At 34.8% G+C, this 54,595-nt stretch overlaps 3 protein-coding genes and 7 long non-coding RNA genes across 11 annotated transcripts; 6 read left to right on the plus strand and 4 right to left on the minus strand.

The window, feature by feature from the left end:
• Positions 1-16,625: 16,625 nt before the first annotated feature.
• LOC124448521 lies at positions 16,626-19,272 on the plus strand. Its single transcript, XR_006949102.1, has 2 exons — positions 16,626-16,720; positions 19,152-19,272. It is a non-coding gene; the product is annotated as an uncharacterized LOC124448521 (long non-coding RNA).
• Positions 17,255-18,132, plus strand: LOC124448501. The gene is made up of 2 exons (XM_046999521.1): positions 17,255-17,584; positions 17,679-18,132. Exons 1-2 carry the CDS (start codon positions 17,411-17,413, stop codon positions 17,871-17,873), a joined length of 369 nt encoding a protein of 122 aa, XP_046855477.1. The 5' UTR covers positions 17,255-17,410; the 3' UTR covers positions 17,874-18,132.
• Positions 19,273-19,753: 481 nt separating the features above from the next.
• Positions 19,754-21,271, plus strand: LOC124448516. 2 transcript variants are annotated; one of them, XR_006949091.1, is made up of 2 exons: positions 19,754-19,909; positions 20,903-21,271. It is a non-coding gene; the product is annotated as an uncharacterized LOC124448516 (long non-coding RNA). The 2 variants fall into 2 exon arrangements; XR_006949092.1 differs by lacking the exon at positions 19,754-19,909 and adding an exon at positions 20,318-20,508.
• On the minus strand, positions 21,241-24,036 carry LOC124448505. Its single transcript, XR_006949078.1, has 6 exons — positions 23,959-24,036; positions 23,237-23,395; positions 22,864-22,970; positions 21,645-22,004; positions 21,459-21,579; positions 21,241-21,376 (listed from the first exon to the last, which is right to left on the minus strand). It is a non-coding gene; the product is annotated as an uncharacterized LOC124448505 (long non-coding RNA).
• A 532-nt stretch (positions 24,037-24,568) lies between these two features.
• On the minus strand, positions 24,569-25,358 carry LOC124448528. Its single transcript, XR_006949111.1, has 3 exons — positions 25,279-25,358; positions 25,098-25,190; positions 24,569-24,645 (listed from the first exon to the last, which is right to left on the minus strand). It is a non-coding gene; the product is annotated as an uncharacterized LOC124448528 (long non-coding RNA).
• A 5,289-nt stretch (positions 25,359-30,647) lies between these two features.
• LOC124448983 (protein ANTAGONIST OF LIKE HETEROCHROMATIN PROTEIN 1-like) lies at positions 30,648-31,238 on the minus strand. The gene has a single exon (XM_046999927.1). It carries the CDS (start codon positions 31,236-31,238, stop codon positions 30,648-30,650), a length of 591 nt encoding a protein of 196 aa, XP_046855883.1.
• A 453-nt stretch (positions 31,239-31,691) lies between these two features.
• LOC124448543 lies at positions 31,692-32,880 on the minus strand. Its single transcript, XR_006949127.1, has 2 exons — positions 32,768-32,880; positions 31,692-32,025 (listed from the first exon to the last, which is right to left on the minus strand). It is a non-coding gene; the product is annotated as an uncharacterized LOC124448543 (long non-coding RNA).
• On the plus strand, positions 32,443-41,543 carry LOC124448519. Its single transcript, XR_006949099.1, has 3 exons — positions 32,443-32,549; positions 33,772-33,847; positions 41,140-41,543. It is a non-coding gene; the product is annotated as an uncharacterized LOC124448519 (long non-coding RNA).
• LOC124448545 lies at positions 35,207-35,839 on the plus strand. Its single transcript, XR_006949129.1, has 2 exons — positions 35,207-35,246; positions 35,499-35,839. It is a non-coding gene; the product is annotated as an uncharacterized LOC124448545 (long non-coding RNA).
• On the plus strand, positions 36,558-38,066 carry LOC124448489 (nephrocystin-3-like). Its single transcript, XM_046999507.1, has 3 exons — positions 36,558-36,754; positions 37,006-37,885; positions 38,012-38,066. Exons 1-2 carry the CDS (start codon positions 36,559-36,561, stop codon positions 37,758-37,760), a joined length of 951 nt encoding a protein of 316 aa, XP_046855463.1. The 5' UTR covers position 36,558; the 3' UTR covers positions 37,761-37,885; positions 38,012-38,066.
• Positions 41,544-54,595: the final 13,052 nt, after the last annotated feature.

Consider the following 54,595-nt stretch of genomic DNA (forward strand, 5'->3'; position numbering starts at 1 on the left):
CAAACTCATTAAAGCCATCTCAACATGTTATAGCAAGATCCGATTTTACCACTTAGTGAAGTGTTATACAGAGAAGTTGTACAATAACAAAGTCAGGAAGAAACTATGTAAGTTGGTATTATTTAAACATCAATGACATTTAAACTATCAATTGTGTATATTCGTAATTAGATGTATTTAACTGGTTTAAAGAAATACTCAATACATGCATCTAATAGCTACATAAAATCCACCTAAGCATACTTTTTATCTAACTAATCAAAAAGTTATAAATCAGTTTTAAAGCAGCGAAGACTGCTTAAATTTTTTACTTCTACAAAACTAATTTTTGGAAGTTATTATGAAACGACCTTGCTTTTTAACAGCAGTTATGTATTACAACAGCAGTTATGTATTATATTATACGTTGTGTTACTTGTACAGTTTAGCTAACACCTTTATTTGAAACAGTGTAAATATTTAACGCAAAGTATAATGTAATTTTGACGGTACAATCAAACAGAATGGTCACCTGGTCACCTTTCTCCGCTGTGTCCTGCTCGGGTAGCGGGTCTTTGCCGGAGACCCAGTTTTATCAGACTTCTCCAGGCTGCTCTGTCCTGGGTATCCTCTTCTTTGACACCACATAGCTGCATGTCTCTCCTGATGGTATCCTTCCACCGATGCTTTGGGCATCCTCGTTTCCGTCTCCCCTCCACTTGCATCTCATAAACTCTCCGAATGTCTACATCTTCTTCACGCCGGCACACATGTCCGAACCACTGCAGTCTTTTTCTTCTCATCAATTTCAGTATACTGATGACATTCTCTTCTTCTCTTATGCTTTCATTTGTTCTGTGCTCCTCCAGGCTGACTCCAAGACAATAGCGTATCATTCTCATCTCGCATACACTGATCTTCTCTGCTAAGTAGTCTGTAACAGGCCATGTTTCATTTCCATACAGAAGCACTGGGCGTATCACCGTTTTGTAGATGAGGATCTTCAGTTTCTTCGGCATCTTCTTATCACAGAGCACTCCCGTTAACTCCCTCCATTTATTCCATGCCCGGCCAATCCGTAGTTCAACCTCAGTCTTGCAACCGCCATCCTGATGGATGGTGGTCCCGAGGTACTTAAATGTCTCGCACTTTGGTAGATCTGTATTTCCGGGTCCAGCATATTCTCTTAGCTTGATGTTTCCTATGCAGCCACTCGGTGGGAGGTACTCCATCTTGGCTCTACTAACTTTCAAGCCAACATCTTCTAATATTCTTCTCCAATTTTCTAGTCTTCCTTCCAGATGTTCTCTCTTCTCATCACACGAGACCAAATCATCTGCAAACAGCATACTCCAAGGTGTGTCCTCTGTCGTGTCGTCCGAGATTACATCCATAATGATAATCCTCCTCCTCTTCATCATGTCTGCTATTTCTCTGCTCTTTCCAGTCAGCGTCCCGATGTTTAGGGTCGCAACTCTCAATTTCTTCTGTCTCTTCTGTCTCGCTTGCATTCTTTTCACAGCGTCAGGACAGTAGTGCCGCTGCGCATCGCTTACGGGGTATGCCCTAGCATTGTCTTCTCTTCTGATTGTCTCCGGCATATTATCATGTGTCATATTCTTTTAATGACCGGATGCTCTTCCTGACAACCCCTCTCTGTGTTTATCCGGGCTTGGGACCGGCTGTCTGCTGCACTGACTTGTCCAGCATCCAGGCCACATTACAATCAAACAGAATAATATTTTGAAAAAGATTTCATACCGCTCATCGTTATGCTTGTTGTTCATCAATCAGCACAATACCTCCATAGATCGAGTATGATATCGCTGTATTTGCCACACGAACTAAGCCACACTATCGCAGATTGTCCTGTGATACGATATTTAGTTGTGCAAATTCCAGTACTTAAGCCTTCGTCGCTGCTGATGCTATCAAATCGAGCTACACTTGAAATCAATTTTACGGCGATGTATTGGCGTATTCTGCAATTTTTTTCTTACAAACTATAGTCACAATGATTTATTTCATAAATAGTGCAAAAAAGTTGATGCAACCTTCGCGATTTGCTAATAATTGTGAGATATTAACTTGGACCACATATTTTCTAATACAACGACATACTGATTCTCGCAACTTTGGGGCTCCGGAAGTAAATTTGCCCGGCTTCAACTTGTATGTCAGTTGCACTATTTAGTGTATTATTAGATCTGTGGTTACAACACATTTAAAGCGTATTTTACGGGGTTTTTTTGCTGTAATGGATGACATGCACGAAAATCAACCGGGTGAGGTTCTGCCCTATCAATATGAACCTGAAGTGAAGGCCGAAACTAGTGAAGAAAGCGGTTCCGAACAGTAGAGTGAGCAGAGCAACTTGTCCTCGTCGGAGGATGAAATACATGCTGAATTTGAGAAAGCAAGTGCTTGGCGCCTTCAAACTCTTAAGTGTGGCATTGTACTTTGTCAAAAAAGGCAATCGAGTGTTTTTGTTGCCACGAAAAAGCGCTTGAATACGATGAGTATGAGGCTTTGCTAGGCCAAACAGAAACTCAAGGAGTAAATTGCTTGACAACACACCAAGAATTTAGGGACAATATGCTCTCAGAAAGTGTGTTAAAGATACACGTGTGTCGGCATCTTGTTATCACGAAAGACCGTAAATTTAAAGTCTTAGACAGACGCTCTTTGATGTTCTTTGTTATGATCTGCAATTGCCATGCCATATCATTGTCAAAGGTTTGTCACAAACTGCGCAAAAGCAAAATGCATGAGTGATCCACCCAAAACTTGTATTCATTCATAAGTTATAAAGTTAATCGAAAAGTGTACTTGTACATTGTGCACGCAAACACGCACGTAAAACATTACAGATAAACGAAACTCTACAGTCAAGAACAAAACATAGCGGCTTAGAGCTTATCACCTATATAAAACTACATAATCTTTCAAAGACTCTTATGTACACAAATAATAAATTAAACGTATAACTCTTTTGTTGGTCACAGGTTTGTAATATGGAAAATGAAATATTTCTATTGCACGAAATGTGCAGTGTATAAAACGTGCTTGTTGTCGTCTGGGCTTACACTTGGTATGTCGGCAAAGCCTAGTTGTAAGATCTGCTAAAATAAACGTTTCTACGTCTTGTAACGACTAAATATTGGAAAAGTATATAAGCGTGATAAACTACACAACTTTTGTTAATCTTAACAACCGCCGACTGTTGTTTTTGTTTTAAAATTCCAGTGAACAAATGTGCTATATATTATTATAATACTATTATTTTATAAAGTAAATGTCAGTCAACAACAACAAAAACAGTCCTTCTCAGGACTTTATTAACCTGGACGATCATCATTTACAAACACATATTACTTTATGTTATGTCATTCAGTGGATACCAGCCAATGACGTCAGTAATGTATTCCGGCATAATTTAGCATAAGGCTTTTTTTCCAAAATGGCGGATAAGGATTCAACTTTATGTCAAATTTTCTCAACAACAAAATTCAAAAGAAACACGAAAACACGAAATGAAGTATTCCATAGCTATCTATGATAAATGTATGAAAAAAAAATTTTCGTTGCCAATGTAATAAAGTAACGTTTATTTGTATTCTGCTTGTTTAATCAAAAAAACTTCTCAACAAACTATCTTTTGGATACACTGTCATACTTCACGTTTGCACCAACATGCATACACTACCTAGCTAATGACATTGAAAATTATGCAAAGAACGGCCACCATCCAATCGACTTGCTCGATATGCTTCAATAAATAAGAATTCCTGTTCATTGTAATAAAAATACTTCAAAATCATATGTAAATTGAGCAAATTTGACGATGTGAATTCTCAAAGTTCCACAATAAAAAGAAGGCAATTTATAAATTTCATTATGACAAATGTAGCATTAAATTGCACATTCACTAAACGATTTTCTAAAATCTAAATTTACAGAAAATTACAAGTTTTTTTGAGCTCTCTCCTTGCTAAGTATACTGGAGATTATCTTTTCAGTGTCAACATCCTTCAAAAGTACACAAAGATCATTTTCTATCTTAGAAATAGATTTTGAATACTTTTTACTTAAAATTGGATTTTGAAAGTTGCATAGAGCAAAAAAGTTGCTGTATCAGTTTTTTCTAATAGAAAATTTCACAAAATAGATAGGCAGATAACGATACTAATTGCAAAACATAAAAACAACGACTTTATTCATTGATTTCAACAAATTACTCCCACTGATCTCAAAATAAATAAATATAATTATTTGCGCTATATTAGAAGAGCAAGTGACTCCAAAAATCTTATCTATTATTGAAATTCTGTCTTAATTGATGATTGTCAAATGGCTTGATGACCTCCATTAAAAAGTGCGCGTGAATCAGACCAAGCTACTTACAACTGAAGCCACCCGATTAAGAAAGCATAATGCTGCTTCTGAAATATCACTTACAGAACTCAATGGCTGTATCATGTTTTCTCATATATTGTAAAACTGACCACTGTATAGAGGGCCGAAACTACAGTACCGACCTCGAGTAACATGACATGACTCGCAAGTATCGAGTGGCGAGTGGGCGAGCGACTCCCGATGCAGTTGGGAGTCACTCTCGAGTGCGAGAAATTTGCGAGTGAATAAGTGACTAGCTGTTTGCAAGTGAATCGAAATAACTCGCTAAAATTTCTTTCTCCAGTATTTGAAATTGACAAACATAATCTTAAGTGTAGTGACAAATAAAATTCGTTAAACATTTTGAAGGCAACGGTTTTATACCTTTTTATGAAACATGGGAGCAAAACGACTGCTCATTTGAAGCAATATATCGGGACCTAATGACGTTAAAATCATTTGAATTTTTTACAAAAGCATTTTAATAACTTCACATTTTTCATGGAACAAACGTTATTTGTAAAGCGGTAGAGACCATAGAGAAATTAGTGAGAAAATCAAAGTAACTCTCAAAGATTTTCTTCTAACAGTCTTAGATTGTTGACTAATATTATCTTAGGATAGAATACATTCAATTATTTTGTCTTATAAATATTCGTCTTTTCTTGCTTGTTATAAAGTACAATAAAAAGTCATTGCCCTTAAATTAACTGCAAAACATGCACGCAAAGAGGAATATTTATATGAAAAAACAATTGTACACTAAAAGTTTAAAAAAGTCACTTCGTGGTAAAAGGATTATCGTTCGAGTAATGACTTCCGTTTTCCATATTTCATACAAACTCTATTCATAAAAGCTATAGACACTTAAAGTCAGCAATTAATGAAATCATGTCTTATAAATAGTTACATATACGCAGAATGACTCATACGTATAACGCAAGGCAACTAAGGCCCTGTCTACACGTATCCGGATAAATTTGAAAACGCAAAACTTTTTTTACCGATGTACGTTCCATCCACACGTATCCGGATAAAACGCCCACACAAACCGTATACTTTTGAAAACGCTGTCCAGAGTGGAATTTTTGGAAAACGGAAAAAAATTAATCTAGTGTGGACGGGTGAAACCGTAAAAATACAGAAACGATGACGTATAACTATTATTTGGTCAAACATGGCGGAAACACGAAAGGTTGTTGCGATATTAATTTGCCTTATTTCAAGCATAATATCATGGTTCCATCTTTGTAATGCGGTGTTGAATTCTCACGGAGAATATATTCGAAATCGTATGAATATTATTCGTCAGCTTTCGTTGCTTGGTACCGGAATGGGGATTGTCAAGCGGTTAGGCAAGAAGCGTCAAAGGAAAAAACGAAGATTTTGGATTCGACCTGGAAGAACAAATGCTTGGTGGAACGGTTTTATACGTGAACTAGTAGTCCCAGAAGAATGGCGAGAAAATTTTAGAATGTCTCGAGTTTCCATTGACAGACTAGCCGAAGAATTAAGACCCTACATCCAAGGGGAAAAAACTATCATGAGATCTCCTGTTGATGTGTTGACCCAAGTTGCTATCACACTATATTATCTCAGTGATGAAGGTCGTATGAGAAAGACTGCAAAAGCGTTTGGAATTTCTCGACAGACCGTTTCCAAAATTGTGAGAAAGGTATGCAAGGCAATAACAATACACCTTGGACCAAAGTATGTAACATTGCCATTTACTGAAGAGAATGTGCAAGAAAAAGTGAACAATTTTTACAGAGCACATGGTTTTCCACAGTGCTTGGGTGCAATTGATGGAACACACATTCCAATAAAGCAGCCACGACAAAATCCTACTGACCATATTAACCTAAAAGGTACTTACAGTTTTAATGTGCAAGCTATATGTGACCATAAATACTGTTTTATGGATGTGGTTGTGAAATGGCCTGGAAGTGTGCATGATGCAAGGGTTTTTTTCAAATTCCAGCCTAAACCAATTGTTGAAGAATGGCAAGATACCACCATGTCAACGCAAGATTTTAACTGATGAACATCCAGTTCCTATTTTTATATTAGGCGACCCTGCATATCCATTAATGCCGTACTTGATGAAGGAGTATTCAAATGGTGGGTCTAATCAGCAGGAACAGTATTTCGGTATGACTTTGTGCCAATCAAGGATGGTCATTGAATGTGCTTTTGGTAGACTCAAAGCTCGTTTTGCAGCTTTAAAGCGTCCAATGGATATTAATCTTGATGAGCTACCTTTTGTGGTGTATGCATGCTTTGTACTACATAATTTTGTGAAATTAGTGGTGAAAGAATTGCAGAAGAAAAGGTCACTGCTTCTGTCGAGTATGACAAACAATTTCAGCCAGTTATTGCCAACAATAAATTCAGAACTGACTGTAATGAAGCTGAAGGTAAAAAAATCAGAAGGATATTGACAAGGTACTTTGATCCATAGACAAACCAAAACTTCAATGAACAATGATTTAACAAAACCTATTTTTTATTTTAACCCAAACTATTTTCATCTCACTATGCAATATTTGTTACTAAGTAACTACAACCTTATCACTCTATGTTCATTTCAGTAATGCATATTATATTAAAAATTTTCATTTGTAAACTGACTAAAATGCAATGTGCTATTTTCTTCATTCATGGGTTGTGCAGCCTGTGGTCTGTTCCAACTGTTTACATTCATGGGTTGTGCAGCCTGTGGTCTGTCCTAGTTGCTTTTGTAACCAGTAAGCGGAGTTGCAAATTGGGGAGGTAATGGTTGAGGATGCAGCATTACTTGGCGAAGCATAGAAAAACCTTCCACAATATACCCAGTAAGTTGTTCCATATTTTGCGAGAATTTCTTCATTTGGGTAGCCTGCTGCTTATCCACTTCGTCCATCTTTTCAAGAAGACGTTTTTTATTTCAAGATCTTCTTGCATGGCATTCAGGAGTTGTTCGTCTGTTGATAACTTTCTCTTTAATCTGTTTTGTCTATAATTCTTCAATTTAGAATTTAAAAATTCTCTTCGTTCAGAAACACAGTTTCGTTCATTTTCTTCATCGTCAAGAGTAGGTATTTCGGTATGAGGGCTGCTGGATGTTGAGGAAGCTATGTGTGTACCAATAGAGTTGGCGGGACTGGGACATATTAAACTTGAGTCAAACTCTTGTTGAATTTCTTGCGTCTCTATTCCAGATGCCATTGTAGTCGTAGCTGGTGAGCCTCCCCATATTTCCTGACATTTCTCGAAATAAATCAGCACAACTCTTCCATGCCCACTTTTCTTACCACAATCAACAGCAGCGCGGAATTTGAGTCTGATAGCTTTTAGTTTTGAAGTAATAATTGACTTATTGACTTCATTATTCTGGTGGGGAAACTCTTTTTCAATTTGGGCTGCATCATGTTCAGATGGATACTGAGCGAGGAGTAAATTCAAAATATCAGAATATTTAGATTGGCATGTCTCCCAGTCAACATTCTCCGCAGTTCTCTGCAGTTTTGTACTCAAGAACAACGTTTAAAAGGAGCTCCACTTCATCGTCCGTCCACACAAAGTTTTCGGTTTTGCTCTTCTTGGATTTGGACGAATTTTCTAATGCGTTTGACATAATTTTTGAATTGTATTTAATAGCAATGCGCAGAAGAATGTCAAGTGTCAAGAAAGCACATATACGTACACGTTATTTGCAGGCTCATCTTGTCTGAAGCGCATGCTCAAATGGAATTTTATCAGTGTTGTCAAATTTATCCGGATACGTGTGGACGGGCGAAAACGATCCGAAAACGATTACGTGCATGGAAATATTATCAATTGGTGTATGTCACTAGAGTCACCCGACAGTGACGAGTTGCGATTGAGCGAGTGACTCGCGATGCAGTTGCGAGTAATCTCGAGTGTGAGGAGTTTTCGAGTGAATCGAAATAACTCTCAAAAATTTCTTCCTCCAGTATTTGAAATTGAAAAACATAATCATTAGTGTTGTGAATAGTAAACTTCGTCCACCATTTTGAGCTCGAGACCTAAGGAATCTAAAATCTTTTCATATTTTTTCCAAAAGCATTTTAATAACTTCACATTTTCTTTTTTCTATATGCACAAACGTTATTCGTAAAGCAACAGAGGCCATAGAGAAATGTAAAGTAAGCGGCTCGAAAAGTTGCCAGTCACTTGCGAGTAAAAACATTTTGCGAGTGAGCAGTGTACAAATGATATGCCGACAAAAATGAATGAGATGGTGTGATTAACAATTATCAATTGGTCCATGAAATGAAATCATGTCCTATAAATAGTTAAATACGTAGACAGATTGTTTCAGAAACTAATCTCATTTTTAAACATTTCTACTGGTAAGTGAATCGCAAAAGCTCTAGCCATTAACTATACACGTGGTTTTATTTCATTGATTGCTATTAAATGTCTATGGCCTTTATCAATATCGTCTGTGTAACACATCGAAAACGTGAAGTCAATGAAGTTCTTTCAGAACCAAATTTAAAAGATTATACGCACACTCATCGCATAGCTACATTCCTTAAATATTTGACCTCAAACAATATTCGTTTTTGTATGTATTCTATCCTAAGATAATATATGTCAACAATCTAAGACTGTTAAAAGAAAATCTTTGAGAGTTACTTTGATTTTCTCACTAATTTCTCTATGGTCTCTACCGCTTTACGAATAACGTTTGTGCCATGAAAAATGTGAAGTTATTAAAATGCTTTTGTAAAAAAATGCAAAAGATTTTAACGTCAATAGGTCCCGATATATTGCTTCAAATGAATAATCGTTTTGCTCCCATGTTTCATTAAAAGATATAAAACCGTTGCCTTCAAAATGCTTAACGAATTTTATTTGTTACTACACTTAAGATTATGTTTGTCAATTTCAAATACTTGAGAAAGAAATTTTTGCGAGTTATTTCGATTCACTCGCAAACAGCGAGTTATTTTATTCACTCGCAAACAGCGAGTCACTTATTCACTCGCAAACTTCTCGCACTGGTCGCAACTGCATCGCGAGTCACTCGCTCAATCGCAACTCGTCACTCTCGAGTGACTCGCAATTGACTCGCGAATCACTCGCCACACGATACTCGCGAGTCATGTCATGTTACTCGAAGTCGGTACTGTCTAATATTTAGTGGGGTGGGGGAGGTGTTTGTTAATAACGCTGCTGATGAATTATCACTTACATAATTCAATGGCTGTATAAGGTTTTCTCAGATATTGTAGCACTGACCACTGTATACAGGGCCGAAACTAAAACATTTATTGAGGTGGGGGAGGGTGTTTAATAACGCTGCTGTTAAATATCGCTTACAGAACTCAATGGCTGTATCATGTTTTCTCAGATATTGTAAAACTGACTACTGTATTAATGGCGAAACTATAACATTTAGTGGGTGGGAAGGGGTGTTTAATTAAACTGCTGCTGAAATATCGCTTACACAACTCAATGGGTGTATCATGTTTCCTCAGATTATGTAGCACAGACCACTGTATTGATGGCGAAACTATAACATTTAGTGGGGTGGCGGAGGGGTATTTAATAACGCTGCTGCAGAAATATGGCTTACAGAACTCAATAGTTGTATCGCGTTTCCCCAGATAATGTAGCACGGACCACTGTATAGAGGCCGAAACTATAAATTTTAGTGGGGTGGGGAAGGGGTGTTTAATAACGCTGCTGCTGAAATATTGCTTACAGAACTCATTGGCTGTATCATGTTTTATCAGATATTGTAGCAGGGACCACTGTACAGAGGGCCGAAACTATAACTTTTAGTGGAATGGGAGAGGGGTGTTTAATAACGCTGCTGCTAAAATATCGCTTACAGAACTCAATGGCTGTATCATAATTTCTCAGATATTGTAGCACTGACCAATGTATAGAGGGCCAAAGCTATAACGTTTAATGGGGAGGGAGCTATTCATATCTTCAGTTGTGGTCGAACGATATGTTGTGAATGCCAAATTCTTGTGAAAGTCAAAAAACTGAAAAATATGGCAAGAATTTGAATGCCTTACTTTTATCGCAGTGTTAAAAAATTATTCAATCGGCATGATTCCTTTTCTCCTTGGGTAAAAATTTCACTAAAACGGAATTTTCCTTGATAACTCTGGCACATGACAGACAAATTGTTTCTTACAAATAAATCATCATAAGTTGGATAAAATAGTTAAATACTGCAAATAACCATATTCAGTTTCGCAAGGGGAAAATGATACCAGCAATGTTGCACGAGAATGAGAAAAAACACGAGGTAGAGCTTTAGTTTACGGGGATAAAGATAGCAAGCGTCACTTTACTAAGGTGCATAAGAGGAACAGTACGCATCAGATATCAAAACAAAGTTTGAGAGAATAATATTTAGGGATTTGATTGCATTTCAACATTAAAAGTTTGGCAGAAAACATAAGAAGGTTCATCCGGTATGAGGGTGTTTAAATGATCCAGACTTCACTAACTGGAATTCAGCAAGGCATTAAATGATTTTGGCAAGTGGAAACAAGTCGGTACTTACCATGAGATAAATCTTCTTGAGGAATTTCACAACATTTGATTTAATAAAAGAGCAAAAAAATTAAAATTGAAACAACCAGTTTGGCCTAATTATAGAATTTCAACAGGAATGACTTGTGGCCATTAACAAACAGTTGTAATTTTTAAGCTTGAAGTTTTTCCTCCTTTCAATGCCTCGAAGTCATTTCACGTTGTTAAGTGCCACAAGTCATTCTCGTTAACATTTTCCAATTAAGCCAATTTGGTTATTTTCATTTTAAATTTTTGCGTGATTATTAAATTAGTTAAATGAGAATGTTATGAAAATGCTCGAGAAGATTTATCTGTTGATGAGTATTGAATCATTTCCATTTGCCAAAGTCATTTAAAGCTTTGCTCAATCTCGGCTACCGAATCATGCATTCAGCCCCTAAAAGACGAGTGTAAAAAACTTGCTCTCAAAATTTTAACTTAATATGTTCGGATAATATAAGGTTATTCTTCGACGAAAATCGACAAAATATTTGCAAGAAAACTTTTTGCAATTAATTTTTTGGTATAAGCTAACCTCAATGTTACCAGATTTGATTGCACAAGTAAGAAATTTATGATATGTCTATCATAAGTAGTTATTGATAAGTATTTTCAAAATATGCGGTATTAATATGCGTTTCTTTTACCCATGCATGAAATAAATTCTTTCATCAAATCATTTTAGAATCAAAGTTGCAAGAGTGGAAATACAATGATGAATCAAAGAAGCATAAAGAAATGTTTTCAAACATGATTAAGCGTGCACGCGATCCCAGTGTCGAGGTTAAACAAGTGAGTGATGTACGTGTGATTTTTTCGGACGATTTTTGCATCGGTAAAGGGAGTAACGAGACCCGTGTTTATCTTGGACTGAGAAAGGATGGTTACGGCAAAGCAGTGAAACAAATACGTCGAGACAACTGCATGAAGCTTGCACAGAAAGAAAAAGAAATTTTAAATCAATTCAACGCAAAGAAATCGAAATATGTTGTGAATTATTCCTTCTTAGAAGAAGATACTGGAACGGAGTATGTCTATTTAATATTAGACTTATGTGAAGAATCGTTGGAGAGTTATGTGAAAACTTCTACTTTAGAAGATCTTCAAAAAGCTCTTCCCAAAATTCTCAGACAAATTTTGCAAGGATTAGCTGATCTTCATAGTGGCGAAAATCGTATTCTTCATCGTGATTTAAAACCTACCAATGTTCTCCGAGACTCACAAGACAACTTTCTGATAGCTGACTTTGGCATTAGTCGAATATTGAAGGATGATTCTACGACATATGAAAGCAATATATCCATGGGAACTTGGCATTGGATAGCTCCTGAATCATATTGTGAAAAGGAAGATTCTTTTGATAAAGCGCATTACAAAAGAAGGTCTGATGTATATGTAAGTGTTGGTTCTAAGTTGTATTTGTAAGTTGTAAAGAAACTCAATGTTGTGAAATTGCATTTTGATGTAACGCTTTTTATTATTTTAGAATGTAGGGATGGTAGCTTATTATGTTGCAACAAAAGGAAAACATCCTTTTGGAACTAAACTATATAGACAGATCAACATAATAAATGGAAACCCTGTTGGTTTGGATGAAATCGAGGATGAAACACTAAAGGACCTTCTATCGTGGATGTTAAATCTAAAACCTGAAGACAGACCATATTCTAACGAAGCATTAAAACACCCGTTTCTCATGTCAGAGGATGAGAAGTTTGAAATGTTAAGTAAAGTTGGGAACCTTCAACAGATTAAGACAAATGATCCCCAGTCAAGTGTCGCTCAACAATTGAATAGTGAATCCGTACATTTGAAAAGTCAAATGGATTGTGATGTTTATGATTATTTGGTGAATGGAAGGACCTATAAATCTTTATGGACAGAATGCTTAAGACTTATTCGAAATATTGATCAGCATTGGAACGATCGACCACGACCTCTACCACAACCAGAACCATTTTATAAGATTGGCGATTACAGGGCGTATTTTCTCCAAACATTTCCTAATCTCCCTGTTCGGGTACATGCTGCTGTCAGGTCAAATGAAGAATTGAAAAATAAACCAGAACTCAAAAAATTTTTTTATTTTAATGAAAGCGAACCACATCAATAAACAATTTAGATACAACAGAACCTGTTAGGGGTAAAAAAAGTAGCTATTAAGAAATCATTGATACTATAGAGATCTTATTTTATAGATATAAAGAAAAACAGTTTCCACGACGTATTTAGATGATATTTAACCACATTTCTGGTGAATTCTGGTGAATCTATAGCCTGTGGTATTCATTGATACAATGTATATATTTAATCTTTACTGTCAATTGTTTTGGAAAAAGACTGAAGGTGAATAAGACATTAAAAGATAATTTTTATGTTTGGCTGCACTGATAAATTTTGCACTACATTTATCCAACATAATATACTCGTATACGATAAAATTTCTGAAATTATTATAATTACTAAAAGTCTGGCCTTGGTGTTTTGGGCTCTTGGGGGTTCGTTATCGTATAAATCTGACCATCAGAAATTGTGCGTAATTCCATAAGTAGAATCTTTTGTGTTTAACTATCTCATATTAATTACGTAGCTGATCCATATAAAATAGTTAAATTAAATAACATTTTCATTAGATTGAGTGATTGACAGCATTTTGTCTAATAATTTGTTTATGGACTCAATCATATTTTAATTAGTTGTATAGAAAAATATTCATAGTTGTCATCATTTTTCTGATACTTTGCTTATTTCATGCGCTGTAACCCTTACAATTATTTTGTGCCTAAATCTATACAAGTAAAATGCAAGTGCTATGTATTTAAGATCATCTTTTAAGTCTTGATATATTGAGGCTTATGCTATGTCCGACTCATCTAAGTTGTGACGTCATATTGAAAAATGAGAGCTAAGAGTATTAGGTATATTTACCGATACTTTACTTCAACATGACATAGTTTCATTTATTGTGACGTGTTTGATAGTATGAAATGCTGCCTATTAGTATGAACCTAAAGTTGTCAGAAAAATAAAGAGTATTTGAAACATTTTTATAACTGTCATTTCAAACGTTCTGGTCATTGCAAACATAAAAATTTTCAACGTCATAAGTAGTTGTACATTTCCAAGTATAACATTGGGCTGAATTGTAAGGGATATTCTATACCACTTAGTAAATATGTATGCTTTATAACTTATGAAGCGATAGTTACATCTGATAAACCACCTGCTGAAATTAGCTATCCACCAGCTAGAGGACCAACTTTCACTTGAGGGAAACGAATGTAAGTTATAATCCCATTTACCCCCAAAATTGGATGGAAGTGTCAATAACCATTATGAACATTTTTAGAAAGCCAAAATTTAATTTACTCAAATTGAAGCATTCGTATGTACTATTTTTTGAAGCATTCGTATATACTATTATATGTCATAAAAATTGACTATTCTTTACACATAAACTACGTAAAAAGAAAAAAATCATCTCCTTTACGTTAAAGACTTCTTACGTTGAAGACTGGACCACACACATTTGCCAATAAAATTATAACTGAGAACATAATTATTTCAAATATATGCATAACCATAAATGCATTTCCTATTACAATGTACAAGTTGAGATGTTTACGTCAGAAATTACTTAAAAACTTCAACTATAATATGGGCATTTCTAACACAAAAACAGTGTATTGGGAATCAAACCCAAAGACTAAATTGTACCGCTCCTAAAAGATGTTTGTGACATTTTTTATAAATTAAAGCTGTTTAGACCAAATCAAACTGATCATCAATTCTTAAAATAATTCAGAAATTTTGTCTTCCAAAGATTGTCTTCCGAAAAAATGGTTCACGTTAACGTTAAAGATAGGCAGAAAAACTAAACATGGTATATTTTTCCAATGAATGATAAGAAATATTAAGAATGATAAGAATGATAAGAAATATTAAGCAATTATAACTTATAAAAAGTTCAATGTTGATCACAGTTTGTAACAGCTTTTGCCATCTAGCACAGTTTTCCAAAATTCTTATGCATTTTTTGATGTTTGAAACATTTACCTTTGCTTTATTTACATTTTTTAGATGAAATAGTTTTACCAAAAAAAAATTAATAAGGAGAAAATGAATATGAAATTAATACTGATTATCCTAATTGTTTTGGTAAATAAAACTCACGCTTCATTATTCTCCATTCACAAATGTTGCATGTGGTTAACGTAAGATTTATAAGTAACTTTATAATATAAAAAGATGTACGCAAGCGTACACGTGGGTAGACCTAAATGGGTAAATAGGGCTAAATGAAGTTGGTAAATGAACATAATTGAAATAAAATTGCATATTTAATATCATTTACACCAAATTCGCTCAATTTTTAAATATTGATTTTAGTTATATCACTAAGTAAGTGTTTAACATTTCTGCATTTTTTGAACGTTTTAGCTTAGATTGCACCTGAACCTCATAAATGCATGTGCTCACAAGAATCGCGACAAGGAAAGTAACGTCATTTAGATTTCTTGAGACTTTTAGGTTTTTTTCCACTGAATACCATTTTCCTATGATTGTGTTTTAAAAACGTTTTCTGAAGTGTCTTAGATGTTGTTCAGAGAACGTTTTTCTTCGCAACGATGAATACTGTATTTGTTCTAACAAATACAGCGGTGTGCTAATTTTATATAGTTCCGCTTGACTGAATAAATAGCAACATGTAATATAATACAAGTCAACTTTTGAGTCGTAATGTTTCTGTAAAATTTTGAAATCCAGAGCTTGGGAACAGCATTTCCTGCGATTTGGAAGGCGAATTATTTGTTGTACAATACGTTATAAAAACACGTTTACTGCTACACTCAATTAAAATCATAAAAAAACTGGCAATTTGAGTCGCTCGGTTTCACGACGATTGACTGGAACTGGGGACAAGTAGCAAGGCTTCACTTGCCGTCCCTGATTTCGACTGATTGCTACAACACGCGCAACACTTCCAAACTTCCAGCCCGAGTTTGGATCGCCCTGGCGCGAAAAGATATGATGATGATGATGATGATGACTGGAACTTCCCGTCATTTGAGGAAAGCGTGACGTCATGTAAGTAACATTTCAGCAAGCGTGCATTAAAAATATAGTGAAATATATACTTTGATTTGCCTAATCGCTGTATAGTTGCTGGCTGTTCTAGCGTTCCTTGCCCGGAAAAGGGCATAGGACTTCACCGCATTCCTTTTTATGGATCAGAAGATCCTATAAAAAAGAAAAGGAGGAAAAAGTGGCTGGATTTTGTCGCTTTAAAACGAGCAAAATGCCCAATATCAAAGATGTCGAGCATTTGCTCGCTGCACTTCAAACCTGAAGATTTTACCAGACGGTATACAAGTTTGCAAGGGCAAACAAGTAGACTGGTGTCTGTCGAAGTTGGTGTGTTTGCTTTTCCTTCTGTTCATCTCTCAGAAAGACTGATGAAAGAAAGTACGCCTTCTGAAAGGAATCGTAGACAGGTAAGGATTTTTGTTTTGAATCCTATATATAATCCGCGTAAGACTGATAACTTTGAAAAAGGAAGCTTGTTTTATATTCGTCAAAGATTTTGTGATGGAAATTTAATTTTTGCAGTTGATACCATATTGTATTTTGTTGTAGGTTGTTAGAGATTTTTTGTCTAGTACAGAAGCAGGTCCTTGCTCTTCTAGTCAAACACTTTAGAGCTGAAATTGCTACCTCTTTGGAAGACAGTGATACTGATGTTGAATTTGTTGATGATGTCTTGCGAGTTCCAACAATTGCAGTACAAGCAGAAGTACAGGTATTGACAAGGTCGGAATTAGCGCTTCGCAAATCGCAAATTGCGAAGTGATTTCGATTTTGGCGAAATATTGCGAAGCAAATTTCGTAAAATTGCGAAGCTCATTTCGCATTTCTTGTTATTTAATGTAAATTTGCTTACTGAAAGCACTCTTTTTATATTGCTGTGATGGATGTGTTTTTATTATGCTTTGCGACCACTCCCTAAGTTTTAAAATACGTCAAAAGAAATATCAAATGATCAAATTCCCGGTTTCACATGAACAATTTCCCAAGACAACTGGCAGCGCTAAACGTGGATGGAGCTTCGGTAAATTTGGGTAGCATAAACGGACTTGCAGCCAAACTTCGCAAAGACTCACCATGGCTGCTTACTATTCATTGCTTCAACCATCGCCTTGAACTGGCTGTTAAAGACGCATTTAAAGGAACGGGTATGGTGTCACAACAGTTAGACACTTCTTTTGTTTAAGATGTTGAATTTCAGAATAATGTGTTCATAATATATACATTACTCATTTAATCAGAATTTGACGAAGTGGATGAGCTCCTGACTAAATTGTATTACTTGTACCAAAAGTCGGCAAAGCGCTATCGCGAATTGAAGGGATTCAGCGAGATTTTCGAAAAGAGCATAGCAAAGCCAGCCAAAGCCTTTGGAGCGAGATGAATCACCCACAAGTTGAAAGCCATGGAGACCTTTGTTGCCAATTATGGCGCATACATGCTACACATTGAGTCATTGTCCCAAACAGATTCGGTGCCAGCAAAAAGAGAAGAATTGAAGGGTTTTTTGTCAAAATGGACGTATGCAAAGTATCCTATGCTGATGACAGTATACATTGACATTTTGACGCCTTTGAAGGTAATTAGTATAACGCTTCAATGTTCAGATTTGCTGTCTCATCACAACATATATAATCTGGTGCAAAATTTAGAGTTGTGACTTTTATTTTTAGGTTCTTAGCCTGGGATTCCAAAAGGAAGTTCACGACCCTATTAAAGCGGTGAAGCGCATTAATGAATTTGAGTGGACTATGGTCAAACTAAAAGAATTGATCAATAAATGTGTTCAGGACGACTCCGAAAAACTTATTAATTTTACACGGTTTTTGAAGGAGTGCGAAGCCACAACGTCCGACGACGGTAAGTAATTGATGAATGAGTCCCTGACTTTACGTACGCTTGAAATGTTTTTTTACAGAGTAGAACCTCACCAACCTTTGACAAAACGTCAAAAAATTACCAGGCATCAAGTGGAAGAACTTGAAGACGATGAAGATGAAGCAGGTACTTTTAAATGTTATAATTAGTGTTTTGTAAATGTAATACTTTATGTCGTAACATTGCCTTTTCTGTTTCTGAAGATGTTTCTTACCAAAAAATAAAGCTAAAAGGGTTTAATGCGTCCCGGAGGAAAGTAACGAAAACTTATGAAAAAATGATTAATGCAGTGTCTAGGAGTGTGCAAGGAAGATTTGAAGAGTTCCGAGAAAGTGTGGTGTTTAAAAATCTGCCAGTCATATTGGACTTTGCAAGCCCAAGGACGACGAAGCACTTAAGCGGTATGGCGACAAGGCAATTTTAGAACTGAAAGAGTTTTACCAGGCTTTACTTGTTCAGAATGGATGCAACATTGACAAAGTCGTCTCAGAATGGAATCGTTTGAAGGTTTGAATAGTAAATGCATCGTTTTCCTTTCGTATTATACAGTTGGATAACTGAATATTTCTTCTGCTAGTGCCACGTCAAAAGCTACATAGTTGGAGCAGAAAAAAAGGGAAAATATGTAAATGTATGGCAAAGCATCTGGGAAAATGTTTATGCAAAAGAGTGCAAAATGTACTGCATATAATTGAATTGTTGCTCATAACACCATTCACGAATGCCAAGGTGGAGCGTTTATTTAGCCGAATGAACAGAATTAAGACAACTCTGCGAAATCGTTTGAGTACACAACGACTCGACGCTCAGCTAAGAATTGGTGAAGAAGGATGCCCGCTAGCTGAATTCAATGCGGAGGAAGCTCCAATATTGGCTAGAGCAAAAGATTAGACGCCCAAATGGTGCAAAACCACGAAAGTATCCAGCAGAAAGGCAATCAAAGTCAGCGTCATCTACAAACGTTTTGATATTGCAGCAGCTACGCTTTCCGATTTGGAAGAGAACGAATGCGAGGATTTTAGTTTATAGTTTTAAAATTAATAAAAAATATTGGCGTAATCATGTGCATTGTAAAAATTGCGAGAGGAAAGTAAATCGGGGGTCGATCGGAACGGGGGTCGGTAGGAACTTATTCGAAAAAAGTTGCGAAGCAATTTTTTTGCGATAATTCGGACCTTGATTGAATTTATTCCAATAATTTATTCAAAATACTTTTTACACTAGTAGATTGTAAGATCTAAAGATTATATCTTTTTTTGTAAGTTCAGAATGGGTTTTGCCAATCTGAAGAAGAATATTGCAGGCAATGTGTTCAATACAAAGAAAACATAAGGCAATTGAAGAGAAGGATAGAAAGCAAGAATGCTATTATCCAACAACTTACTGAAGGTAAATTGTTTCATTACATTTAATTTGGTTTCTTCAAGAACATATATTCTTGTGGTGTCTCTAAGTCATTTAAATAAGTACATGGCTGCAATTAAATTACTAAAATATGAGTATTGTAACACCTGTGTATATCATGATTTCATAGAAAAAAAGAAATTACGTAAACTTGTTGGAACAGTAGTAAAATGTGTCAAGGTGGATAATCAGAATAGGAAGAAAAGCAGGATGGTAGTGATGATGATAACATGGATATGGATATTGACACTGGTAGTGAGATGGAAAATGAAGGTGAAGTTTGATTTCAATGCTAATAGCTGAAATTATATACCACAAGTTTTATTAACATATAAATATGATCCATAGGTTCTGACAACTATGACATTGAAACTGATTCTTCCCAAAGTAAAGAGCTAGAATCTGAAGATGAAACAAACCAGTCAAAAAAGTATGATTGTGCTGTACATATGCATTATTTAGTCTTCCAGTGTTATCAATCATTTTATTTGAGTCTCTCGACAGACAAAATATAATATATACATGTATTGTTCTAACAATCAAGGTGAACAAAGAAGAAAGCAACCTCAGGAAGCAACCAAAGTTTATTGTCACCCTGCCACAGCTGTTGCTCCTGTTTAAAGTATGCCCATCATGGTACTGATAAGTCAATAGTTGAAGATCAAAAGTTGGTACTATGGCTGATAGTACCAACTTTTGATCTTCAACTATTGACTTATCAGTACCATGGCTGATAGAGTCATGTGGCAACCTTAATTGTAAAAATAGAGAGTACGACTGGAAGTGACAATCATTCCTGCCTGGTTCCCGTATTGCAATGGGAAACTTTCTCCTCTCATTTGCCATTTTATTGTCTGCAGCTTCTGCTAGCAAGGTACTTTGAGTATTCACACACATGGGTCTTCAAGGCATATCTTTGACCACATTCTTCAAACATCAAAGGGTAAGTGGGTTGTTTTGATTTCCTGATTCTCAAGGCTTGAAGTTGTGTTTTTTTATATACATTTGATATTTCTTTATCATAAATTGCTTTTCCCAATGGTCAGGATCCATTGGAGGAAATACAAGCTGGCCATGTTGGAAACAATTGAGAAGCAGAAGAAAACAGTGGTCATTGCAGGAGATGGCAGACATGATAGCATGGGCCATTTTGCAAAATATTGTGCTTACACAATATTTTGTTGCTCTGTGCCCATGATTCTCCAATTTGATCTAATTCAAGTATGTCTTATTGATCTACTTTGTATGACACATTGAGGGTGGCTATATTTACCCCACCCCCTACTTTGTATGACACATTGAGGGTGGCTATATTTACCTCACCCCCTGCTTTGTATGACACATTCAGGGTGGCTATGTTTACCCCACCCCTTACTTTTAATGGCTAATGTATGATGGTGGGATTTTGTTCGAGAGGTTTTTGTAATGGGAAGTATGCTTTCTCATATTTTCAACCTATGTTTTTAGACACAAATTTTCTAGAGACAATAGTCTCTGCTATATTTTAAGAGATGTGGTGTAAAGCTAGCTCAGGAAGGCAGGGATATCACTTTGTTCACTCTAATTTAGTACACATGTAAATATTTTTCTGTTTAAATCACAATTTTTATTTTAGAGAAACGAGGCGGGAAGTAGTCCAGCCATGGAATACATCGGTTTTCAAAGATGTATGGATTACATGCTGAACTGTAGACTCGATATTTCTACCATGGTGACAGACTGCCACAATTCAATATAGAAGCACATGCGTGAGAATCTGAATCAAATAACACATTATTTTGACCTATGGCACATTAAGAAAAGTTAGTACAGTTATTGTATAAAAGATGTAGGTTGTGTTCTGTTTCGTCATTGTGGCTAAGTTCAGCAGCTAACAGAAAACCATCCTTTAAGGTCTTTTCACCTTCCTTCAATTTTTTATTCTTTTCATTTGATAAATGCTTTCATATTTGCTCAATCTGCAGAGGTCCTGATCCAAAATGTCCCGAAGATCAAGAAAAAATAAGAAGAAAAACGTAGGTGAAAATATTCCATAGTTATGACGCGGGAAATTCTCATACAGCTGTATCAATTTTTGCTTCGGACGGTTCTAAACGAAAATTCACTTGCCTTTTATTTATTGCGAAAGAAACTAGTCTATACATCTCTTTATCTACTAATGTGAAACTTACTTTTTGAACTGTGTTGACTTTCTATAAAACCTATGTAGGCTTTCCCGGACGATTTCACAAAACGTGAATTGAAAAATATTCGTTTACATTGTCTTTCTGAACATTGCAAATGGTTTGGTGCCTATGAAGAAATGGAAGTGAGATGAGCTGAGAAATTTATGAGAAAAGCCTGACCTTATTACTTACTAATTTAAGTTTCTTTATTGTCAGGGTCATTCTCAAGTTTGTGAGCATGCGCTCGTCAGCTGCGTACATAAGCAGTGTAACATTCAGTTACTTCGCTCTCTTCTTGATGAACATTTGAAGAATGAATGTGAATATCGAAATGTGAAATGTGAATATTGTGGTAAAGATGTCCTGTATGCTTCATTTAAGGTACGAGGAATATTCGTTGACTGATCAAAGTAACATTGAGTTAAGTACAAAGAAATATTCAAGACAGAATATTTCTAGAAAACATTTTTACCATGAGAACCGGAAAAATAATTGAACCTATTTACAAAAATCTACTTATTAAGTCGATTACAATAAGTTGCCTTTTCGGACCTGCAAGAAAATAACATATATGATTATTAGAAAATGGTAGTCTATATATTATTTTTATTTGTCTTACCACCTACAACAACATTGACATGTTTGTCTGTAAAAGATGCCATTTAAATGGAAAACTGAATCGTCTGCTGTATGTATATCTTCTTAATTTAATTTATATAAACATATGGATCAAAGTACGTAGTACGTACGTCGGATATAAGAAATTATCTCGCGCTACAACGTCATCTCATACGCACGAGAAACAAAACAAGTGAACAAAACTTTAATCGTTACGGCACCTTTTTCACATTTAAACAACAATGTCTTTTTTGTATAAATAATAAAACAATCATTGAATTGGGTTTTCACGTAATATAAAGAATTATCAAGGCATCAATGTGTTCCATCTGCCTCAGCGTTGGTAGACTGAACAAACCTTGACCTTCATAAGTCTTAATTCATATACTATTTTATTCAATAATTATTTAATATCACGCTAAGCAAATTGTATATTATAAATCTAATCATGCAATTTGAGTTAAGAAAATTTAAAACTTGCACAAATCTAATACCTGCACTAAAATGAACGTTTTTAAAGTACGCATTATGTATATGTGTCCATTCCATTTTGCTTTACTTATAATTGAAGGACAATGAAAGACACATGCTCACTTTCTTAAAGTGCACATGCCAATAATGTTATTGTGTATTTTTCTCAACTTACACAGACAAGAAAATACAAATATGTTAACTATGAGATTACGGAGTAAAAAAAGTTGAGTTCTCCCTGTCTAAGTTGAGAAGATCAATCAAAGAAAAAATGGCATCTATATACTTTACCCAGCAATCTATGATGACAATGACATTTTACCTTTAATCTGGAACCACCTTGCTTGCCTGGAGCATATTTTAAAAATTCGGCAATTTGCTCTTCTACGTTGGCTTCGCTGCAACATTTTTAAGCTTTGAGGCAGGCTTCTAACAAGTGAAACAAAACAGAAAAGACATACTTTATATAAATTGCATAGATGAAACACTAAATCCTTTTCGTAAGCTGAATGATAAACAACAATTCATTATAGTGACCTATGTAAAACAGTTTAATGTATTAGCTTTTAAAACTTGCAACAATATTCCTTATGACAAGGAGCAACATAAATGGCTGTTTTTCCAATTCAATAACGAGAAAAAAGAGACAAAACATGGTACTGCTGCAGCAAACATTATCGTCTAATTGTGCTTACTTGTTATAACTTTGCAGAGGGCAAGGTGTTGAAATGGTCGCTTGACTTTCTGCATTTTAAACTATGTTGGTGCCATAGATTATTGGTTCCCAGCTTTGTCATAATTCTTCTAACACTGTTTGCACAGGTGTTTGCGCACAGTGCTACCAAAAACTGCAGCTAGTAAAGAGAATAAAAGATAAATTATATGGAAAAGTTCAGTTTAGACATATATAAATAACCATTTTGATCTCGAATTGCAAAACACAACCATCCAAAGTGAATGGTGAGAGCTTTTAGAAAGACCAGATTCTTCGTTAAAAATTTTCAGTGCAAATAAAACGACACACTCCTAAGAGCCGTTTGAAGTATCGCAAGGTATTTAAATCAATCAGAACACGACAATGCTCTCAATAAAAACACGAAGCTAGATTCATATAGTTTAATCAGATAATCTGACCCCCTAACGTCACGAAAATCGTCATTATAATTACGTTTCAGACTTTGACAAACGTGCATGTTTTCAAGCTTCAAACACAAATGGTAGAAAAGAAGTCAATATTATGTTACGTAGTTGCAAATGAAACAATCTTTTTCACGTTTCCAAACCGATAAAGGGGAAGCGCTATGCCTTCATTTGTCACATTTTTTTACGTAACACTTGAAAAAGTCATGCATAAAAAATAGGCAGTACCAATATATATTACTAAATACGTATGGGTGGTTTACTTTCCAAAACTTACCAACTTTCTTCTGGACTTTTCTTCAACAAGACTAGAGGATAGGCCCTCAAGTTCTTCAACCGAATCAAAGGCATCAGGTACAACATCTTCCAAAATTTCGTGCTCGTCTACACCTTTCGTAACGCTTAACAGAGCACGCAATATTGACAACGTTTCTTCTTGTTTATCAATTAATGTTTCCAGTTTGGTGAAGACTGATCTTTGGAAGCCTACAAGATAGATAAGAAAATAATAGAATAACTTATGTATAGTCTACGTAATATCTTAAAAATATAAAACCTTACAACATGCTAACAAGAAAATTCAACTAAAACTCGCATCAAATTGCTAATTGAATACGCATACATAATAACAACGCTATTCAAAAACTATATACTGTAGAAAAGGTACCATTAATGTTTGGTTGAGAACGTCTTTCTGCAGGTGTTATGTTCATAAAACTTGTCGAAGGCGTTTCGTGCGATGAAAGGTCATGCGCATCTGCAAAGCAATCACGTGTTGCAGTTAGTTCTGAAGAAAAAAAAACATTTCAAACGACACGAAATGAACGTAAAGGAAAACCTAACAACAAGACATGCAATAATGAATTGTAAGAAAAGCTTGCCTAAGACACCACTGTTTCGTTGAGAATGTCTTTCTATTGTTGTGCCAGTTGTAGGAATTCCTTGTGAAGAGAAGTTGCTTCTACTTACAGAGAAGACACGTACTGGGTTTAACATATATCTTTATTGAACGCACGAACGTCATTTAAATTAAAGCACTGCAAGTTTCAAAAATCAGAAACAGAAAGGTGACTAAAATAAAAACCTCGAGAAAGTTTCATTAAGTAGTTTCATAGCAAACGCTGAGAATTAGATTTGAACGAATGTATTTTAATTAAATCGTGGTGAACACAACTGTAATTTTAACTATAACTAACATTTTTTCAACTAATTACAACATTTTAAAGGACCAACGCCTACAATACCTGTAGAACTTACATAAGCCCTATAATGCAACGATGGACGTAGAAAAACAGTAAATGTACAATACGAATGTTAAAGTTATTTAAAAAGAATCAATCAAAATTATTTCAACATTTTAGTCAACATATTACATGAAAGTTGATGATTAGTCAGTTCTGATGACAGAAAACTTACCACTACGTTGAGATGTCCTTCTAGTAGATGGGGAAGTTATTGCATGATCCTTTGTGTTTAGGATTTCTTGTGCTAGTTCACCGTCATATAAATCTAGATCAACATGGAAAGAGAAATTTTATACATGCATGTTTCTGTAAAAAATTGTCCACTTGTACGAGGATTATAATTGCGCTTATACCTTTTTCTGCAAGGGAGATCAGCTCGCTGTACACCGGCAAATCTAAAAAGCAAAATCACTCATTACATTTAAATGCAACGTAGCAATATGTGAAGACTGTACTCCTTCGAATAAAGCAATGGCCTATTGCATTGCAACTACAGTACTTATTTCTAGAATTTGTTGATAAGATTTCATTGACGGCTGAAAGAAATTTTGCTTGTATACAAAAGAAACTGTCTGAATTCTGTAGCTTTCCATCTGTCAACCTCCATTAAACACCTAGGTTTTCGCACAAATGTAGAGGGGATGAATGGTTTAAGCTCCACCAATTTTTTACTAACAGCCTCTACGTTGGCAACAGACATTTTAGCAGCGTGATTTCCCTTAATCCAAACCATAATCAATTTACGCAAAACACCCAGACACAGTTGATGCATGTAGTCAATTAGATATTGTTTTACCATATCAACAGGCAAGTGACAGAAAGGGCTAACAAAGCGATGATGTTCTTCTAGTATCTGCTTTCTAAAAGAAATATTAGAGTGCAATTCTATATTATTATTTTGAGAGTAAGTCACTCGACCAAGCCACTTTCCTTTTTGTGTACACTTGTCACAACTAAAATAACCAGTACAAAGTTTTGTACCTTTAACAAGTGCTCTTGCAGGAGCATCACAAACAATGCCCCTTACTGTAACAGTCAGAGCCTTTTCCTCATCTTGGACTCCCCTCTCTAGAATACCCTTTAAATCTTCTATAAACTCATCCTAAAACTCCAAGACTTTTAGCTTGAAGTCACTACATGTTAGGACAATAGAAAACATTACAACAGGTTTAATATTCAAAATGGCACACAACACTGGTTATACATTTTTTGCAGAAATCTTCTAAACAAAGGAAGCACATCAACATTTAAAGAGATTTCAAGATGATTATTGTTCTTAACTGTTTCACAAGGATGCTTGTGAAAGTGCTTTAACAATTGTTCACCAAAAGAAAAGTACACATAATCCATGCCAGATTTTTTCTGAATTGGAATACATCTTGATGTATGCAACAAAGTGCAAGCACAACTAGGAAAATTTGGATGACCATTATCCTTATGATGAGAAAGCAAACCATCAACAGCATTTTGCTTAATTGAATACTCATTCACCCAATCAACTAACCCATCTTGAAAAGAAACATTCAAACTATCATCTTCAAAATCAGAAGAATCAGAAAAATTCCTTTCCCCAATGTCTGCATTCACATGCACTAAAGAATCAGCTTTTGCATGGCCAAAAGAAACATCTAAAATATCCACTTCACCAGAAACAGCACGGTCCTTTCCCCCAATATTACAATCATTAAGACCAACTTTCAAAGAGAAAGAGCTTTGTTTAGGACTGGCAATGGCTCGAGCTGATTTTTGTAAAGGTTATGAATGTTCATGGTCATTGTCAAAAATATTATTGAACAGATTACTACAGCCATCATCATTAGGCATTGCATCACTGCATCTTAAAGCTTTATTAGCAGCAATCCACTTTTTCTGTATTGCGCCTGGTCATGTTTCATTATGATATGAACTAAAATAAATAATAAAATATAACTGTCAATCTATTTATTTTTAATTGATTTAAACATATCCTAATGTTACAACCTATTCTCCCTAAGCTCTAGTGATCACAACATTTAGCAAAATGTTTTAATAAAAAAAATGATGAATCTCATTCACAGGTCATGGTAACTTATATGTCTCCTCAACCATTTGTAATTTATTCTCTTCTTTACATGCATGTATCATACCTAACTTATACATAACCCTAAAATTTTAAGTATAACATTATAGTTTACTTGCTAACAACAGCAAATGGAAAATGTTCTAAGCAACTAAGTAAAAATAATTTAACTGACATAGCAAGCTTACTAAAGAAATAGGCTAAGTTCAATAAACCAATCTAAGAGATAAAAAAGTGGGTTGTAAACTACATATTGTCTTGAATGCAATAATTGGACAAACGATACTTACTAGTATTATAAAGCAACCATGCATTGTTATGAATGAACATTCAATTACCTTTTTGTAAAATTATATCACTGTTTAAAAACTGCTGTGATTTGCAATAGAAAGTACAACTATTTTAAGGTTTAAGGCTACGTGATTCTTAATCAAAAACATATTGTAAATCACATAATCACATAACCTCATGTTAAAAAATATTAATCATCACCGCTTATCAGTCAGTCAGTTAATATAATTCCAGATATGCTAAAACGTGATATTTACGTAAGATTTCAGATATAAAATAGAATTTTGACAATGAAATTCATACGATAATACATCGAGAATTCAATGATCACAAAAAATTGTAATCATTAAATTTGATAAGTAATTGTTGAACTATAAACAGCAGTCGCGTGAATGATTTGACATACCCTAGATCCGCCCCTGCATGTTATGACAATAACAACCATACGTACTGATGAATACCATATATATCCAAATGCTGTAGCAAGGTGTAGTGATAATATTATTTTTATAAAATAAAAATAGAAAATTAAAACTAAGAATAAACTAAGCTTAGTAAATTTGTTTGTTCCTACACCAATATACCCAGACTCATAAAGTCACGGCTAAAGTAACATATGACAATCTCTAGATTATAAAAAATGATAAAATAAAGGTACTTACTACAATTTTTACGCATTGAAACATATTCTAGATCATAACTGCCTCTAAACTTGGAAAGCGAGCTGTGAATTATCTTGCCTTGACAACTATGAGGCAAATTCGATTCTTGAACGAGTGATTTTCAAATGAACACGAACGCCAATGTTTTACAGGTATCGAAATAATTTTGATGTCAAATTGATTTAAATAACTTTACTCATCCATGACAGATATTTGAGATAAGTAAAACGTCGCCAAATGCTTTAAATATTCGAAAATCCTTGTTTGTAAACGTTATCTGCCAAACATTTCTATAGTAATTTGTACCTCTAGTGGGTAACCGGAAGTATATTTTGCTTGTACAATTACGCTTCACATTTAGACCCCGTCCACACGTATACGGATATTTTCGTATCCGCAACTTTTTTGTTGCGGATCAGGTAGCACAAAAAAATGTTGTTGCGTCCACACGTATACGGATATTATCCGGATTTACTCTAGTTCCCATGACTTTTAGCGCTATCAGTTACCCGCACATATTTTATAACTTGGCGATAAATTGGTTAGCAATTGTGAATTCGGTCAGTGTTAAAGGTTTTTCGGCTTTGTCTGATTAAACATGTCATTATTTGGTCAGAAATCGAAGAAAAATGAGAAAAGCAAGACGGACTCCTTTATTTGGAGTGATGATGAGGTCGAACTCTTACTAAAAGTAACATTAGAATATAAAACATCCAACGCTATGGAGAATGTCGATTGGGAATCGATCAGAAGCAAGTATGATGACATTTTTAAACGTTTCATTGAGCAGTATCCTTCGTCGGAAAATGCCCTGATGATGGGGAAAGATTACCCCCACCCAAACGAAGAACTTTCCAAATCAGTGTTGACATCCAAATTAAAAATGGTTCGAAAGAAGTTCAGGGAAGCTGTTGATTCAGGTAGGAAAAGTGGACATGGCCGCGTAGTATTGCTATACTTTGAACTATGCGAGCAAATATTGGGTGGTTCTCCTGCCGCGAGTACGATAGCAGATGGAATCGAGACCGCTGAAATCGACGACGAACACAGCTTGAACCCAGAAAGTCCATATTATATTCTTAATGGAACTATCAGCCCTGAATTAGAAAATGAAAATAGCCCTGGTGATGCAACTAGTGATGCTAACATATCAACAGACAATGTCTCAACCTCCAGTAGCTCATCTTCCAGGGGTCAAGTCAAAGAGAGAAGGGACCTCCTTAATGCAAGATTACAAGGATACAAGAGTGAGAAACTCAAAAGAAAAATGCCTGTTGATGCACAACTCATTAACATATCACATGAAGAACTTCAAATAAAGAAACAACTCCTAGAGAGAATGGATAACATGGACAAGGCTTACTCCAACCAAATGGAAAAGCTCTCTAGTAACATGGAAAAACTCACTGATTCAATATCTGAAGGATTTGTTTTATTGAGGCAAATGATGTGTCCTGCACCAGGTGTGATTCAGCCACAGTACATTGCTCCCCAGGCAAACTACAGCATGTTCAACTACAGCAAAACACAACATGCTTCTCAGCTAAACACTCCAGCGGCACATAGCGGACAATTTTTTGAACTCTCAGTCCTTGTACTCAGACAATGAGAGTAGTTTTTTAAGCTGTAGTAAGGAGATATGTTATATATTAGATATTATTAATTTCTTGAGATTTATGACATTGAAAATATTGTTGGTTTTGTTCAAAGTTTATAATACATCTTATTAAAGATGATGCATACTGTAAATGATATATAAGGTTATAAAATATTATTGGTATATTTAATTATTGCTGGTATATTGAATTGTTACTAGTATTTTGCATGCACTCTGATGATATAATTAACTGTACATTTATGGAGCAAATTCAACCAGAAGTTTATGGTAAGTTTCTCACTCTAAGTGTTGATGAAACAATTCAAACAGAAAAATTACAGTAAAAGTTGACAAAACAACGAAAGTTATTAGCTACATAAAGGCCTGCAACATGATGCTATTTTGATGCAACTTGAAACATTAATTTGCTTTTAATTGAGTAATGTAAAATCAGCTAAAAGCAGTTTTTGCATTGTGCTAATGAATTTATACTAATGCATATTCATCTTCAAGTTACAAGAGATAGCACATCATGTAATCTGGCTGAGTGAATACTGTATAATTTTAAGGGTCAAAATAATTTGTGAGAACTCTCCTTATTTTCTTCCCTTCAGCTTCATTACAATCTGTTCTGTAGTTGTTGTGACTAGGTGCTGGCTGAAAGTGGCTATCATAATAGCTGAACAAACTTTGTCTTCTCCAATAATCTCTTTGTGAACTTCACAAAAGTTGTGAAGGACAAAACATGCATAGACAACAGTAGAGATATCTTTAATGTTTATGTCCATTGCCCTCTTCAAAGCCCCAAACCTTGCTTTTAGACGACCAAATGTGCATTCAATCACCATTCTTGATTGGCAAAGGGTCATACCAAAATATTGCTCCTGAACTGTTGAACCTCCATTTGAGTATTCCTTCATGAGGTATGGCATAAGGGGATAGGCTGGATCTCCTAACAGGAATACTGGAATGGGATTCTCATCTGAAAGTATTTGTCGTGGGCATGGAGGTATTTCCCTACTCTTAAGAAAATAATTTAACTTTGAGTTGGAAAATACTCGGGCATCGTGAACACTCCCGGCCACTTGACGACGACGTCCATAAAGCAATACTTTAGTCACATGCAGCTTGAACATTTAATGTATACCGTCCTTTTCTATTTATGAAATCTGTGGAATTACATGCTGGTTGCCTAATTTCGATATGCGTACCGTCAATTGCGCCCAAACATTGAGGAAAGCCGTGCAATCTGTGGAAGTTCCTGATATGCCTCTCAACATCTTCTTTTGTGAATGGCAGTTTAATATATTCAGGTCCAAGTCGAATCGTGATAGCTTTACACACTTTACGAATTATTTTGGATACAACTTGACGCGATAATCCAAAGGCATTCGCTGTTTTTCGCATACGTCCCTCGTCACTTAAGTAATAGAGTGTGACCGCTACCTGCTTAACCACATCTACTGGGGACCGCATTATTGTTGTCTTGCCTTCTATGTATGGTCTAAGTTCGTCAGCTAATTCGTGGAGAGAACGTCGACTCATGCGAAAATTTTCACGCCATTCTTCTTCTATCACAGTTTGCCTGACAAAATTGTCCCACCAAGCGCTTGTACGTCCTGGTCGGACCCAAAATCTTCGACGACGAAATTGTTTTCCTGCTCGTTTTACTTGTTTATAGCGTCTGATCCGTGCATCAGACATGGAAATAAGCCTGAAGATATCAAGCTTGCGTTTGCAATAGTTGAAGTGTACAGAAAAAATTGCTAAGGTCAACTGAACACACGTTACAAGACTGGAAATAAGTCCAAGTAAAAGAGCAATGGTAACTGTATTAGTGGCCACCATGTTGAAAATTTGCGCTATAACAGTTGCTAGGCAATTCTGGTTACAAAAATATCCGGATTTACCGTCCACACGCATCCAAATTGTTTGCGGATACAAAAATTTTCACTCTAGAGAGCGGATTCAAAAGTTTCCGGATAACTCTCTGAAATATTCGGATGCGTGTGGACGAAAGGCCTATCCGCAACTTTTTTGTTGCGGATACGAAAATATCCGTATACGTGTGGACGGGGTCTTAAAAAGCAAAGCTTAAAATAATTCGCGATTTCGCTGCCAAGCAAGAAACCCGATGTAGTGTTCATCGCAGAAACATAGCTTACATGATACTTGTAATCTTGAGATATCTGAGTATAACATTGTTTATAAAAACAGAGCTTTTGGACCACATGGAGGTGGTGTATATATCTATATATAAAATAATTCTATTCAGTTGACAGTTTTTGACTAATTTAGTTCGACCACGTTTGAAGTTTTTTGGGTTAAATTATGCCAATCAACTAGTTATAAACTAATTAGTTCAATCATTTACAGAAATGGACATTTTCATATTCTTCGGGTGAAGTCGTTTTGAATTGTGCTTTTAATAGACTTAACTTTAGCCATCTAACGGATCAATTCTGATTACCAGAAACATCTTGAAATATACCTAAATGATACAACCAAACATCGGACATGATGTTAACAAATCTTTATAGTTTCTACAATAAGAATTCTATATCAACTTTCCTTCATTTAATTTATCAGAATACAATGTAATGTTATCTTATCAAGGCGTGAGATTTACTTTTCCCAACATTTAAGCCAACGAACGCCTATTTTGTCTTATTCAACTTAAACAAGCAAATGAAACAAAAGTTCCACAATCTGATATTGTAAATTTTCATGTATAAGACCGACTTAATTATGGAGCTAAGGTTTATTTTAACAAACACCCAAAATACCAAGGAAATGGTAATAAAATTCAAACATGTTAATAAAAGCAATAAAGATCATAAGGCCGTATCTTTGCTTTACATAACAATAAACTTTTAATGTTTTGAATTCAGTTGCACAAAACAATTTGCCACGTATCAACTCAAAGGACGCAGCCATTTGACGCTTAACTTTTGAGAACGTTAAGTGATTTGAAAGATCGAATGTTCAAAGTTTTGAGCCATCAACTAGTAAAAGGTTTGTAAGACTAAAGACAAAGAATTATCGTGTATGTTAACGATGTATAAATGAGATCTTAAATAAAAGTTGTTCGTCAAATATAATTAATACAACTTTAATAAATATTAGTCTCAACCTCGTACTATAAAATATACATCATAGATACCCGTAGCAACTTGTGATCCTGTTGTTGTATACCAAATAAACAAAGTTACAAATACAAACAATTTGCTTACCAAAAAATCACTGTCTTCTAAAGGAAGTCGCGTTTATCATGATGTGCTTGCTTGCTAAGGAATTTAAATTGCTTGCTAGCATGGAATTATATTTTTCTTTGGGTCCGGACGGTAAATTTATAAAATATGTGTTAGTTCATTATACTTGTGATAGTATGAAATGACATTTATGAATCAGGAAGTAAATTTAGTTTGAAATTGCAAATGGACTCATACATGGCATCATGAAATATTTTAAATATTTAGTCCTTGACTTGTGATTTGATAAACTTAACTTTTGCCACCATACGAATCAATTCAGATTACCAGAAACAGCTTGTAGTTAAATATACCTTAAGATACAAACACACATTGAACTTGATGCTAACAAATCTTTATAATTTCTACAAGACTACAACAAGAATTCTCTATCATATTCCCTTCATTTGATTTATTAGATCAAGAAGATAATGAAATGTCACCTTATCCAACGTTTGGATTTACTTTTCTTAACATTAGAGTAACAAACGCATGTTTTTTCTTATTCAACTTAAACAAGCAAAATTTCCACAATATGATATTGTGAATTTTTATACCACCTCATCTGTATAAGACCAATTTCTGAGGATGGAGCTGAAGTTTTCATCACTTACTCCCAAATATCTTGAAAACCGTAAAATTTAGTAAAATTTATACTTCTCATTTCTATTGATCAATTTGATCCAAATTATATTCAATTTTATGAACATAAACAATAAAAGTCATAAAACCATATCTTTGCTTTACATAATCTATTCTTGAGATGTTTTAAATTCCGTAGCACAAAACAATTTTCCACGTATCAACTCAAAGGAAGAATATATAACACTTGACTTGTTAAAACGTTAAATCTATCTAAAAGTTCAACTGTTCAGTGCTACACGCCGTTAGCCAGTAAAACGTTTGTAAGACAAAAAAAAAAATTTCATGCTTAATTGCGACGTATAAATGTGACCTATGGAAGTTTGTAAATTCTGTAATTGTAGATAAATCAAACGAAGTTACATTTCCAAACACGAAAAATATGCTTACCAAAAACAAATCACTGCCATCTTAAACAAGGTAAGGCTTTTTCTAAAGTATATGTAATTATTTATGACTCACCACAAAGTACATTTTTTTTAAAAGCGCAAATGGACTCATACATGTCATCATTGAATAGTTTAGATATTTAAATCGTTTTAGAAGTAGAAATATTAATCCGCAAGTGTGTTTATCTTTATCATAAACTCTAGTATTGCTTGCTCAATTTAGTAACTCCACATTTTAAATGAAGCTAAAGAATTTTGCTCATCTTTGTGACGTTGCAATCGTCTTTCGTCAAAGCTAAGTTGTTGACGCTCATGTCGATGCTAAGTTCATCGAATTAAATAATAAAAGTTAGGCAATCTGAAAAATACGACTAAGCTATAGAGTTTCACAAAAAAGTTATGGAAAATAAAGAACAATCGTCAGGTCCAAATCATGTTGATGTCGCTCAGTATTTAAACAATCTTGGTGATATGTTTTATGAAACTGGAAACTACGAGAAAGCTATAGAGTTTTACAAAAAAGGTCTGGAAATTCGAAAACAATCGTTAGGTCCAAATCATGTTGCTGTTGCTAAGTCTTTAAACAATCTTGGTATGGTGTTTAATAAAATTGGAAACTACGACAAAGCTAAAGAGGTTCACGAAAAAGCTCTAGAAATTCGAAAACAATCGCTAGGTCCAAATCATGTTGATGTTGCTGATTCTTTAATCAATCTTGGTAATGTGTATTATATTACTGGAAACTACGACAAAGCTATAAATTTTTACGAAAAAGCTATAGAAATTCGAAAACAATCGTTAGGTCCAAGTCATGTTGATCTTGCTGTTTCTTTAAACAATCTTGGTTTAGTGCTTGAAAAAACTGGAAACTACGACAAAGCTATTGAGGTTCACGAAAAAGCTCTAGAAATTCGAAAAAAATCGTTAGGTCCAAATCATATTGATGTTGCTGTTTCCTTAAATAATCTTGGTTTGGTGTTTGAAAAAATTGGAAACTACGAAAAAGCTATAGAGGTTCACGAAAAAGCTCTAGAAATTCGAAAACAATCGTTAGGTCCAAATCATGTTGATGTTGCTGTTTCTTTAAACAATCTTGGTTTGGTGTCTGAAAAAACTGGAAACTACGACAAAGCTGTAGAGCTTCACAAAAAAGCTCTAGAAATTCGAAAACAATCGTTAGGTCCAAATCATGTTGCTGTTGCTAAGTCTTTAAACAATCTTGGTATGGTGTTTAATAAAATTGGAAACTACGACAAAGCTAAAGAGGTTCACGAAAAAGCTCTAGAAATTCGAAAACAATCGTTAGGTCCAAATCATGTTGATGTTGCTGATTCTTTAATTAATCTTGGTAATGTGTATTATATTACTGGAAACTACGACAAAGCTATAAGTTTTACGAAAAGCTCTAGAAATTCGAAAACAATCGTTAGGTCCAAGTCATGTTGATCTTGCTGTTTCTTTAAGCAATCTTGGTTTAGTGCTTGAAAAAACTGGAAACTACGACTAAGCTATTGAGGTTCACGAAAAAACTTTAGAAATTCGAGAACACTCGTTAGGTCCAAATCATGTTGATGTTGCTCAGTCTTTAAACAATCTAGGTAATGTGCTTAAAGAAACTAGAAACTACAACAAAGCTAAAGAGTTTTACGAAAAAGCTCTGGAAATTAGAGGAAAATCGTTAGGTCCAAATCATGTTGATGTTGCTCAGTCTTTAAACAATCTTGGTTTGGTGTATTAAAAAACTGGAAACTACGACAAAGCTAAAGAGTTTTACGAAAAAGCTCTGGAAATTCGAGAAAAATCGTTAGGTCCAAATCATGTTGATGTTGCTCAGTCTTTAAACAATCTAGGTAATGTGCTTAAAAAAACTAGAAACTACGATAAAGCTATAAAATTTCACGAAAAAGCTCTGGAAATTCGAGAAAAATCGTTAGGTCCAAATCATGTTGATGTTGCTCAGTCTTTACACAACCTTGGTTTGGTGTATTACAAAACTGGAAACTACGACAAAGCTAAAGAGTTTTACCAAAAAGCTCTCAAAATTCGAAAAAAATCGTTAGGTCCAAATCATGTTGATGTTGCTCAGTCTTTACACAATTTTGGTTTGGTGTATTACAAAACTGAAAACTACGACAAAGCTATAGAGTTTTACGAAAAGCTCTGAAATTGAAAAAATCGTTAGGTCCAAATCATGTTGATGTTGCTCAGTCTTTACACAACCTTGGTTTGGTTTATTACAAAACTGGAAACTACGACAAAGCTAAAGAGTTTTACGAAAAAGCTCTGGAAATTGGAGAAAAATCATTAGGTCCAACTCATGTTGATTTTGCTCAGTCTTTACACAACCTTGGTTTGGTTTATTACAAAACTGGAAACTACGACAAAGCTAAAGAGTTTTACGAAAAAGCTCTGGAAATTCGAGAAAAATCGTTAGGTCCAAATCATGTTGATGTCACTGGGTCTTTAAACAATCTAGGTAATAAGCTTAAAGAAACTAGAAACTACCAAAAAGCTATAAAAGTTCACGAAAAAGCTCTGGAAATTCGAAAAAAATCGTTAGGTCCAAATCATGTTGATGTTGCTCAGTCTTTAAACAATCTTGGTTTTGTACATTATGAAACTGAAAACTACGACAAAGCCATAGAGTGTCACAAAGAGGCTCTGGAAATTCAAAAACGATCGTTAGGCCTTAATCATGTTGTTGTCGCTGAGACTTTATGTCGTCTTGGTTACCTTCTTCGTATGACAGGATATTGCGACAAAGCTAAAGAGTTTTACGAAAAAGCTCTGGAAATTCAAGAAAAATCGTTAGGTCCAAATCATGTTCATGTTTCTCAGTCTTTATACATACTTGGTTTTATGTGTTATGAAACTGGAAACTACGACAAAGCCATAGAGTTTTACGAAAAAGATCTTGAAATTCGAAAACGATCGTTAGGCTTTAATCATGTTGATTCTGCTCAGTTTTAAACCTTCTTGGTTTGGTGTATTATGAAACTGGAAACTACAAAAAAGCTAAAGAGGTTCACGAAAAGGCTATGGAAATTCAAGAACAATTGTTAGATCCAAATCATATTGAAGTTGCTTGGTCTTTAAACAATCTTGGTAATGTGCTTGAAAAAACTGGACACTACGACAAAGCTAAAGAAGTTCAACAAAAAGCTCTGGAAATTCGAGAACAATCGTTAGGTCCAAATCATGTTGATGTTTCTCAGTCACTAAACAATCTTGGATTGGTGTATAACAAAATCGGAAACTACGACAAAGCCATAGATTTTTACGAAAAAGCTCTGAAAATTCGAAAAAAATCGTTAGGCTCTAAACATGTTGATGTTGCTCAGACTTTAAACAATATTGGTTTGGTGTATTATGAAACGGGAAACTACAAAAAAGCTATAGAGGTTCACGAAAAGGCTATGGAAATTCACGAACAATTGTTAGATCCAAATCATATTGAAGTTGCTTGGTCTTTAAACAATCTTGGTAATGTGCTTGAAAAAACTGGATACTACGACAAAGCTAAAGAAGTTCTACAAAAAGCTCTGGAAATTCGAGAACAATCGTTAGGTCCAAATCATGTTGATGTTTCTCAGTCACTAAACAATCTTGGATTGGTGTATTACAAAATCGGAAACTACGACAAATCCATAGAGTTTTACGAAAAAGCTCTGAAAATTCGAAAAGAATCGTTAGGCTCTAAACATGTTGATGTCGCTCAGACTTTAAACAATCTTGGTTTGGTGTATTATGAAACGGGAAACTACGACAAAGCCGTAGAGTTTTACAAAAAAGCTCTAGAAATTCAAAAACGATCGTTAGGCTTTAATCATGTTTATGTCGCTGCGTCTTTATACAATCTTGGTGTGGTGTTTGAAAAAACTGGAAACTACGACAAAGCTAAAGAAGTTCACGAAAAAGCTCTAGAAATTCGAAAAAATCGTTAGGTCCAAATCATGTTGATGTTTCTCAGTCTTTAAACATTTTGGTTTTATGTATTATAAAGCTGCAAACTACGACAAAGCCATAGAGTTTTACGAAAAAACTCTGGAAATTCGAAAACGATCGTTAGGTTTTAATCATGTTGATGTTGCTCAGTCTTTAAACAATCTTGGTTTGGTGTATTACAAAACTGGAAACTACGACAAAGCTAAAGAAAATCACGAAAAAGCTCTAAAAATTCGAGAAAAATCGTTAGGTCAAAATCATGTTGATTTTGCTCAGTCTTTAAACAATCTTGGTTTGGTGTATTACAAAACTGGAAACTACGACAAAGCCATAGAGTTTTACGAAAAAGTTCTGGAAATTCGAAAACAATCGTTAGGCTTTAAACATGTTGATGTCGCTGGGTCTTTAAACCATCTTGGTTTGGTGTTTTATAAAACTGGAAACTACGACAAAGCCATAGAGTTTTACGAAAAAGCTCTGGAAATTCAAAAACAAACGTTAGGCTTTAATCATGTTGATGTCGCTGCGTCTTTACACAATCTTGGTGTGGTGTTTGAAAAAACTGGAAACTACGACAAAGCTAACGAGGTTCAGGAAAAAGCTCTGGAAATTCGAGAACGATCGTTAGGTCCAATTCATGTTGATGTTGCTGCGTCTTTAAACAATCTTGGTTTGGTGAACTATAAAACTAGAAACTACGACAAAGCTATAGAGTTTTACGAAAAAGCTCTGGAAATTCAAAAACAATCATTAGGTCCAAATCATGTTAATGTCGCTGCGTCTTTAAAGAATCTTGGTTTGGTGTTTGAAAAAACTGGAAACTACGACAAAGCTAACGAAGTTCACGAAAAAGCTCTGGAAATTCGAAAACGATCGTTACGTCCAAATCATGTTGATGTCGCTGCGTCTTTAAACAATCTAGGTACTGTTTTTTTTTTAATCTGAAGATGACTACCGCTAAGGTTGATGAAACGTCAGTCAACAACAACAAAAATAGTCCTTCTGAGAACTATACGATAGTGGCCTCTCGCTATCATCACTATTTTCCGTGTGTCAATTTAGTTTTCAGTTATATTTTCATTTCAAAAACAAATTTCACATGAAACTTTACTTTACAATGTAAATTTAGTTTTAATTTCATAATATAAGTACGTATTTTATTCATTTTCATTCTAAAAGCGTAAATGAAATTTAAAAAGCATTTTCCCACCCGTGGCCCAGCACTACCACCACTGATCTTATAATAGTCAGGATATAGTTGTCTATAGTTAGCAAAAAAGTGAAGCCGAATTATATATGCAAAAATTCACTTCCGGGTAACACAGGAGATACAAACAAATGACAAACATGGTTTTCGAGTATTTAAGGCATTTCACGATCTTTTACTAATCTCAAATATCTGTAATGGATAAAACAAGTTTTATAAAACAATTTGACATCGAAATGCTCTCGATAGCTGTGTAATATCGGCGTTCGTGTGCTTATTTAAAAATTTTCTGTGCAACAATAGGCTCCATTACTATTAACTGCCAAGGCAATATAATTCACTGCTCGCTTTCCAAGTTCTGATGCGTTATGATCTAGAATAAGTTTCAATGCTTTCAACATAAGTTTTTTATTTTATAATAATAATATAATCACCACGCCCTGCTGCAGCATTTAAATATGGCTTTATAGATGAGTAAGTTGGTTGTTGTTGACAAAAGTATCCAACATATGTATCAATTGCAGTCTGTGCAATTAATACAGCAGTACTAATTTTGCAGTACTGCAAGACGTTGCAACTCTATACATGGCTCATTATATTGGCAGATGCTACAAAACAAAACAGCCTGCGCCCCACATTACTTGTCAAGAAGTTGTTGGTACAGTGGCTCACAAGGGACACCACACAAAATAATAAGAATTATACAAAATAAAGATATTAATACAAACACAAAATACACCACACACATGCAAAATAAAAATACAAACACAAAATACATTATACACACACAAGATACAAACACAAAATAAAAATACACACACAAAATATGATCGCGGGCGCTTGCAGTGTCGGATAGCTTAGTACTATCAGTTTATTATAAGGTTGTAATCAGATATGTGTAATTGGGAGTTTAACATGTGGTCGGCTAGTACTTGTCGAATTTTGCATATATAATTCGGCTATACTTTATTGCTAACTATAGAAACTATATCCAGACTATTATAAGATCAGTGGTGATAGCGATTGGCCACGGGTGGGAAAGTGCTTTTTAAATTTTATTTACGCTTTTAGAATGAAAATAAATAAAATACGTACTTATATAATGAAATTAATATTAAATTTACATTGTAAAGTAAAGTTTCATGTGAAATTTGTTTTTGAAATGAAAATACAACTGAAAATAAAATTGAATATTTTATGCAGTGCGGGGTTTGAAATTAAATGAAGATATGATCTTCGCACTTTGCTGAACAATTTAAGCAATCGTCTCAGGAACCTGAAAAAATCAGGTGACACAACGGGATTCAAACCCAATGCCTCTGCGGTGCCGGTGCAGTGCTCTGACCAACTGAGCTAACAGTAATTAAACAACAACGCTAAAAAATGTGTTAATGTCTGTTCTGCTTACAATTTTCGCTCTTCGACAGGTTGTATAAAATTCCATAAATTTGTAATAGTTTCCTTGTCCTCAAAACAGACAGTCAACAACAACGGACTTTAACAAATTTTTCTTATAATTACTAAGATACTCGACAGAGATTGGCGACAACAGTTCGTTAACACTTATAAAAGTCTGAACTCATTACAACTCCCTTAATAACCGAGTGTGAAGTCTTTACGGGGAAATATCGGACTGAAGTTATTTGTACTGACCGAGACCCTTAGGGCGAGGTTTGTGATAAAAACAGAGGTCCGAAATTTCTCAATAAAGACCGAGCAGGCGAGATTAATAAAAAGTCAATTAGCTATATGGTATAATTGACCTGAAACGAAGCTTTCTTTTCTTTTTCCATTCTTGCTGTTTTGCAAGGACTGGCTTTCACTCCTCTAGTTTTTACCAGCAGAAAATATATAGTTTGAAATTGTGTCGCCTAGATAATATAACCCACTTTTCGAGTGTTCTTTTTTGACTTACATTCATACCATGGTTTTTTGTTTTGTTTATATTTTCGTTTTACGAAACATTTGCTGTTTGCTTCATGAAGTTTTGGTAAAACACAAGACAATAGACACTCTGTTTGTAGTAAACATTACTTATCTACTATCCAAAACTTTCCAATTTATTTGTGCTATTTCTTTTGAGCGCTAGGTGTAAATTCATTTTTTTACTTGTTGTCAAAATAGAAATACACAGCTTGAGTGGATAAAATTTTTTAATATATTTTTCTTAGAAACCACAACTGGTGAGGATTTTATTACCAAAGATGTTGTAATTTCTCCTGGTGTTGAAAATACAAAACAATGTATGCCTTTCAATTCTAATTTTTTATATATATTGCGTACCCTAAGCATATTTGTTTTGAATTGTATCACAATTCAAGGCATTTGATTGGTATTTATGTGTTTTTATGAAGATTTGTATTATTTAATAATATGCATGATATACGTATACAGTGTTGCACTTTCGGACTCCAAACGCTCGTTTATTACGTATGTTCAATACTGTAGCAATGACTTAAATTTTTCTTTTTTTTGATAACGGCAAATAATTTAAGTGTACTGTGTACCAGTTGGCAGTGCTCAGCACAACTTGACAAGTATTTGTTCATCTCAATAAATGCGGCGTAGCAGCAAAGTGGCGCAACTCTTTTTATAAATTGCGCAAAAATTGACTACACTGCATAAGTTCCATGGAAGAAAAAGGATTACAATATATAGACTAAAACCTTTTAAATCAAATCTCGACATAATGTACACTATACAGGTAAACCCTGCATTTTAGAAGTGTTCAGGTTAGACCATCTGTTTTGAAAGTGCTCGTGTTTGATTACGTTAATTACTATTTTTTTTGTTAGAGTACAGGAGATTAGTCGGAGTATAACTTTATTTCCATATAGAAATTTATGTTTTTTTACTCCTGGCTTACAGCATCGAAAGTGTTGAAACAATTAAAAAAACATCACCAAGTCCAAGTTCTAATAAAAATTTTCTTCAAATACAGTCTTCAGTCAACCTTTCATATTAACAATCGTTATGAGATATATATGAGTTTTTTTCATCACATGTCTGAGCAACACTGAATGGTAACATTTGCGGCTGGTTTAATCTGTTTTAGCCATTGCTGTAAAATTTTCTCACTTTAAAAATTGTACTTGAAGCACATTATCAGTCTGTTGAAATTAAAATGAAACATGAGGTGATAATCACAACATCAGTCTGATGATGAATTTGTAACAAATTCGCACCACCATGCATATATTACCTAGCTAATAACATTGAAAATGAGGCAAAGAACGGCCACCATCAAATGGACTTGCTCGATATACTTCAATAAATAAGAATTCCTGTTCATTGTAATAAAAATACCTGAAAATCATATGGAAAATGAGCAAATTTGAACATGTGAATTCTCAAAGTTCAACAATAAAAGGAAGGCTATTTACAACTTTAATTATGAATAATATAGCATTAAATTGCACATTTATTAAACGATCTTCTAAATTCTAAATTTACAGAAAATTACAAGTTTTTTTGAGCTCTCTCTTTGCTAAGTATACTGGAGATTACCTCTTTAGTGCAAACATCATTCAAAAGTCCAAAAGATCATTTTCTAGCTTAGCATTAAATTTTGAATACTTTTTACTCAGAATTGCTTTTTGAAAGTTGTATAGAGCATAAAAGTTGCTGTATCAGTTTTTTCTAATAGAAAGTTTCCCAAAATAGATAAGCAAATAGCGTTACTAATCGCAAAACTTAAAAACAACGACTTTATTCATTGATTTCAATAAATTACTCCCACTGATCTCAAAAGAAATAAATATAATTATTTCGACTATATTAGAAGAGCAAATGAGTCCAAAGATCTCATTTATAAATTAAATTGTGTCTTAATTGATGATTGTCAACTGGCTTGATGACCTCCATTAAAAAGTGCACGTAAACCAGACCAAGCCACTTACGACTTAAGCCTCCCGATTGAGCAAGACTAACGCTGCTGCTGAAATATCGCTTACAGAACTCAATGACTGTATCATGTTTGCTCAGATACTGTAGCAAGGACCACTGTCTAGAGTAGGGGTGGGCAACATACGGCCCGCCGGCAGGGTCCGGCCCCTGAAGGGATTTTGACTTGCCTGCCGATTGTATCCGTCTATATCTGTGATTAAGATATGTAATATTATTCATATAATAATCCGACCCACCAATAACTTCATTTTCCTAAATCTGGCTCGCCGACTGGAGAAGTTGCCCATCCCTGGTCTAGAGGACCCAAACTATAAATTTTAGTGGGATCGGGAAGGGGATGTTTAATAACGCTGCCGATGAATTATCGCTTACATAACTCAATGGCTGTATCATGTTTTCTCAGATATTGTAGCACAGACCGCTGTATAGAGGACCGAAACTAAAACTTTTAGTGGGGTGGGTGAGGAGGTGTTTATTAACGCTTCTGCTGAAATATCACTTACAGAACTCAATGGCTGTATCATGTTTTCTTAGATGTTGTAACATGGATCACTATATAGAGGGCTGAAACTAGAACTTTTAGTGGAGTGGTGGAGGAGGTGTTTAATAACGCTGCTGATGAAATATTGCTTACAGAACTTAATTACTGTATCATGTTTTCTCACATATTGTAGCACAGATCACTGTATAGAGGGCCGAAACTGTAACTTTTAGTGTTCTGGGGGAGGGGGTGTTTAATAACGCTTCTGCTGAAATATCGCTTACAGAATATAAATGGTTGTATCATGTTTTCAATGATATTGTAACATGGACCACTATATAGAGGGCTGAAACTAGAACTTTTAGTGAGGTGGGAGGAGGGATGTTTATGAACGCTGCTGCTGAAATACTTCTTACATACTTCAATGATTGTATAGTGTTTTATCAAATATTGTAGCACTGACCACTGCATAGAGGACAAAAACTATAATTTTAGTGTTGTGGGGGAAAGGGTGTTTAATAACGATGCAGCTGAAATATCGCTTACAGAACTCAATGGCTGTATCATGTTTTCTCAGACATTGTAGCACGGACCACTGTTTAGAGGGCCGAAACTAGAACGTTTAATGTAAAAGGAGCTATTCATATCTTCATTTGTAGTCGAATGACTTATTGTGAAAGCCAAATTCTTGTGAAAGTTAAATGAACTGAAAAATATGGCAGAAATTTGAATGGCTTACTTTTATTGTGGTGTTAAAGAATTATTGATAGGGCAAGATTCCTTTTCTCCTTGGGTAAAAATTTTATTCAAAGGGAAATTTCCTTGATAACCCTGACACATGACAGACAAATTGTTTCTTACTCATAAATCATCATATGCTGGATAAAATATTTCAAAACTACAAATAACCATATTCAGTTTCGCAAGGGGAAAATTATACCAGCAGTGCTGCACGAGAATGAGAAAAAAACACGAGGTAGAGCTTTAGTTTACGGTGATATAGATAACAATCGTCACTTTACCAAGGTGCATAAGAGGAACAGTAAATATCAGATATCAAACCAACGTTTGAGAGAATAATATTTAGGGATTTGATTGAATTTCAACATTAAAAGTTTGGCAGAAAACATAAGAAAGTTCATCCGGTAAGAGGGTGTATAAATGATCCTGACTTCACTAACTGGAATTCAGCGAGGCGTTAAATGATTTTGGCAAAGGGAAACAAGTCAGTGCTTATTATCAGATAAATCTCTTTAAGGAATTTCACGACATTCTGATCTAATAACAGAGCAAAAATTTAAAATTGAAACAACCAGTTTGGCCTAATTTTATAATTTCAACAGGAATGACTTTGTTCCTTTAACAAACAGTTGTAACTTTTAAGCTTGAAGTTTTCCCCCCTTTAAAGGCCTTGAAATCATTTCACGTTTGTTAAGCGCCACAAGTCATTCCCGCTAACATTTTTAAAATTAGGCCAATTTGGTTGTTTTCATTTTAAACGTTCTGCGTAATTATTAAATTAGTCAAATGAGAATATTATGAAAATGCTCGAGAAGATTTATCTGTTGATGAGTATTGAATCATTTCCATTTGCCAAAGTCATTTAAAGCTTTGCTCAATCTCGGCTACCGGATCATGCATTCAGCCACTAAAAGACGAGTGTAAAAAACATGCTCTAAAAATTTTAACTTAATATGTTCTTAACATTAAAAACAACACGATTTATGTAATTCATAATAGTGCAAGAGATTTTTCATGAATTGACCAAGGCAGACATTATTGCCTCTTAATCTAGAGTCTCCTGCTTTTATTTAAGTATGTTTTACGGTGAGTTGTAACATACTATAGCTAGATTGCACAACCGTGTTTTACTTTTGCTGTAAGGATTGGTTTGCAATGGTAACAAGTCTTCATCAATTTTCACAAGACTGTGAATTATTTGGTACTCGTTTACATAACACACGTCATTCTTTTTTAAATGTCCTACGTAGTCGCACAGAAATCTAAGTATAACATCGGACTGAATTGTAAGAGATATTCTATATGTATGCACTTAGTAAGTATGTAAGATTTATAACTCATGCAACGGTACACAAACCACCTGCTGAAATTTATTATCCACTAAAGCACCACCTTTTACTGGAAGGAAACGAACGTACATCGTAATCCCATTTACTTCCAAAATTGAAGGGAAGTGTCAATAAACAAATACGAATATTTTCAGAAAGCAAAATTTAATTTAATTAAATTGAAGCATTTGTATGTACAGTGTACTATTATGTCATAAAAAATTGCTATTCTCTTCTACACATAAACTATACGTCATAAAAATCATCTTCTTTACTTTTAAGACTTCTTTTAAATGAATGATTTTTTAAAAAATTCGTTTTCAGACTGGACCACATATATTTGCCAAAAAATTATAACTGGGATATACTTATCTTAAACATAAGAATAGCCACAAATGCCTTTTCTATTACAATGTACAATTTGAGATGTTTACGTCAAAAATTACTTAAAAACTATAACTATAATATGGGCATTTCTAACACAAGAACAGTGTCTTGGGAATCAAACCCAAAGACTAAATTGTACCGCTCCTAAAAGATGTGTTTGACATTTTTGGTAAATCATAGCTGTTTGAAATAAATTAAACAGATCACAGATTTATCAAAGAATTCAGAAATTTCATCTTCCGAAGATTGTCAGACGGTCAAAAATGGTTCATGCTAACGTCAACTTTATCTGGAGCACGTACTCTAAACAACTTCTTTTACAAAATGAATTCTGTGTTTAGTCTTGATGATTGTTATAACATGAAGTAGAACTTTTGTCTCTTACCAAGGACACTGTTTTCTTATAATTAACCGAAATAAAAGATCTCTTATGGCAAATCCTAAACGGTATAAACCAAGACCGAACACAAAGTCGCGAGAACTTGGAGAATACTGAACAGGAAAAACCACTAGGGATTTTAGCCGAAAATTGTTATTGATTGGAATTTCGTAAAACGTGTCCTTTACACAACTAATCCATATCCGAATAAGTCAAACCTAGCGCCACTTAAGCTTCCTTATTTTGCTCCATTTCATTCAGTGCTTTGCGCGCCAAGCACTTCATAGGAGATCCAAGAGTGCTTTAATAGTCCCTGTAGAAAGCCGTTTATGAAATTGGCTAACTACAACGACTGCAAGCTTTTAGCGTACTAGGGGAAAAATATATTTTTTCTTTTTACAAAACCACCCTGTTTTCTTTGTCTTCAATGTCTTTCTCGCTAGATCCAGTCTAGTAGGGTCTTCTTACAGATGCTATTTGCATCCTCTACGCTAAGGTTCCATTTGTACCCACTAAACCCAAGTAGAAGTTGCCTTCCTTTGGCCAAACTTCACTTGCATTTCCGATCTAAGCTACATATGATCCTATCTATCCTTCTGCGAGGCAACGTCCGCGGCAAGCATACGTAGCTTCTTAAAACAGTATATTCACAAAGAGGTTTACGAAAACAAATCAAGTAAAACCGACACAAATGCATGTCAATAACAGGCTAATAACCGCTGATATAACTTCACGTTTACTAAATCATACACAAATTTTAATAATGACCTCCAAAACACAAATAATTTTTGGAGTGAAACTGAAAAAACTTTTAAAACCTCTTAATGAAGACTATTTTTAAAATGAAGGGAGAAAACTACTATGAAAATGTGTAATTAATTTTATACCTGCATTAAAAAAAATAGCCCTTAGTGAAATATACTACGCACCAGGATTTGCTGTGGCTTTTGCCCTTCCTGTAAAAAGGCATGGCCTGTTAGCAGGCTGAACTACGTACAAAGCATAATGTAAACTCACGATTTTCGAGGAATCGGTTGACAAGTTTAAGGAAAAGACAATGAATCCTTTTTTCCATTATTACCATGAAGTGAACAGATGCTGAGCACGTGAAATCATTGAGAATCAAAACAAAAATTTTTTAAAAAAATTCACAACGTTGATGGTCCATCCATCGTATCCAATTTTCCGGCTACCTGACAAACGTCCTCCGTAGTAGATAAGATGCAGCTTTGTCACACTTTTGTCACGGAGCTCTTACCCGTGCCAGTTAGTTTCCAGCCCCCTGAAGTTGATCGGTGCGCGCGCATGTCAACCGGAAATAGGGTTTAATAAACATGGCATGGCATTGGATGGCGTGAAAATCGGAAATACGACAAAGCTGGAAGTTGCATGCTGTTGACAAAGTAACATTAGATCCGTTTCCTTTTCTCAATCGAAGGTAAAAACGGTAGAAAACGAGGTAATTGCATTTTATAGCTTATACTTTATCGAAAGGTTTACATTTTATCTCTTGAAACAAATGGAATTGAATGTAGACATTGATCTGGCATTAAGAATGAACAAATTGCTTTTGGAGTCAGAAAGAATGAAATAACTGTACGTCAAAGTTTGTTAGAAAATAAACTTTTAGACTGCTATGCTGAAGAAATTGCTGCAATGATAAACGCTGAAGTAAATAAGAACTGCAATGGATGCATGATTGATCACCCTCTCAACGCGAGCATGACTGACATGATGGAGCATGACGAGCGTATGTTGTTGCATTTTGATGATGCCTTGGAAAATGTGTCCGAAGAGATTGTGATCAAAGATTTTATGAAAAGAATTGAAGATGTCAAGCCACCCGTTAATGGACTTGAGATACTAAAATACACTTGTAACGACTGGCGTAAAATATTTGTTTCGGATAAAAAGAACAAACTTGAAACACAAGTCGTTAAGCTTTTGTAAAAATATGTTTTTATTTATTTCCGTTCGATTCGTAAGGTCAAACCATTACACATTGTTCTAAAAGAAATATAAGAAACATGTATGAATTTACTGTTTACATGTTAGCACTTCTGTATACATGTATGTAAGCGATGTAATATTACATAGAAAAAACATTTTACGACAACTACAAACGAATTAAAACTTACTCGATAAGGTCTTTTATTAGACGATCCGTCTCTGAATCCGTAATTCTATAATAACAAAAAAAGTTAAATGACTTTAATTGTAATGAATTAATTTTACTTTGAAAAAAAAAATCTTTATAGATGTACATACCCACAAACGACATTCAAACTGAATGTCAATCTTGTTGAACATATTTTCGATCACAGTGGCAAAATGGCTTACATGCCCACACGAGGGCTTAACAAGGTAATCATCACAGTGATCACATTTTTCTAAAAAATAAAATCGACGTCTCTGTTAAAGTTAATACAAACACCCCAAGGAACAGAAAAAAGACAAACGGTACTTACTGAAGGTATAAAACGACGCTTATGGCGAGGCCATCCTTCTTCGATTGCATGTTTGGATATTGCATCTTCACAAAGGCTCTCTGTTTCGTAAGTGGTTGAGATACACTACACATGCGCTTGAGATGTGACCTTCGTTGCCATCTCGCAAATGTAAATTATAAATTACCATTGAATAGTATGACCTTGAATAATGTGGCGTGGGTAAGATCTGTGCAGTATCCTAGCTTTTAATTCTGTCCTTCTTAGATTTACAAACATTTTTTATTTTAGTATGCGTTTGTTTTACTGGTTGCTAGAGATTGTATTAGGAGAATTTAAACGAAGAAGTTAGGGCAATCAACTGATAAAAGTGCAACGCGTTTGATATTGATATTGCAGTAATTGATACCACAACAATTGTTATGCGATGTGGCACAACAATTTTAGTTGTTTCAAGCTTACAATAACCGGTTTACTGCTGAAAGTCGCGTATATAGGTAGAAGTGTCGTAAGCGTAATATTATTCGAGCTATTTCATGCATCATCACTTTAGGGAATTTCCTTTTCATCTTATGAAGGCGCAAAATATTTCAAAAACATCGAGCTTCGCGCAGTATGTATAGCTCTAAGAGGCTTTCTTGGCATGTTTCCATTAAACAGATAGAGATAGAAACAATAGCAGAGGATTTTTGCAGTTATGCAATATTAAAGTAATTTTCACACTAAACTGAAAATCAAAAGATTTTATTGAACAACGTCACTTCAAAATAAGATACAAGTTATTATGAAACGAATTCATCTAACAAAGTTAATCTTCTTCATCATTGGCAATCTCACCAAAGCTGTACTCTTTTAAAAGTCTGTTGATGAGAAACTTTCTCTTATCAACAGCTGCTTCCATAGCTTCCTGTGGATCAAAGTCGTCATTTTCTATAAACCCTTTCTTTGTATGCATTATTTTTCTGTGGATGGGATCTTTTTTCAGTTGGTTTATCCACATAAGACGTTGCATATAAATACTTTCCAATTCTTTTTGAAGTTTTGGTAGAATGTTAGAATATGCTTGATTTTCAGCTGTCTGCTCATCCACACCACTGTTCACAAGGCTTTCCTTCATCTCATCGAATTCTACATTATTTCTTTCCCTTGCTTCTTCTATCAAAGGTATCCAAGGATCAGTTCCTTCTCCAGTTTCAGCCTCATTTTCTATTGACATTGAACTTTCAGATTCATCTGTTGAACTTGTAGAAACATTATCTTCGAAATGCATTCCCTGACTGTCTGAATCTGATTGAGACATTTTTTCCTCATCCCTTAGTGGACAGTATTCTTTTTCGTGTCTGCGTAAGTTGAAAGCTCGATTAAATACTTTTCCACAATATCTGCAGCTCATTTCGCCGGCACTGCTTTTTTAGAAATGAGACATTTTATGTGGCAATGTGCATTTGTGGGCAAATGAGCAAGTGTGTTGAAGCAGTTATGAGCATTTAAGCAAGTGCTCATAAGTAATTATGAGCATCAATGAGCATTGCTCATCTGCTCATAAGAGGAATAAAGGTTTAAACTCTTGTATATAAATTATACCAAGTTGTTATCATAAAACAGTTTTATTCATTATCTAACATGAGAAACTTATATTAACTTTTTTTCGGGGTGGGGGGAGTTGTATTCATTTATGGGTATTGCTCATTTAAACACACTCCCCCCCCACCCCGAAAAAAAGTTAATATAAGTTTCTCATGTTAGATAATGAATAAAACTGTTTTATGATAACAACTTGGTATAATTTATATACAAGAGTTTAAACCTTTATTCCTCTTATGAGCAGATGAGCAATGCTCATTGATGCTCATAATTACTTATGAGCACTTGCTTAAATGCTCATAACTGCTTCAACACACTTGCTCATTTGCCCACAAATGCACATTGCCACATAAAATGTCTCATTTCTAAAAAAGCAGTGCCGGCGAAATGAGCTGCAGATATTGTGGAAAAGTATTTAATCGAGCTTTCAACTTACGCAGACACGAAAAAGAATACTGTCCACTAAGGGATGAGGAAAAAATGTCTCAATCAGATTCAGACAGTCAGGGAATGCATTTCGAAGATAATGTTTCTACAAGTTCAACAGATGAATCTGAAAGTTCAATGTCAATAGAAAATGAGGCTGAAACTGGAGAAGGAACTGATCCTTGGATACCTTTGATAGAAGAAGCAAGGGAAAGAAATAATGTAGAATTCGATGAGATGAAGGAAAGCCTTGTGAACAGTGGTGTGGATGAGCAGACAGCTGAAAATCAAGCATATTCTAACATTCTACCAAAACTTCAAAAAGAATTGGAAAGTATTTATATGCAACGTCTTATGTGGATAAACCAACTGAAAAAAGATCCCATCCACAGAAAAATAATGCATACAAAGAAAGGGTTTATAGAAAATGACGACTTTGATCCACAGGAAGCTATGGAAGCAGCTGTTGATAAGAGAAAGTTTCTCATCAACAGACTTTTAAAAGAGTACAGCTTTGGTGAGATTGCCAATGATGAAGAAGATTAACTTTGTTAGATGAATTCGTTTCATAATAACTTGTATCTTATTTTGAAGTGACGTTGTTCAATAAAATCTTTTGATTTTCAGTTTAGTGTGAAAATTACTTTAATATTGCATAGCTGCAAAAATCCTCTGCTATTGTTTCTATCTCTATCTGTTTAATGGAAACATGCCAAGAAAGCCTCTTAGAGCTATACATACTGCGCGAAGCTCGATGTTTTTGAAATATTTTGCGCCTTCATAAGATGAAAAGGGAAATTCCCTAAAGTGATGATGCATGAAATAGCTCGAATAATATTACGCTTACGACACACTTCTACCTATATACGCGACTTTCAGCAGTAAACCGGTTATTGTAAGCTTGAAACAACTAAAATTGTTGTGCCACATCGCATAACAATTGTTGTGGTATCAATTACTGCAATATCAATATCAAACGCGCGTTGCACTTTTATCAGTTGATTGCCCTAACTTCTTCGTTTAAATTCTCCTAATACAATCTCTAGCAACCAGTAAAACAAACGCATACTAAAATAAAAACAATGTTTGTAAATCTAAGAAGGACAGAATTAAAAGCTAGGATACTGCACAGATCTTACCCACGCCACATTATTCAAGGTCATACTATTCAATGGTAATTTATAATTTACATTTGCGAGATGGCAACGAAGGTCACATCTCAAGCGCATGTGTAGTGTATCTCAACCACTTACGAAACAGAGAGCCTTTGTGAAGATGCAATATCCAAACATGCAATCGAAGAAGGATGGCCTCGCCATAAGCGTCGTTTTATACCTTCAGTAAGTACCGTTTGTCTTTTTTCTGTTCCTTGGGGTGTTTGTATTAACTTTAACAGAGACGTCGATTTTATTTTTTAGAAAAATGTGATCACTGTGATGATTACCTTGTTAAGCCCTCGTGTGGGCATGTAAGCCATTTTGCCACTGTGATCGAAAATATGTTCAACAAGATTGACATTCAGTTTGAATGTCTCGTTTGTGGGTATGTACATCTATAAAGATTTTTTTTTTCAAAGTAAAATTAATTCATTACAATTAAAGTCATTTAACTTTTTTTGTTATTATAGAATTACGGATTCAGAGACGGATCGTCTAATAAAAGACCTTATCGAGTAAGTTTTAATTCGTTTGTAGTTGTCGTAAAATGTTTTTTCTATGTAATATTACATCGCTTACATACATGTATACAGAAGTGCTAACATGTAAACAGTAAATTCATACATGTTTCTTATATTTCTTTTAGAACAATGTGTAATGGTTTGACCTTACGAATCGAACGGAAATAAATAAAAACATATTTTTACAAAAGCTTAACGACTTGTGTTTCAAGTTTGTTCTTTTTATCCGAAACAAATATTTTACGCCAGTCGTTACAAGTGTATTTTAGTATCTCAAGTCCATTAACGGGTGGCTTGACATCTTCAATTCTTTTCATAAAATCTTTGATCACAATCTCTTCGGACACATTTTCCAAGGCATCATCAAAATGCAACAACATACGCTCGTCATGCTCCATCATGAGACAGTCATGCTCGCGTTGAGAGGGGTGATCAATCATGCATCCATTGCAGTTCTTATTTACTTCAGCGTTTATCATTGCAGCAATTTCTTCAGCATAGCAGTCTAAAAGTTTATTTTCTAACAAACTTTGACGTACAGTTATTTCATTCTTTTCTGACTCCAAAAGCAATTTGTTCATTCTTAATGCCAGATCAATGTCTACATTCAATTCCATTTGTTTCAAGAGATAAAATGTAAACCTTTCGATAAAGTATAAGCTATAAAATGCAATTACCTCGTTTTCTACCGTTTTTACCTTCGATTGAGAAAAGGAAACGGATCTAATGTTACTTTGTCAACAGCATGCAACTTCCAGCTTTGTCGTATTTCCGATTTTCACGCCATCCAATGCCATGCCATGTTTATTAAACCCTATTTCCGGTTGACATGCGCGCGCACCGATCAACTTCAGGGGACTGGAAACTAACTGGCACGGGTAAGAGCTCCGTGACAAAAGTGTGACAAAGCTGCATCTTATCTACTCTCCGTTTCGTGTCGACGACGGCAAGCACAGAGGCAAGATTGGCCATTTCTTGCACCTGTGTATGTCGTCTACGGCATGAAAACGGAAACATCTACAGATAGTCAGAAAACTAAGATTTTTACTTTTGTTTTGCATGCTGAAAAAATTCCATGTTTTTATTAGGAGAATTTTCTAATTAATTAATGTAGAAATTTGGCTGGTCGATGGTGGCGTGGTTTTATTCATCTGCATAAGAAAAACTATGTTAAATTACTCATTCAGTTTACTTAAACAATTGATTAAGACTTTAACGATTTGTGGGATTTTTTGCTGTTGTGAATAGTTTAATAAGAATATTATTCTTACCATAATATTATTGATATATCGTCGTTTATAGTTCGCATGTCTTTAAGATTGGCGGATTAACCAGTGGGAATCGTATCTTAGTTAGATATAATACCCAGGATAGTAACGTTTTAAGCTGCCTCAGTCCAATAGTCCAATAACCTTGGTTATATTCCAATAGGACAGGGACTTGTTTATGGACATAAAAGTTGAGCTGATGGAAGCATTGCTTAAGAGCAACATGGTCTATTTGCGATTGTAGTATGTGATTGTAGACGGATTGATGGACGAAAGAAGTATTGTGTTTCTAACGTCATTAAAGTATATACTGTCCCATCCTTGATCATTGTTCGGAGGACTTCTCAGCTAGCAAAATCACGATATCTCAACGTTGGTACAACGTTTGTCGAGCGTTCTCTCAACGTCGGCGACCAACGTTGAGTGAACGTTTTTTTGGGAACTCGCAGGAACGTGGTGGCGACGTTAGGATGAACGTTGGGATGCAACGTATTTTCAACCTAAACCCGACGTTTATACAACGTTCATACAACGTTTATCCGACGTTCATACAACATACATTTAAAGATGCATTATTTGTGAAATCATAAAACAGCCTTTCCAATGCTACGAACTAAAGTCTAATTTCCATATAATCAAATTTTAATTCATCTATTTTGCTGTGCGTGTTTTAAAATACATATTTACAAAAACCTGCTAATTAAGTCGATTCCAATAAGTTGCCTTTTCAGACCTGCAAGAAAATAACATATATGATTATGAGAAAATGGTAGTCTATATATCATTTTTATATGTCTTACCACTTACAACAACATTGACATATTTGTCTATAAAAGATGCCATTTAAATGGAAAACTGAATCGTCTGCTGTATGTATATTTTCGTAATTTAATTTATATAAACATAAGGATCAAAGAATTTTTTAGTTTTATTCACTTAAAAGCAATCGAATAAATCCACTTATACGAATGCCACTACGTACGTACGTCGGATATAAGAAAT

The sequence above is a fragment of the Xenia sp. Carnegie-2017 genome, unplaced genomic scaffold (genome assembly GCF_021976095.1).
Source record: "Xenia sp. Carnegie-2017 unplaced genomic scaffold, XeniaSp_v1 HiC_scaffold_23, whole genome shotgun sequence".
Taxonomy (NCBI): Eukaryota; Metazoa; Cnidaria; class Anthozoa; order Malacalcyonacea; family Xeniidae; genus Xenia; species Xenia sp. Carnegie-2017.

Bases quoted from the DNA above. Each gene is read 5' to 3' on its own strand.
- LOC124448489 (XM_046999507.1), top strand. From the start codon at position 36,559: ATGACAGGATATTGCGACAAAGCTAAAGAGTTTTACGAAAAAGCTCTG. The intron at 36,755-37,005 runs GCTTTAATCATG...AACAATCGTTAG, and splicing joins AATTCGAAAACGATCGTTAG to GTCCAAATCATGTTGATGTT.
- LOC124448501 (XM_046999521.1), top strand. From the start codon at position 17,411: ATGGAGACCTTTGTTGCCAATTATGGCGCATACATGCTACACATTGAG. The intron at 17,585-17,678 runs GTAATTAGTATA...TTTTATTTTTAG, and splicing joins ACATTTTGACGCCTTTGAAG to GTTCTTAGCCTGGGATTCCA.
- LOC124448983 (XM_046999927.1), bottom strand. From the start codon at position 31,238: ATGTCTGATGCACGGATCAGACGCTATAAACAAGTAAAACGAGCAGGA.